Raw genomic sequence first — 71,273 nt, 5'->3', positions numbered from 1 at the left:
GGCCGAGGCCCCCCAAAAATTTTCAAGGCCCTTGTGGGCCTCCCCATGGCTACAACAGGCGCCGGTCAGCCTCCTCCGCCATGTGAAGTCACACATGCGCCCAGCCCCCAAAAGTTGGGCGGAACCCAGCATGTGTGCTATAGAAGTGTGATCTACTGTACTGTTTTTCTTCCTGTTACAATCCAATTGATCTAGTGGAGCCTCACCACTGTTTTGAAGAAAAGCAAAGCTTGGTAAGGAACAGTCTGAGTGGAAGTGTTTAACCTTCTTCCCGCTGCTCTTCACTTCAGATTCCCTTCCCAGCTGGCCCCTCCCCAGCCCAAAATGCATTTTTAGTCCATTGGCAGAAAGGCCATGAGAACAGAGAATTTAGGGAGAAGAAAGAGCAAGTGTGGAAGGGTTTGAGTGCCCCCTCCTCACTGCTGCTCTCCACACCATCTTTCCTTTTCCCAAAGGGGTGTGGGTGGGTGGGTGTTGTGTTACACATACACACACACTAAAAGGCCATTGCTGATAATATTGGAACACCAAAAATGGGGGCAGCTTGGCTCATGAAACAAAACACTGTACAGTATTGTTCTAATGCAGTATATGTATGTATCTTTGTCATATCTCCCAAACTCTTCTTCACCACACAATGTTCTGGGACAAACAGAAATGCCAGCAGTGGGCAAAATTATTTCCTTCCCCTTTCCGCCAAGACCTTTGCAGACCCCCCCCCCTCTGGTGGGACTTACCAGGGGTGTTGCAGGGCCTGTTCACAGGTGAATCGCTTCTCAGGGTCCCGTTCTAGAAGGTGTCGGATAAAATCTTTGGCTGTGTGGAAACAAAGGGGCAAGCCTCACCATTTAATCAAAAGGCTGTTGCCTGAAGTGTCTCCCTGGCAGCTCAAGGGGCACGTGCCCTTGGCATGGCTGCACTCGCTTTCTTGATTGCTGAGCCACCATTTTGTCGGTTAATGCGGTAGGCTGAGGAAAAGTGCAGGGAGCAATAGTGATGCTGTTCCCTTTTGTTGTTGGTAATGGACAACAATTGCCAATTATCTGAAAAGCTGCCTGTTAAGATGGAGCCCTAGTAGGCTACTGTGACATAGTAGCCCTGTCTGTGTCTACATTTTTACCACCTCAGACAGTTATTGCAATACTCTTCCATACAAACCTCTCACTCCACACAGAAATCCACCACTTAAGGAAGAAAGATTCCACCCACATCTTTTCCCCCAACAAGTTATATTACTGTAATTGGGTGGTTTTTTTCAGTGTTTCATTTGTTTACAATATTTCTATTTTTATTTGTTCTAACCATTTAATAAACTTCAATTTAGGCTTCTGGCCAACATTACCTCCACATTTGAAAACTTAATCAATTTCTTAAGCATTTTGATTATGAATTGTTTTTGTTTACTATTTGGTGCATACAGTGAGGCAGATGTACACTGTTTCCAATCCAATATCTCTCTAATAAACAAAATTCTTCCATTTGGGGTCTCCTAATAAGTTTCTAAGGGTGGCGCTGTGGTCTAAACCACAGAGCCTAGGGCTTGCCGACCAGAGTCATCCACAACTGGACCTAAAGGTCAGGGGTCCCTTTACCTTTACCTTTAATAAGTTTCTAACAAAATAAACTCATTGAAGTAAGAATTATCACGCTCCCTAAACTGGATGCAGAGGAAGGCTGACGAAAGTAAGATGTTTTTCTACGATCTTGCCTGAAATGGAAAGCTTCCTCTAAAAGAGTTATCCACTGAGACATTTCCTTTATGTAGATCACCATTCTGTGGACACCTCCAGCTGTCCTTTTTATTGTGCATTCATGATCATCGGTGCTCATAAGGCTACAGGCGGGATCCCACTTTCAAAACCACATGCGGTTGCAAATGTTTGGGGTGCTCAGACTACCTCATCCCCTGTGACTTTCTGCTGAGAGCAATTATTTCAAGCTCAGCTTAAAGTATTTCCATACTGACCCACTCCCCTCTCATGCTTTCATTTTTCCTTCATAACCATTTCATTCCTGCCTTCGTTTTTCCCTGTTTCTCAACAGCTCCATGTGGCATCTTGCAGCTGTCCACTGGTCCCACCTAGTTGTCGCACCACGGCCGGGGTCTGCCAGCCGCCACTGCCTTGCAACGAACCCAAATTCCACGGCGAGACTTTGCTTTTTTGCTTGGCATGGAAACCCCTTCACCAATGCAATGCTATCTTCTTCCTCCTCCTCATTTTCTTACTGTCCTCTTTGAAGCCTCCTGGGGGTTCCAAGTTTAATAGCCCCAAGATTTATGCTGCTGCTTTTTGACTAGCTGCTGTGTTGTCATAATATATAAATAGTCTGGACTGAAACACCCACATCTTAAGCAGTACTCTTTCAGCTCAGATACATCTCTGTGGTGTCTCAGATCCTACAAGGTGGCCCTCTGTTTGTCTTGTATCTAATTTCCCATAAAGACTGAAGTTAAAACATGAGGGATTTATTTATTTTGGTAAACCTCACAACAGTATAAGAGGAGTTATTAACATCTGGTTTGGGCATGACCTCCCTGGACTGAGCAGGTTGGCTGTGTTGTGTTTCTATGTAAATTATGCTAATTATTTCTCAGTTTTCATAAATGAGTGTTTGTTCTTTTATTGGAGGATGTGTTTTCTCTCCTTTTTTTGTTATGTATTAGTAGTGACTCTATAGGTAGCCCTCCTTCTGCCCTCCCAGGCCCTCCTCCCGCTTCCACTCACCTGACTCAGAGATATCATCCCAGTATGGGGAATCAAACTCATACTCAGCTTTCAGGATCTGGTTGAAAAGCTCAGAGTCGTTCTCATCATAGAAAGGGGGATAACCGCAAAGCCTGCAGGGGGGCAGCAAAAGGCACTGAATCAAAGGCATGCACAGAGGCTGCTACCTGTGGTAACATGCAAGAGGTTGTCCAGGCATAGATGTCAAGTTTTGGATTTGAAAATAAGGAATGAGCACCCTCACCTGTCCCGGGGACAGTCTACGGTTCTCAGAGACAGTCCACACCGTGGTAATCCCCCCAGGCTACAAATTAATTTACCCCAGGAAAGCGAAATCAGGGCAGAGAAAAGAAAGCACTTATTCACACAGCACACGGTTAACCTCTGGAACGCCCTGCCACAGGGAGCAGCGATGTACACCAGCTTGGATGGTTTTAGAAAAGGATTAGGCCAATTCATGCAGGAGGAGAGGACCACTGATGGCTTCTGGCCAGGTTGGCTCTGCTCTGCCTCCAGTTTGGGGCAGCAATGTTTAATCTGAGAACCTGTTGCCAAGAAACATTCGTCTATTTTATCTTCTTCTTTATATAGCTGTCTGTCTGTCTGTCTGTCTGTCTGTCTGTCTGTTTGTTTGTTATTAGGTATTTATATTCCACCTTTTTCTCCAAGGAGCTCCCTGGTCCTAGTCCTCATTTAATCCCCACAACAGTCCCGTGAGGTAGGCAGGCAGGGCTGAGAAAGGCAGGGACACAAGGAGTCCCCGGACTCCAACTCTCCTTCCCGGAAATAAGGGAAATTTAAGGGATATCAACAATAAGCGATAGCAGCGGGAAACGGCTTGGAATAAGGGAGTTTCCCACCAAAAAAGGGAGACTTGACAGCTATGTGTCCAGGGGAAAAGGCAGAGAAAGATACACACAAGATGTAGGAGATGACACCAAGCGCCCAGGAGTCCACGGCTTTTCCGTACGGTTTCTGCTCCAGGATCTCAGGGGCTGTAGAGGACACAATGGGCAAGAGTGAGAGGAGGGCATGGTGCTTTGATGTCTGCCACATCTTTTAGCAGGGGGCCACAACCTGCAGCCCTCCAGAGGTTTCTGGACTACAACTGCCATCATCCCCAGCCAGCACAGCCAGTGATCAGGGATGATGGGAGGTGTAGTCCAACAACATCTGGAGGGCTGCAGGTTGTGCATCCCTGCCTGACAGTGTAGCAGCACACACAGGGCCCACACTCCCACAAAATGTTTCTTGAAAGGTGCTGTTGTTCTTGCAGGCCCCGCTCCCTCTAACCTAGTAGAACCCTCCCATCTGTGACTCTTTTGTACAAAAAATGTTATGCCTGAGTGCATACGGAATTATTTTCCCTGAGCAAATGCAACCTGACAGCCACACAGTTAGAATTAAGTGGCGGAGCTTCCTTCCATGACAGACAGCAGGGCTCTCCCTGCCACCCTGCCCAGATCTGAGTCCAGGAACCTCTCCAGAAATTCAGAGCAGCCTTTCACCCTGTAGGCAATATCCAAGAACATTGCCTGCCTGCTGCCAAGTGTCATACTGGGCCTCTGTTGTCGACTGTACCTGTTCACAATTCACCCCTGTGTGCTCATGTAGCACTGCGACCCTGCACAATTATGGGCGAGCGGCCTTAGCTAGGTCACCTCCAACCCACCCACTTCTGAATCACTCCAGTTGGGAGAACCTGAGGGATTACAAAACAGGGTTGTGTGTATGCTGACATTCTGTAGGGGCACAGAAATGCCTCCAAATTTGCCACCTGGATACCTCAGCTTTTGTCTGGTAATTAATTAAAAGGCAGCAGCATGCATACTTATGAAAAACACGCATGGAAGTGTAAACCTAATGACTGGGAAAGATTCAAAAGCCATGGGTGTAAGATTGCCAGGGGCAGCGGCGTAGCACTGTTTGCCAGTGCCTGGGGCGGGTGGGTGTGCATGCGTGGCAGGCAAGGGTGGGGCGGGGGTGCGGAGGGTGAAGGGCATCCTCAACGCACCTTGGCCTCCACTGCCTCTGGGCAGGCGCTCATGTGCCAGGCAGGGACGGGGCACAACAGAGATCTCTGCGGAGGGGGAGTCTTGTTCGTGTCCCCACCCGATTGTGTGCCCGGGGCAACAGCACCCCTGGCACCCAACACACTATGTCACTGGCCAGAGGTCATGGGTACAGCCTCCGTGCCCTGTAATTGTTGCTTGCAATATCTTCAGTGAATAGTAGCAGCAGAAAAAAAGGTTGCATAATTTAATATAGATTGTAGAATTCAGGTTATCATGGCTTTTTTTCTTTTTCCTTTTTAGCATAGAGAATTCTTCGCCTCAAAATTATGTCTATACACATGGGCAGTATTTCTGGAAGCTCTGCCAATGGAACAGTGTTTCGCTATTTATACTTTGTTACCTCAATCCCTCCACAAACCCCACAACATCCATACTTCAGGCATCCATCTGTATGTTATCTGCCCTAGAAAGAGGAGCCAACCAGACCATTTTTGCAGCTTGCCATAATTACACGAAGAAAGGCTAAAAGCAGACACATTTCCCCTTTTAGTTGCAGAGACACCCTCCATCTTACTACTCCCCACTCAGCTTACGATGCTGATCCCACCTCCCCCCGTGCCACACTCACCCACGTAGCCAGGGGTACCACAAGCTGTGGACATGATCCCATCAGCCTCAATCTTGGACAGCCCAAAGTCTGTAATCATAATCTTGGCATCTTCAAACGGAGTAGCATAGAGAAGGTTTTCAGGCTGTTTGGGGTGTAGCACAGAATGGGGTTACCTGCATATTAGTTCTGTTTCTCCTTTCCCCTAAGCAACCCAACGGATGGACTGACAGACAAACAGACACACCTTCCTTTCAAAGGAGCCCAGGGCGACAAACAAAATAGTAAAACATGGATGACTGACGTCCATCCCACTGGCCTACTTTGGCCTGAGAGCCCTTTCCTCCCAAACCATGGCTAGTGGCTGCACACCAGGCATAAGGCCTGGAAACGATGCCTTATGAGGAACGGCTTAGGGAGCTGGGTATGTTTAGCCTGGAGAAGAGAAGGTTAAGGGGGGATATGATAGCCATGTTCAAATATATAAAAGGATGTCATATAGAGGAGGGAGAAAGGTTGTTTTCTGCTGCTCCAGAGAAGGGGACACGGGGCAATGGATTCAAACTACAAGAAAGAAGATTCCACCTAAACATTAGGAAGAACTTCCTGACAGTAAGAGCTGTTCGGCAGTGGAATTTGCTACCAAGGAGTGTGGTGGAGTCTCCTTCTTTGGAGGTCTTGAAGCGGAGGCTTGACAGCCATCTGTCAGGAATGATTTGATGTTGTTTCCTGCTTGGCAGGGGGTTGGACTGGATGGCCCTTGTGGTCACTTCCAACTCTATGATTCTATGATTCTATGATTCTATAACATCTGATGCCAGGTGAGGGGCAACTGGAGACATACACAACTGGGAGCCTTAAAGTGCACTTCCAATTGTACATTGGCTAGAGAGCCTTCTTGTTATCACCAGTCAGCTGCTGAGAGCAAACCAACTGGGATCAGTTGCACTACAAAGTTCCCCAGCCAGTCCGAACCCAGCAAAAAACAAAATAGCTTGAAGTCAGTGCCCATCACCAGCTGACAGGTTCCCTGGGCTGCGCTGCACTATTGAATCCCCCATGAACTCTGTAGCCAGCCAGTCCCTGAAGGGGCTCTTTGCCAGTTCCTTTAATGACATCTGCAAGCTCGTTTCTCCTGCTCCAGAGTGTAGGACACGAACCAATGGATTCAAGTTACAGGAAAGGAGATTCCAGGAAGAACTTTATGATGGCAAAAGCTGTTTGACAGTGGAACAGAAGGTTGTGGACTCTCCTTCCTTTGAGGTTTTGTTTTTTTTTAGCAGAGGTTGGACGGCCATCTGTCAGGGATGCTTTAGTTGAGATTCCTGCATTGCAGGGGGTTGGACTAGATGACCCTTGGGATCCCTTTCCAACTCTACAATTCTATCTACAAATATTACATTCTTCAAGCAAAAACATGAAGCAGTTGTACCAAGAGTTCAGCCAATGGGCTTCATGGGTGGGGAGGGATTTGAACTTCCCCCATCTAAGTCTGGATTTTGCCACTAAACCCAACTAGCATGTGAACCAAGGACTGTCCCCACTCAACTCCTTTCTCCATCAGCTTGAGAAATAACAGAGGCCCCTCGCACCACCTGCTACTCTAACCCACTAAATGCACAACTTGTGCAGGCCTATCAAGCCAAGTGCAGTCCATCCAAGTTCTCCAACAAACCTCCCATTTTTGCAGTTCACCCGCAGGTGCAGAAAATGGTGGGGAGGAATGTGACCTGGGCAACCGGTGTTTGTGGCTCATGCGCTGCATTTGGCTCGGTGGCCCACAAGTTCTGAAGGCCCCCCAGGATTGCAAAGGAATTCCTATGGAAGTGTGAGCAGCGACTGTAGCCTTTCCTCCCTCCCTGCTTTATTCATTTGTTAGTAGCATTTCAGTTCCACCCAATAATTTTTTTAAAAAAAAAATATTTTATTTTTATTTTATTAACCAGCTCTCTGGGCTGGTTGCAAACAATAACACTTTAAAACACAGCAAAAGGACAGAAAATACACAGCATCACTAGCTATACACAACAGGTTTAAAACTAAGTGGATTAAAAAAATCAGTTTCAAAGCCTGAGAAGATAAAAATGTCTTCGCCTGGCACCCAAGAGACCACATGCTCACCTACCCCACACCTGACATCATGTATAGCACCCCCACTCCTGCCCCAGACCATCCCAGGGCCCTCTGTGCTCTCACCTTGAGATCCCGATGAACAATGCCCAGATCGTGCAGGTAGTTCACTGCCTCCAGCACCTGCCGGATGAGCTGGCTGGCATCCTTTTCGGTGTAGTAGCCCCGCTCAATGATGCGGTCAAAGAGCTCTCCTCCTGTCACACTGCAAACCAGAGACAGGTGGCTTACCTCCAGGCCCCATCTACATTTAAAGCAGGAGGCGCCTGTTCCCCTCACAAAGCTGAAATTGCCTGGGTTTCTTGGGAAGAGGGATTGATTGTTAAAGCATATTGGGAATTATAGCTCTGTGTGGGAGATGGGGGGGGGGGGTCTCCTAACAACACTCGGCACCCTTAACAAACTACTGAAGAAGTGTGCATGCACATGAAAGCTCATACCAAGAACAAACTTAGTTGGTCTCTAAGGTGCTACTGGAAAGAATTTTTTATTTTATTTTGTTTTGACTATGGCAGACCAACACGGCTACCCACCTGTTACTGTTCCCAGGATTCTTTGGGGAAAGCCATGACTGCTCAAAGTGGCATCATATGGCCTTAAATGTGCAGCGCACATGGTGCCCAAATATTAAACTGCCGGTCCAGTTAACTTCCGTACATGAAATGCACAGATTGGGAGGGAGATAAGTGATCTTGTCTTTTATACAAGGCAACAGAATGTCTTGGGCCAGCCCAGATCCAGGGGTTCTTCTATCATCTAACTCCCCCTACAAAAATTACCTTCTGCAATAGTTTCTTTTGCAGATTTTGCCTGCCCTTCCCCAATACCAAGAGTCAAGACTGGTATATTCTGAGACGCTTAAGCCAGAGGTGCCCAAACTTTTTTCAAAGAGGGCCAGATTTGATGAAGTGAACATGCGCGGGGGCCAACCAATGTCAGGTCTCTCTTCAAAGGCCGGCTTCTGCATTAAGCCCTGGCCACATCCCCTTAGCTCTCATCTGCAGCAGTACTAAATACCTGTAGCTGCTTGTGCTCCTTCAGCTCTTGAACTACCTAACCCAGTGTCACACCTGCCACTCCCAGCCAATTCAGAAAGGACTAGCCATCTCCAAGGCACTCTGGGGACAACCCCAACCCAGACCCAAATGAATAGCACTTCTACTCACAGCTGCATGGTCAGGTACAGGTGAGTGGGACTCTCATAAATGTCCTCCAGAGCCACAATGTTCTCGTGCTGAATCCTGCAATGCCAGTGAGATTAAACAGAAACTAAGAGATGGAGAAGTGGGCAGGAGTCAGAAAACCCTGGATTCTGCCCTGGCTGTGAGACAGGCTTGTGTCTAGAACATAATACAGTCAAGTGTCTACATGCAAGGCTTGAGAGTGCCGTGGTGAGTGCTGGACTTGGACTGGGGAGGCCCAAAGTCAAATTAGGGTGGCTCAGATGCCAAAGAGGAAAGGGCTCCCCCTGAATCTTTAACATGGGTGCAGAAGAGGGAATTTCAATGGATGACAAGCTAGACCCTAATTCAAATCTCCACAAAGTGAGTGAGGTGACCTTGGCCAGTCACTACCTCTCAGCCTAACCCACCTGGGATGGAGGGGGGGGAGATCCTGAGCTCCTTGGAGGAAAGTTAAGAAATAAATGCAGTTTATAAACAACACTGCAAGCCACATTCTCTGACCCAAAAGTGGGATCCTAGATCCCCAATCCCATATCTGTAGGGACTAGACTTTAGTCACTCAGGGAAAGGTTCTCTGCACATGCTTTGAGGCACATAATAAACATTGTTTGAACAGAGTTGAACCCCGGTAATGAAAGCAGATTTTGAGGATGCATTTTATATTCCAGAAGGAACATGAATATATCTAGATATGTCTCTACACACACACACACACACACACACACACACACAGTTACTTACTTTTTGAGAACTGCGATTTCATTCTCCACTGCTGCTTCCTTGCCCCGCAGAGCTTTCTTGGGAATACATTTGAGAGCTACAAGGCGTTGGGATCCATGCTCCTGTGCCAAGACCACCTCTGAAAAGGCCCCCCTGTCAGAAAAGGGCAGCAGGAGGATCAGAGAGAGGCAGAATGAACCCCCCTGTCTGCACACACATGTGCACCTCCCTCAATGCCACAGAGCTGTTTTCCCATGTGACACGCTTTACCCTAAAAAGGTGCTCCTCATAAAAACATAAAATCCAGAGTCTAAATTTACCTAACTGCACCACTGGCTATAATATTTTCACTAAAGATGCAGGCAGCCATTATGGTCTGGCTGGGGATGGTTGGATAATCAAAACAGCTGCAGTAGCCCTTGACAACACAGTCCTATATGCATGTTTACCCAGAAGTGAGTTTCACTGAGTTGGCTCAGTGAGACTTATTCCCAGGAAAGTGGTTACAGGATTCCAGCCTAAAAGATGAAAAATAATGAATAAATGTCACAAGTTGTCTCTCTCACTTTCTCATGGGAAGCCCTTAGCATTTGTTTGTTCCTAGTCCCAAAAAAAACCCTCAGCTTGCATCGTACTGGTGCTGGGAACAACAGCAAAAACAGTTAAGAATTTCACTACTAAGTTAAATCAGATGTGGGTTCCTTTTAGTAGGGCAAATGACCCAAGCGTTACCGAAATGCACAAGGGGAATAACTTTTTGAGAACAAGAACAAACTTAGTTGGTCTCTAAGGTGCTACTGGAAGGATTTTTTTTATTTTTTATTTTTTTTAACTTTTTGAGAGTTACTGCAAGTGCACACAGCGGGATCCTGTTTCTTCATCACATCGGGAACAGATTCTCACAGCTCTGTTTACTGCTTGACATTTCATGATCTGATGGTCTTTAGATAAATGTGTGAGCTGCCTCCAGCGAAAGGGTTTCTAAACCGACATCTAGCAACATGCAAGTTCACTCGCAATCACTGGATGCTACAGAGGAAACAGCTAACGGGTATGCATGTGTGGACCCAGGCCTGCGGCTTCCCCTGCACAGGCAGAATAAGTGGGTTTTTTTTGAAGTGGTGGGCAGGGGGTGAGTTGAGTCATGTTCCAGATTACATGCCCCTCCTGAAATGGCACCTATATCTACTCCACATTCTATTGCACTGAAACCCCCCCAAAAAGGGGGGAGATTTGTACACTCAGTTAGCGAAGTGTTAACTCTGTGGCTGCTCTCACTCCCCCACTTCCGATTCCCTGGACTCTTGGTCTATTATTGTCCCATACACGTCAGACATGTGTGAGAGCCCCCCCACCCCCAGTTCAGCCAATAGGATGGCAGCATGCAAATGAAGTGCATCAGGCTGCGCCATTCCTGGGGTGTCTCTGCAGAAAGAGACACCCTGCAGCGGGGAGCATGTGTCCAACTGCAAAAGCACCAGAGGTGATGGGGCAAGACCAGGGGGCTAAGAGAAGTGCAGGTTGAGAGTGGCAGATTGAGGGAGGCATCATGTTGGGCTTGGAACTAGGAAGGTAAGGTGTGAGCTGCTAGCATAGCACACAGCCACCCCTATCACCTTCCCTGCCCAGTGGTGCCATCAGGACAGGGTTTTGGGGCAGCCGTACAGGGCTCTGCTCAGCAGAATGACAGCAGGGTGGCCAAACACAGCAGAGCTGCCTTAAAAAATTCCGAAATAAGTGGTATGCATTACCCATCCTCCACCCTTAAGACCATGATGTCTGAAATCTAAAATTACCTAACGGCACCACTACCCATGGGAAAGGCTAGTTTTTGCTTATGTTGACAACGTTTAAAATGAGTACAGATTTGTCAACTGAAGTTAAGGAGAAGGGCTTTGGGGAATGGCGGAGCAAAACCAAAGTTTATCCCCATGAGAGAAGCCCTGTAGGTTCAGATCAGTTGGCCAGGGATTGGGCTGGGAGCAGAGGGAGAAAATGGTGTTAAGGTGGGTGGGAGGAAGAGAGGACGTTACTTTGCCATCTGGGGCTGATGGGATTTGTGGTCCAAAAGTTCTGGAGGGCACCAGGTTAAGGAAGTCTGCTGTAGCAGCAGAGAAGGGGCAGTTCAGAACATGGGAAAATCAAGGAATGACGAGTGCCAGGAAGCTTCAGTTCCCAACTGGGTGTCGTTGGCAGGGCCCACATAGCACAAAGTGCCCCACACAGGTCTTCCATTAGCCGTTGTTGGTTCACTCACGTGCCCAGCTTCTCTTTGATGTCATAGACGCTGGTGATGTCCTCAACCTTTTTCTTCCAGCCTTTCCCGAGCGGCATTGCGGACGGCTGCAGACGGGCAGCACAGGAATAGCTAGGCCCAGAGATGTTGGGAGGAACACACACACAAAACAGATCACTGAAATGGGGTCAGCTCATTCCCACGGCTTCTTCGGCCAGAAACTTCAGAGATCATTCCTCTGTCATGAGATATAAAACATTTGTCGGATGTAGGGCCCAATGGAGAGCCAGGTCAAGACATTTTGATGCCCGTGGCAGAAAATCCAAACAGCTCCCCCCTGCTCCACATACAGATGTGTTAATTTGGATATGATCCACTCAGAAGTTCTCTGTTCGAGCTTTTCTGAAATGAACGAGATGGGGGGGGGTGTCTCCCAGGTGACACTGGGCACTTGGAATCCGTGGAAGAGAACTAGATGCCCCCCACTCTGCCATCCTTAATGGTGCCCAAAATCCACTGCTGGCCCTACCATTAGTCAAAGCAAAGCAGCCACCTCAAGCAGCTGGTTTGGGGTATCATGAAAGGGCAGCAAATTGTTGTTTTGTTTTAATTAATTTAATTGATTGGCGTATTTCTACTGTCAAGGAGGGAAGAAACAGGCACTTGTGAGATTTTCTCCCTCAGTTGCAAAAATAGTTTGCCTTGGGTCCAGGGGCATAGGAAGGGGGGGCGGTGGGGGCGGTATACCCCGGGTGTCATCCCAGAGGAGGGGGACAAAATCCCCCCTGGGCGGATCGCCCTGCCCCCAGGTGCACGGCATGTGCGCCACTCCGGGTGCCCTAGCAGCTAGCTCCGCCACTGCTTGGGTCCTATATGCATCTTGTCTTATGGGGGGGGGCTGCCATTTGTTGCTTTGTCCCGTCATGTCTAGCCCTGACCTGGTGCCATGCATGGAATCCACGGGGGAATCATAGAACTGTAGAGTTGGAAGGGATACCAAAGGTCATCTAGTCTAACCCCCTGGGGGCCCTCTAGGTCAGTGTTTTTCAACCTTTTTTGGGCAAAGGCACACTTGTTTCATGAAAAAAATCACGAGGCACACCACCATTAGAAAATGTTAAAAAAATTAACTCTGTGCCTATATTGACTATATATAAAGTAATTTTCCCACGGCACACCAGGCAACATCTCGCGGCACACTAGTGTGCCGCGGAACAGTGGTTGAAAAACACTGCTCTAGGTTGATACATAAGGAAGAATTTCTGGAAATGTCAGAAGAAGAGTCACACACACACACACACACCACTCCTCAAGAGTGCAAGCAGTTTCGGATCCAAGAGGAAGAGCAACAGCACAGTATGCATCTATGGGGTAAGGAAGGGGTCTGTGTAAGCAATCCCTGTTATTCCTTCACTGCTGGCAGTTGGGGTTAGGGCTGGTTTAGGAGGCCAGAGTATATAAATAGGGTGCTCATGTGTCCTACTTTACAGAAGACCATCCCCTATTTGAAAAGCTTTCAAGGTATCCTCCACCTGAACAGCTTTCTGGTCCGAGTGGTTTAAAGATAAAGAGCCCTTAGAAGAGAGAGGAGGGAGAGAGCCTTGAAGGTGTCCATCTGCAGCACCTGGAAAGCAGACGGAGCAGGCCCACAAGTCTTCCCCGCTATGGTGAGATTTATTATATATTTCTATGGTCATAATTAGGGACGCGGGTGGCGCTGTGGGTTAAACCACAGAGCCTAGGGCTTGCTGATCAGAAAGTTGGCGGTTCGAATCCCCGCGACGGGGTGAGTTCCCGTTGCTCGGTCCCTGCTCCTTCCAACCTATCAGTTCGAAAGCACATCAAAGTGCAAGTAGATAAATAGGTACCGCTTCGGCGGGAAGGTAAATGGTGTTTCCATGCACTGCTCTGGTTCACCAGAAGCAGCTTTGTCATGCTGGCCACATGACCTGGAAGCTGTACGCCGGCTCCCTTGGCCAGTAACGCGAGATGAGCGCCGCAACCCCAGAGTCGGACACGACTGGACTTAATGGTCAGGGGTCCCTTTACCTTTACCTATGGTCATAATTATATCCAAATTTGCACATACATATATAAATTAGTATAGTATATGCACATTTTATGCCAAGTTCTTTCTTTCTTTCGTAATGAGTAGCTGTCCAACACAAAAAGAATGCTGATTGTGTTTGCGATTCATCTCCTGGCTATTTAGGAGGCCATTCAACCACTGTTATGGTCACATAAGCAAGGGGGGGCACAGAGAATAGCCATTTCATCCTGAAGAGTTTATAGTCTCTTCTCCCCCATCACTGTGCAGCAACAGGCCACATGAAGCCAGAGTTGTCTGTCAGCTTACTTATTTGCCCTTGCACCTGTGCTATTAGCTCCTGCAGACATCAACAAGTAATATGCTGTGAAAAGCATTGCTTGCTCATTTCTGCAGATCTCATAACTGTTAAAGTGCAGAGGAGCAAGGGCAGGCTGCTGGGCGTTGTTTCTTCCAGGGGCCAGCTGGAAACCCTAGGCTAAAGACCTGAACAAAGAAAAACCAAGTACAGTATCGTGTAAATATAGGGCCATTGCTTCCCCCTCCTCTAATAAATATGAAGGGTTATGCAGAAGTTGAAAATGAGAAATTAATGCCATACATTATAGCAGCAGCTATAGCTAGTTGCAGTGTGTGGCAGCAACAGCAAAAGATAATTGACAATAAAATAATAGCTATGCAAAACATGAAGACAGATTATGTACAGGAAATGGCAGACAAAAATTATGTACAGTAAGTATTTGGAAAGATGGTTTCCATTTATTTATTTCCAGAATGAGAGAAGTTGAGTTTGGGTCAAATACTGGTGGGTGCTTTAAAACCCAACTCCCCGTTGAAATGAATGGGAGCTGTGCAGCAGACAGCTAAAAGGTTCGCCAGCTAAAAATAAATAAATCCAATTGTGTGGTTTGCCTGTAGTTCCAAGGGGTAATTTTTGCTTAAGTGATACGAGACAGAGAAAATGTTACTACATGAACAAAGTTCCATCTCCACACTTGTAGACCACTGCTCACTTTTCGGGCTCTGCATGTTATACACGTGTGTGTGTGTGTGTGTGTGTGTGTGATGCTCTGCGTGAGAGCACGCCCTCCTTAATTGTGAAACAGTTCCTGCTAGAGGGTGTCAACTTTGTTACAGAATCTGGCCACTTTTATGGGTACAGATTGGCAAAATATACTTCCAGCACCCAGACCCCTGCCTAAGGAACAGAAGAGCTATCAAGAAGATAGAATTTGGTCAAGGTGATTAACAGTAATGTATAAAATATACATCCAGGATATCTCTCTCCCCCTTGCCTTTACTACTTTTTATTTTTTTAAAGTGTCATCTCTTCTAGGCCTCAGGATGCTTTCTAATTTGTGTAGTCTGCCCCAACGCCTGGGAACAGAAGGGATACGGGGCATAGATGTGGTTAAAAACGTTGGAAAATCCCAAGAAGAATATGTGGGTTGCCCCTTTCCTCTGCCAAAGACAATCACTACACATTTTGGATTGTGCAGAAAAGAGTGTAACTGTGCCTACACTTCCCTGACTGAACCAACAAACATCCAAACTGGGGTTGCAGATGGCAGAGAGTAGCATCCACTTACCCAGCAGTCCATATGAACCTGCTCAAACCTTAAGATAAGCCTCAGAGGCCCCACTTCCCAGCCTACAGACAGGGCCTTTTCCATGGTGGCCCCATATCTCTGAAACTATCTCTCAGAGGAAGTCTTTGTTAACTTTTGTTTTTATTTTTTTTAATTAAGCATTTTATTTAGGCGTACTTACAAACAAACAAACAAAACAATAAGAGACACACACTTAACCACAAAATAAACCAAAGAAGTAAGAAGAAAAAGTAAGGACAGAAGGAACGTAAGATACCACACCCGTGTGACTTTTAAATATCCTTTAAAAATGATCTGTTTCCATCTTGAGTTTTACAAAAAGTGTTTTGCTGGTCTTTTAAACTGCAGCTGTTTTTAGTTTTATAACTGGATTATTATTATTGTTATTATTATTATTATTATTATTATTAAACTAATATTATTTTAATTATGCTTATAAGCCACTTTGAGAGAGTGTTGCCCTGAGTGGTGGCCGAAAAATTTACTGAAGAAATAAAAAACGTAGGAGTGTGGAGGCTGACATTACAATTGGGGCTTGAAAAAAAGCCAGCCCCAGACCTGGCATTGTGTTGACCAAAAAACAGAACCAATTAGATGGGCTAAGGCAACACAGAGTAAGCTTGATTCTCAGGGCCAGCACAGATATTTTGTTTATTAATAGGCAGAGATTGTTCGGGGTTTTAAATAGCAGTTCTGCAAGTGGGGATAAAAATCAGACTGGGGCTGTGACACCACGGGGTGCCCAGATGTGTTTTATGTGGGGAGGGCAAATTGCAGCTGCAGATAGGGCAATTTCGATAAGGAAATCTGATGGGATTTGGGCAGCGCCTGTACCGATCACAGATCTCTTGCTATTTCATCTATTTTGGTCCTCCATGGTTGGAGTCACTAAGAGGCAAGAAGCACTCAACACCCCCAAGTATACCACTGATAGAAGTGAGGGAAAGTGTCACACTTGGTGGGGGGGGGGGACAAAGCTAGCCTTCCACCCCTAAACATGGGTATCCTGGTGCTCTCACAGAAACTAATGCTGGCCTGGGAGGGGGGGTAGGTGGCCTGCAAGGTGGAGGGGGGGCGGAATTAGGAAGGATGCGGATTTTGTGCCTCAGGTGCCATGTGCATACACACCAATTGTGCTGAAATGTGTGTACAGAAGAGAATGTTTACATCAGGGACTGTGTTGCCAGCCAGGGTGTTTAAGGAGGTGGTTGTGTGTGCACATATGTGTGCGTTAGCAAACTGTTCTTATTTAACTGTCACATTTGTATCTTCCTTCAAGGATCTTAGGGCAGCATAGCTGGGATCATTGCCCCCTTTTTATCTGCACAACAAGCCTGTGAGGATTAACTTTCAGTAAATGCTGAAAAAAGCCCGAGGCCACTCATTGAGATGAACAGCAGGTCTTTCCACTCCATCTGATATTCTGTCCATAATTATACCACATTCTCACCTTGTTTACCTGAGTATTGTGGTCATTATAAAACACTCAATTACATCTTGGTTATATAGCTGTCTGGGACTGAATGTGCATTGGATCTACATGTGAGGACCAATGTGCCTGATTGTTTTTTTAATGAATGGTGGAGGTATATGCTGGGGGGGTGTAATGTTTGGCATGCAATGAATGTTGCCAACATACTGGGGAATTTGAGTGGAAAGCATAATGTTTGCATACATCGTGCATTATATTACAATCACAGTGAGCTAGCAAAGTGTGTGTGAAGTCCCAAATGATGTGTGTGGAACTGGGGCTGCAGTGCTTTTTTCCTTTAAAAAAAATGTTTAGGAGGTACTCTCATTTTCCTACTCATATTGAAATACTGCCCCTCAATGAGGCCAAACTTAGATTCAAAAAATGTTTAGGGGTATGTGTACCCCTGCGTACCCCCAGAAAAAAAGCACTGGGGGGGGCTATATGTGAAGATTGCAACGCAAGGGAGATGCAGATGCATTATCAAACACTGCATAAATATGATTGCATGTATGTCAAAGCATGACATTTTGAAAATCTGCATGCACTTTGGAGGTACACTAGAATCTGTGGTGTAAATAACATGTGTTTGCATACAACTGAAATGTGGACGTGCATGTGTACCGTCTCATTTTGTGAGTCAGACCTGAGGCTGCATAGATGGATATGAAGTGATATAAATAGGCATGAATGGATAAGGATGGAGGCATGGGAGGGGAGTGTGTGCAAAGGGTGGATCTGGATGTGATGCATAGATGTGAATGGAGGGACGAGAATTGGTACCCAATACTGATGAAGATTGAAAATGATGAAGCATTAGCTGAAGAGGAAATGGCATTTTTACAGAGGCAGCACATGTGCATGTCATGGGAAGGGGAGCATGTGGGGGCTGAAAGAATCCAGAAAATGGCTGGACAAACTGATGGATGGATAAAAAGGGTTCAGACGAGGGGTGGGGAGACAGAAAAGAACCTGTTGGTGGACTAATACAAGCTTGGACGACTAGCCAGCTTGGTGCAGCAAGCAGAGAAACAGCATAGCACGAGCTCCACTACACTACAGAAGCACAACAGGCAAGTCTCGCATGTGTTCAGCAACAACAAAAACAGTTCAATCTTTAATTAAAAAAACACAATATTTTTTTTAAAAATGAAACCTTACATATTCACTCACACACAGATACACACACACTTCAGCAAATGGTGGATCCTCCTGTTTGGGGCCACAGCAAAGAAGAACGATTTGGGGAGCTTCACCCGGCCAAAACAGACCCGACAAATCCGATATCCCTCGGCTGCCTTGCAGCAAATTTAAGGCGCCCATAATTTGCCTGTCGAGAGCCAGACTTCTAGGTTAGATCCGATGCAGAGGTGCATAAAACTTTCTTCGCTGGCGCTCTCCTTCTGCCCACCTAGGAAGATCCCTGTCCTTTGCACACCCGGGGCTTCTTGGGCGCCCACCGCCCCCTCCCCGCAGGACCCCCGGCTGGGCTCTCGACTCGCCGCGGGAACAGGACGCTCCAGCCTCCCGCCTGGCCACGAGAGAGCGCCCTGCCGGCGCGGGACACGGCCAGGGCGCGAGTGAGGCAACCCGCAGGGCTGTGCGCGCTCCGAGCGCGCGCGCGCAACCCCCCGCCTGCTGCCCCACCGAGCCCTGCCCGCTCCCGCGCGGCTTCCCGGCGCCCTGCCCTACCTCTCCGCGTTTCACACCCGCGCCCGATCCTCCGCTGCCAGAACCACCAGCAGCGCGCGCGCTTCTTCCGCCGCAATCCGCCGTCGTTTGCATTCCTTCGGCGTCCGCATCCTGCGCGCTTCCCAGACTGGCGCTGCGTGCGACTCGCGGGGGCGGCGTGAGTGGGCTGCGCGCGCGCACACACAAACAGCCCCACGCAGCCCACTCCCGCGGGCGAGGGAACTGGCCCTCCCGAGCCCCGCTTCTCCCTGCCCTGCCCCCCCCCCCCATGGCTGCCCTCCATCCTACCTGCTGGCAAACAGGCGGGAGCGCCGTGCGGAGTCAGCCCATGCCAGAGACCGGCAGCCCCTTCCCGGCCCACGAAGCCAGCCAGCCACGCAGACCGACCCGCCTCCCGCCTCCACGCCTGGCGCGCTGGCTCACTCCACCCTCCTCACCCGTCTCCCTTAAAGCAGCGCTCGGGCCCGGCCTTGTAAGGAAATAGTTGGCCGGCGCCGTGGTCTCTGTGGAGAGGCAGGCTGGAAATCGCCAGAGGGGGACACGAGTGGTCACTCCAGAGCTGCTACTGTCTGAGAAGGAGGGACTATTAGAGGACGTACTATCGGTCCAGGGTGTTAGGCACGGTCTCCGAAGCAGAGCCTCCACGTGCGGAGGCAGTGTATCTCTTGATAGAAGGAGCTGAAGTCCTCTGTTCGAAGATCACGTCTGACATGAAGCGACTAAGTCCCTATCCTCCCGCCCGCAACTGCGATTCGGAGATATCATATCACAATTCTAATTGACCTTGCGGGATTGTGGTCAAAAGGACCAGATCATACACGTGAAACACTCCGAATACAGGCTTGTTCACGTGGCACGTTGTACTGAGCACAGGTACAATATGTCAACACAGGGCCAAGTGTGTGTACACTTGGTGATTTGCACATTCAATTACTGCGTATGCAGACTGTCTGAACCCTCTTAAAATGTTACATGTGAATCAAATCAGTTTATTTCAGCTTTAAGCTCATAGCAGTTACATGTGAATAACCCTGCAAGCGTGTGGCTCAGTTATTTGTTGACACATGTAAGCAGATTATTCGCTCCTCTAACATCCTCCCCTAACAACATCTGGTGGTGCTTCTTATTATTACAGATTCTTGGGCAAAGAACAAGTAACAGCCCTGCCTGTAAGCCACTCCACAAGCACATGCAAAGCCACTGGTGTTCAGAGCATCCCGTGCTAGATGACAGGGCCGGCCCACCCAGGAGACAAGGTGTGGTGACAGACCCAGCCTCCAAGGGAGGCATTTCCCGCTTCCAACGCTGCTGCCATGGCAGCAGCAATAGCTTTGGTGAGCTTCCCGGAGGCTGGATCTGCCGCCTCCTTTGCAGACTCCCACCCCCCACCCTGCAAGGCTACCTCTACAGCAACCTCTTGGCAAATGGGAATTGCTGCTGGTCTCCTCCCACCCTTGTCCCTGGTGTAGATCTCTCCCCACCCCCCTTGTTCCAGATGTAGATGTTCACTCACCCCTGCTCAGCAGGAAGGAAAGCACCATTTTGTGGTTCGCTTCAGGTGCCAAAATGTCTTGAGCTTGCCCTGCTAGATCGACCCATATTCTGATCCGGCAAGGCTCTTATAGATGGCATGGAAGAATTGAATCACGGTTCAGCAGTGCCGACTTGGACCCCAGACTGTGGGTGCCCAGCACGCGTGCAGCGCCACTATGACATCATGCGGTGTGACATCGTGGTGACTGGGCCGGAGCCTGTGCCTCTGGTCGCAGCAGGCCCCAACAGAGGCCCACGGGGTGTAGGTGCAGGCACCGTCTAAGTCGCCACCATGGCACTGGAGCAGCAGAGGTAAGGCGGCGACTGGCGGGGGAGGGGAGGGGTAGATGCCAGGCACCCACAGCAAAAAAATTGTGGGTGCCCAGGCAGCCCTGGCCCCCTGAAGTTGGCACCACTGCAAGCGTTAATCTTGCCAGTCCTGACCGTAGGTGCTGTAGGCCTCTGGCTGGCCCCTTTGAGAACAGGATGCTGGACTAGACACACCTTTGGCCTGATCCAGCAGCGCTCTTCTTCTGTTCTTCATCTGTGGCCCTTCCAGACACTGATGGACTACAGCTCCCCTTGGCCCTGAGCATTGGCAATACAAGCTGTTGGGAGTGCGGTGAGATCCAGAGGGCCACAGATTTCCCATTTCTGATCTAGCCGAACATTCTAGCTTTGGCAAAACATGCTGACACAGTCCACAGGGAAAGTGCCAAAGCAATGCTCCTCAGCAGCGATCAATTACACATGTTCCAACTAAACTATTCCCTTCTCTCCCCACACCAACTGTCTTGTGGGAAGGATTCTGGTGCGTATGTGTGTGTATTTTAATGTGGTTTGATGTCTCTAGTGAGCTGTCTTGGAAGGATTTGTATCCTGAAAGGCGGGTAAAAATTACGGAAAGAAATAGCCTGCCTTAATTAGAGGCCCCACTTGCCTTGCCACGGCCAAATGTCTATTGATAGACAAGATATTTTGCTGCCTGAGGCAAATGGCACCCACAATTCTAACAAACCACTCAAATTATTTTGGCCCCCGAGGCAGAAAGCCCCAGGCGCATGTGTCTCTGCCCCTCTATGACAGTAAAAAAAATATAACAATAATAAATTCAAGTAACTAGTTAGGGAAAGATCAATGTTTGCGTTCGTGGAGAGAAATGAGCTGTTTTGCAACACATGGACACTAGATGGCATGTTTGCTTCAGTAAGGCAACAACAGACTCAAGCATATGCTTGTGGGCAGTACACATGTATGTTGAAAAGCACTGCATTTGAGGCAACAGACAATATGGAGGATGATCAGGCCCCAAAAAGTTATTGGACTACAATTCCCACCATCCCATGATGGCCGGTGCTGATGGAAGTAGTAGTCCAACACCACCTGGGGACACGAAGTTGGAAAAGGCTGATATGAATGGGTTTTTGTGTGTGTGTGAATGGGAGACCATCAAGATTCCATGATCATATGGAAGGCAGACAGTGCCATGTACCCCTGGACTTGTGGTAAAGAGGCACAGACCAACCTTCACTGAGGTAGAGGATCGTATATTTGAATGCTAAAAGGACCCCACACACACACAGCTGGGGGAGAAAATATTCAGCCTTTCCTTATCCCTAAAAAGTTTTATTTTGTAAGGGGGTCATTCCAACACATAACCTCAAACTGGCAGCCTAAAGTGGTAGAATCCAGGAAAAGTTTATCAGTTGATCCCACCAAATGTACATTTGGGTCATAAGCAGCTAACTAGGACAGCTCACTTCAGGGTGGATCACCAGTTAATGGGTATTGAGAAAAGATCCCAGAGAGCCCCTGCCAGTCAGTGTAGCCATCACTAGACTGGACAGGCAAATAATCTGACCTGTTGTATGGTCTGTTGCAGTGGCGCAGTGTGGAGGTGCTTTGGGGGCCGTGGCCCCAGGCACATTTCTTTTAGGGGGAACAACCAGGCGCCCCCAAGGGAGGCTCCCTCGTTGGAGCCTATCTCTGGCAGAGACAGCTTCCTTGTGTGGCCCAACGCCGCCAGCCGCAGCTCCACTCCCAGGTCAAGCCTGATCCAGGGGTGGAGGGAGGCTGCAGCGTGCGAGGCACCTGGACACAACAGACCTCGCCTCTGTCGGGGGTGCGTCCCAGGTGCCCACCCACAGCACCTTTAGATTACGCTCCACCACTGGTCTGTTGGTTGGCAAAGAAGAATTAGTTATAAAAAGGAGAATTCCCTGGATGCCATAGTCCAGGTTTGAGGCAAGTGCTTTTTGGTGAGAGAACCCTTGTTGTTGTCGTTCAGTTGTTCAGTCGTGTCCGACTCTTCGTGACCCCATGGGCCAGAGCACGCCAGGCACGCCTATCCTCCACTGCCTCTCGCGGTTTGGCCAAACTCATGTTAGTAGCTTTGAGAACACTATCCAACCATCTCATCCTCTGTCGTCCCCTTCTCCTTGTGCCCTCCATCTTTCCCAACACCAGGGTCTTTTCTAGGGAGTCTTCTCTTCTCATGAGGTGGCCAAAGTACTGGAGCCTCAACTTCAGGGATCTGTCCTTCTAGTGAGCACTCAGGGCTGATTTCTTTGAGAATGGATAGGTTTGATCTTCTTGCAGTCCATGGGACTCTCAAGAGTCTCGTCCAGCACCATAATTCAAAAGCATCAATTCTTCGGCGATCAGCCTTCTTGATGGTCCAGTTCTCACTTCTGTACATTACTACTGGGAAAACCATAGCTTTAACTATACGGCAAGGTGATGTCTTTGCTTTTTAAGATGCTGTCTAGGTTTGTCATTGCTTTTCTCCCAAGAAGCAGGCGTCTTCTAATTTCGTGACTGCTGTCACCATCTGCAGTGATCATGGAACCCAAGAAAGTGAAATCTCTCACTGCCTCCATTTCTTCCCCTTCTATTTGCCAGGAGGTGATGGGACCAGTGGCCATGATCTTAGTTTTTTTGATTGTACAAAGACAAAGTTTTTTTGATTGTACAAAGACAACAGAGAGAACCCTAGCAGAGATTTAAAACCACAAAACGTGAAGCAAAGTAAAGCATGGAAATATAGGCTGTTAGACCTTTAAAATATGTCCTTCTAAGTCCCTTCCAAAAATTTCTCTCTCCCCCTAGCATAGAAAATGACCACACATTTGGTAAGCTAAAAATGGTTTATTTACAAACTCTTCAAAGATCAAAACACAACAAAATAAAAAAAATCCTTCCAGTAGCACCTTAGAGACCAACTAAGTTTGTTCTTGGTATGAGCTTTCGTGTGCATGCACACTTCTTCAGATCAGATTCATGTGCTTTTGCATAAAGCATTCGGAAAACAGAGGCAGTAAAACTTAGGTTAGCTCCAAAGTGATGGAAGTTCCTAGATTATTGTTATAGGAACATAGGGATGGCTTGTAGAAATGCCATCATGAGAACAAGTAATCATGAATGTATAATAAAAAGGATGTCTGGAGATACCACCCAAGTCTCCAGTTCTGAGCAGCCCTACGGCCATTTATGGAACAGGCATGAAATTCCACCCGGTTACCAGTAGGGGGCTCCACGTCCATTCCACATGTAGGCAGCGATGCTGTCTCAGCCCGAACTTCCTTGACTTTAAAGACCATCATAAAGACAGAACACGTTGCCACAGGATGGCTCTGGAAATATTTGCAAGGCAGAACCTGGGAAACTCGGGGCAAAATAAGAACTAGAATTCTGCAGTAGGAATTAGTTAAAGACGCAATTCAATACTGATTTGGTTTAAAAATATATGCAACCTTCCCAGTAATACTTTTATACTGTAAAGCACCCTTTGAAGGTCAGTAGATAAATCTAATATATATGAATGAATGAATGAATGAATGAATGAATGAAACGGAACTCCTCTGGAAGCAATGTTACCAACTTCTGTTGATGCACAAGAAATACCATGGCTGCTATTAATGGGCCTTGCTCCAATTGATGTTGCTCCTTATCCCCTGTTCTCCCTTTGGGGGGGGGGGGGAGAATTGATGCTCACTGAAACATTTGGCAACTTCCAGGTATTGCAAAAGGCTTTGAATTTAGACGATAGAATAGAGCAAGAAGGGGAGAAGCAATAGGTTTTATTAAATTACGCTGTAGGCTGCAACTTGATCAGAAATACATTGCACTACACCAGTGACTCACAGGATTAAAACCTCATGCAAGGTGGCAAAGTCCCGAGAGATCAAGTGACATGCCCAAGGTCATGTGAGGTATATATGACGGCAGAGTTGGAGTGTCTCCCTTTACCTTTCTTACCCCCACAATTCCTCCCATTCATTTCCTTTACTGAAAAGCCCTGGAGTGTTTCTGTGCTGCTCTATATAAGAATCAGCTGGTCTGTGGGTCATTGCCAGATTTCCATGCCAAACCCAGATGGTCTGTGGGCCAAAGCCAAACCCCAGAAGGCTTTGTGTGTGCATTGCAGTGGAAATCTCATCGCCTTCTGGGGCAACACGGAAATCCCCACCCCCTTCCCTCTTCACCCATCTTTTGCAAAATTGCTCATCCCATTTGATTTTCAACAGAAGAAATGAGACTCACCATCTGGTGACTTTTCCTCCATCTGGGATAGGTGACAAGGAATGTGTCAGCTGAAAAACACATGTCTTCACACACACACATTTTCAGAAAGGCCATGACTTCCCTCCCATAATGTAAAGGGAACCAATATGGAATGGGATATGGGGCCTGGAAGAGGCAGGGACAATGAGAGTTTCAGGTGAAGGCCTAAGGGCAGGAGGCTTTTGTTTTTTTTGTCTCAGTGGGACAAGAAATGGGGTCATGTTGGATTTCTCTCTTCTAAGGAGCGGCCTGATTATTATTTATTTATACAATACAATTGAAGCACGCCGTACCTCTATGGGATTACATTAGGGGCTCGGCAGGTTCCTCTCTGGCAATTTAATGTTGATAATGCAGGGGAGAACAGAGGGAGTGGTAAGGAGGAGGAGGAGGCAAGCAGGGGCGTAGCAAGGTAAATTGGTACCCGGGACAAAAACAAATTTGTCACACTCACACACACACACACAAACACCCCAGCATGGGAAGGTCAGGTGGTACCTGGTGCAGAAAATTTCTTGTCAAACCCCCCCCCATTGATTCCCCCCCCCCCGCAAAAATGGTTTTACGTTATTTCATATTTTCTTACAAAGGAATAATAACAAGTAATAATAATAATAAACTTTTGTTTATATCCTGTCCTCCCCGGCCAAAGTCGGGCTCAGGGTGGCTAACATCAGATACCTAACATTGGTATAAAATCAAACAATAATTAAATTGCCTCCTAAAAACATCTCAAAATCAAATTAAAGTCTAATTAGATGGCTTTCCACAGAGTTAGGGTTGGGAACAACAGTAAGTGTTCTCTGAACTGAAATTTCAGCCTTCATGACATAGGAAAACAGCCAAGTGAACAGCTATTTTGGTGGAGGAGGGTCAAGATATTAACCAATATGCATGAAATTTCATATATAGCTATATAATCCCTAGTATAGTAAGATAAGACCTTCGGAGCAGGCATTTTCAAAAAAAAATTTTTAAAAAAAAATTAAACAAATTAAACAAATTGTTCCTTGATAATTTGTCACCCCCTCCATTATGGAACCCGGGGGGCCCGCCCCCCTTGCTATGCCCCTGGAGGCAAGCAAAAGTAGAAAAGAATCCTATTATCTAAGAACCTAAGAAGGGCCTTGCTGGATCAGACCCATGGCCATCTAGCCAGCATCCTCCCTCGCAGTGCCCAGCTAGAGGCCCCCAAGGGAAGCCAACAAACAGGACCTGAGCGTGTGTTTGTGTATGGGAAAGAGACAGGGTGGGGAGAGGTGGCCGGACACTGCATTTTTGATTTGATTTGAAGCTACTGAGCACCAGCCCTGTGATACATGACATCCTCTCTGAGGAAGGGGCTTCTCTTCTGCTCAGGGCAGCAGGCAACACACTTCCAGGTGGTAAGATCTGTCAGGGTTTGTAATCCTGACTTCTCTTTCACCCTATATGAGCCTTCAGGTGGGAGCTCTTGGCATAGGTTTTGCTGCAGCCAGCATAGGTGTGGGTGGCAGTCCATTTGCAGGGCCAGGAGCAACAGACCCTCTTGGCCTTGGCTTCCAGCAGAGAGAAGGCTCATTGGAGTGGAGCACTGGCACAAAGGGGGCTGGCCTATGCCCTCGTTCCACCCCCAAAGTGCTGCCCCAAAAGGGATGACACCTTTCGGTGTTGCCCCTTCAGTGGGGGCCCCGCCCCGAAGGGAGCATCTATGACAAAGAGTTTATACAGCACCATCTATATAGAATTGTGCTTTACAAAATTCATGTTTTGTAATATTGTAGATGTAGATATGAACAATAAAAAAGGATGCAAGCTATTGAATTCACAGAGGCAGATCTTTCTGGAGCAGGTCTGGCCCACACATGAGGCAAAAATGAGGCTAATGCCTCAGGCAACAGGTTCCCCAGGGGCGGCAGATCCCGATGTTGATCTTGCTCCGCCGCCTCTTGTTCCTGGTGTTGAGCTTCAGCCACCCCTTTTTCCCTGGCGGGAAGGAGAGGTGCCTCATTTTTGGGGTTCACCTCAGGTGCCAAAATGTCTCAGGCTGGCCCTGCTCTGGGGAGGAGGTGGAGCCCAGAATGGAGCCAAGGGTATTTTTATTTTGTAAATTTGGGGACAGAGCCCAGTTGGGGGTTTTTCAGGGGGGCTGGGGGCAGAACCCAGCACAAAACCTGTCTGTTTAAGTTGATGTACAACTTTAGCCTCCCCCCTGTTTTTCTGGCAACCAAAGGCAAAGCAAACAAACCACCAAGCTATGTGTGCTGGAGTTTTTAAAACCTAGCCGGTTGCAACCGTACATGAATAAAGAGTCTATCCTGTTCCTCGGTGGGTAGGAGGTGGGGAGGTGGGAAAGACACACACGCCCCCATGTAGGAAAAGCCTCCCCACCCTAGTAAGAGACAGGAAGGGACAGATCTTGCCAGGCTGGCATCCTTCCCTGGCATCATGTGCCTGAGCTTGGATTCTTTTTTTAAAGCGATCTCTCCCAGGGAGGGTTAAGAGGCAAATCCTGTTTATTTCAGGAGGTTGGTGGCTTATGTAGCGTGCTGAGGACGCAAAGTGATTAGAGACATAAATTATCTTATGCTGAAGAGGGCCAGGGGTGCCAAGCAAGGGAGCAGAGGAACCATCTATGCCTGGGTCTTGTTCTCACACGTGAGACCCAACACTCCATCATTTAGCCCACCTTTTCAACAGATGCAACATTATGAGGGGACAAAAATGACAGTGATCAAGATGACTTGGCATGGATTTAGCCACCTCTGAATACTAGTTAGAACAGCAAAGTTTTTCAGCTTTCCTCCCCATTCCACTCACCCCCCCTCTCACACCCCCCCAACACACACTTGGAGGTAGGGATCAGGATTCACAGAATTATGTCATAAACATGCATACCAAATTTCATTGAAATACCTCACGCTCAAGGGAGAGTATGGTTTACTTATTTCCTGGCTCCTCTGAAAATGAGTAAGGCTTTAAGCTGGCTGTTGTTCAAACTTTAAATGGGGTGGGGGGTGGGGTGGTCCTGAGCGCCTGCTTTCAGTGCAATGTCTCATTCTTCTGAGTATTTATCCCTTTTTGGGTGGGTTCTAAATCTTTCCTGATACCTTTGGAAACAGCTGCGGCAAACTTCAGTTGCACAACAGAGTCCCGAATGTCCACACTGGTTCAGAGCACAATCTTATGCCTACTTCCACAGAAGTTAAGTCTCATTGTGTCCAATGGGGCTTACACACTAAAAAGTGCATTTAGGATTGCTGCCTGAATCATTCTGGTATATAGCACAGTGCATTATATTCAATATGTTCTACCTCCCTGCTCTGAGGTGGCATTTGAACTTGAAGCACAGAACTGTGTTCTGAGCACATTCCGTTCAGATATCTCAACGATCAGAAGGGTTCTCATGTTATGAACAAATGAAATGCTGAATGGGCTATTTAAACCAAAGGCCTCCCATTGCATGAAGTACAGAAGAGGGCAGCCAAAATGGCCAGGAGGGACTGGAGCACCTTCTTCATGGAAAGCCTGAAGCATCAGACACTTTTTAGTTTAGAATGGGAGGGGTGCATGATTGAGGTTTGTAAAAACATGAAAGCTGTTGGGGGTGGGGAGTGCTAGATTTATCTCCCTCTCTCATAATGCTAAAGCCCAGGTTCACCAAATGAGAGGAATGGGCAATTAGAATCTTAGAAGGGAACTTTGGGATCATTGGGTCTTCTTAACCCCTTGCCCAATGCCGGCTCTGCAGTGCAGGATGCAACCACAGCATCCCTGGCAAGATGTAGTGCAGACACTCCAAGTGTCCCTATTTTCCAAGGACATCCCTGATAAGCCGTCCTGGTTTCTGATTTCATCCTGAGATGTCCTGCTTTTCCTTAGGATGTCCCTATTTTCATTGGAGAAACATTGGACGGTATGGAGTTATCCAAACCCCAAGCCATCTGAAGGCAATCCTGTATAGGGAAAGATTTTTTTTCAATGTTTAATGTTTTATGATGTTTTTATATGTGTTGGAAGCCACCCAGAGTGACTGGGACAACCCAGTCAGGTGTGTGGGGTATAAATAGTAAAATTATCATTATGGAATGTGACGTCCCTATTTTAATCAGAGAAATGTTGGAGGGTATGGTTGACCTCTAATTTAGATAGCTTAACTAAAAGATTAGACACATTCAGATTTGCCAATCAGGAATATAGAAACACAATGAATCAGACTACTGAATCAGACTCTTAGTCCATCAAAGATAAGTACTGGTAATCAAATCAGTAATTGTGAATTTGTGTATGCACATGCACACAATGCCATTCCTTTTTGCACCAGGAAATGGAGGCAGAGAGAACAGGAATCCTGACTGCTGGCTTCTTCTGCTCTTACTTAGGTTGCCAGCTTTCGATTTCCTACCACATTCTGGTACATGGAAGGCCAGGGAGAAGATGCTGGAGCAGACCCAGGGACAGGCAGAGGCACAGCTAATAGTAAAAGCTTTTTGCTGGCAGAGACAATGGGTTAAGCCCACGCTTTGATCCAAGAAGGGAATGTGAGTGTGAAGGCAATCTCTAAAAGATTCCTCAGCTAAGGTGTTGTGTGGCCATCACTCACCATGCCCTCTGCTCCCTTAGGCACAACAGAGTCAGGGCCTTTGAAAGTGCTCTGGGGTGCTGAGTTCATCAGCCCAGCTCATGCACATGTGTGTGTGTTGCAAGGCTGAACAATAAACAGCAAATATGATTGTGGATTCAAAGATTACATGAGAATGCTGACACTGATGCTTACACTCCCCTGCCCCCAAAAACTTTCCAGCGTTACTTGCAAAATGTGGGCTGTGAGCCCAAAATTCTGGCTTTTGTATTAAAATAACAATAGGCAGCTGCCCCAGAAGCCACAAAGCCCGGTCAATTTTTTGTTTTGCTTTGTTGGCAATCCTAGCACTTCTGTGATCCAATCCACAGAAATTTCTTTCTTCCCTTGTTTCAGGAAATGAAACCCAACAGGTCTCAGGGCCTGCAGTAGAGAAAAGAGGCGACAATATGAACTCTAAAGCAGGGATAGGAGATGTAGTGCCTTCCAGACATTTTGGACTACAACTCCCATTGTCCCTTGTCATCTGCCACGCTGCCTGCAGTGAGTGAGAGTTGTCATCTGACACATCTGAAGGGCACCATGTTTGCTTCTCCTGCCCTAAAGGGAGATCTTGGCCAGTCCTGTTGAAGGACTCAGTTTGAACCAGGACCAAGAACCTCCTTTCAGTGCCAGAACATGGACTTGGAGCACAGAGCACCTTTGAGCGCATGCACAGGGCATTCATTATGACAAGCAGTCTTGGCACAGCTGGAATGAGGGATCCAGGTCAGTCATTTGAGGAAGGGTTAAGCCCCAGCGCCTGGCATTTTAGAAGTTAAGCACTCCCTAATTTTCGGTGGGCCAAGAATCCAAGGTCCCCTTGTGCTAAAGCAGTGGTGGGAGAAACCTGTGGTTGGATCAATGGGGGTTGCAGTCCAGCAACATCTGCAAGGCTACAGTTTAGCCATCTCTGTGTTAAAGGATAGTATATTCTCTTGACCACAACTGGGAGCTGGTTTAGGAATTATCATGGGGCTTTGTGGTAGCCAAGCAAAGTTATGGTTGCTTGCAGATGATCCAAGACGTGAGGAAAGAACAGGCATGACTGCTGAAGGAAATTGGTGAGGTGAATGCAGGAGTATAAGAGAGTCCCATGCTGGATCAGATCAACAGCTTCTCTAGTTCAGCATCCTGTTTTCCACAGTGACTGCCTATGAGAAGTCCAGAAGCAGGACATGAGGGCAATAGCCCTCTCCCACTGTCATTCCCCAGTGACTGCTGTTCAGAAGCATCTCATCTTCTGGTCATCTGTCATGGGTGCTTTAGTTGAGATTCCTGCATTGAAGGGGGTTGGACTAGATGACCCTTGGGGTCCCTTCCAACAATTCTATGATTCTATGATCTTGGAGGGTAGTATGTAGCCATCAGAGGTCACATGAGTCCTGAAACCCTGCAAATAATGGAGCCGCTGGAGAGCTAGCAGGTGAGGAGGGAGTGGTTGTATGGCTTGGAGGGAGAAATAGGGCTCACTGGTGCTTACCCCAGCCCCCAAAATATTGTGTTCCCCCCCTCCATTACAATACAGTACAAATACAACTAAAACATACACATCAAACATATGCATACCATTCATTAAGGCATAGGAAAACTTCCATATAAATTAAGGCCCAATTTTTAGTTGCTCATGAAAATCAGTAAAAGAGTCTCATCATGTCTCCTTCTTGCCAATGCAAAGAGCAAATGCATGCATTTAGTTTATTCTGCCATTTTGGCTGCTCTCCATATTTTGGTTAACTGCTTGAAGGCTTGTTAGCCTAAGTCTAGTGGCCCAAACGACAAGTAATGGCTCCACGGGCACAGTGAGCCATGAGCCTTTTTCGAAGTCTAAAATATGTGGAGTGAAACTGACAAAAAAAGGCACGTACAAAGTCCAGAAGCAAAATCCTGTTGCAACGAAAACAACAAAATAGCCTTGTGGCGCCCTAAAGACTAACACGTTTGTTGTGAAATAAGCATTCATGGGCCATAGTCCACAAGGGAGCATCTGACGGAGGCTCTAGCTTATAAAATATTATAAAACAATAACCTTGTGAAGCACGTAATTCCCTACATCAGGTGTGGGGAACCTTTGGCCCTCCAGATGTTGATGAATAACAACTCCCATCAGCCCCAGTAAGGATGGCCAGTACTGGATTTTGGGTGGTGTAGTCTCCACTTTTTGTAGTAATAATAACTATCCATTTATTTAAGGAAGTGAGAGCTGGACCATAAAAAAGGCTGATCGCCAAAGAATTGATGCTTTTGAATTACAGTGCTGGAGGAGACTCTTAAGAATCCCATGGACTGCAAAAAAATCAAACATATCAATTCTTAAAGAAATCAGCCCTGAGTGCTCACTAGAAGGACAGATCCTGAAGTTGAGGCTCCAGTACTTTGGCCACCTCATGAGAAGAGAAGACTCCCTGGGAAAGATGGAGGGCACAAGGAGAAGGGGACGACAGAGGATGAAATGGTTGGACAGTGTTCTCGAAGCTACTAACATGAGTTTGGCCAAACTGCGAGAGGCAGTGAAGGATAGGTGTGCCTGGCGTGCTCTGGTCCATGGGGTCACGAAGAGTCAGAAACGACTGAACAACAACAACATCATCATAAATTGCCTAAACTATATCTTCAATGACTATGCAGCAGGTGGAATATATTTATACTGGATAAATCCTAAAAAAGCTAAGAAATATTGATGAAGATGTAAAAAAAAAAACTTGATGAAGTAGATTTCTATCAGCTGGGTATCATTGTGATAGTGTACCTTTAAGAATACTGAATGTTACTAAATAGGTCTGAGTTACGTGTGTGTTGTGGTGCCAAAGTGTTAGAAGACAAGAGTTGTGTGCACTACATCAGAACTGGCCTGTGTCTGCTAAGGTAGCTGACTGCCATTATTTATAGTGGAGGACACTGATCCATTGTAATTGCTGAAGTACTGTGTCCAATTCTGGGTACAACAGTTTAAGAGGGATGTTGACAAGCTGGAACATGTGCAGAGGAGGCCAACCAAGATGATCAAGGGACTGGAAACGGAGCCTTATGAGGAATAGTTGAAGGAGCTGGTATGTTAAACCTGGGAAATAGGAGACTGAGAAGAGATATGATAGCCATCTTCAAATATCTCAAGGCTTGTCACATGGAAGAGGGAACAAGCTTGTTTTCTCCTGCTCTGGAGGGTAGGACTCGAACCAATGGTTTCAAGTTACATGAAAGGAGATTCCAACTAAATGTCAGAAAAAAACTTTCTTACAGTAAGAGCTGTTCGATGGTGAAATGATCTCCCTCAGACTCTCCTTCCTAGGAGGGTTTTGAGCAGAGCTTGGATGGCCATCTGTCATGGATGCTTTAGTTGAGATTCATGCATTGCAGGGGGTTGGACTAGATGACCCTCAGGATCCCTTCCAACTCTACACAATTCTATGATTCTAAGATTCAACTTCCAGCCTAGTCGACTTCTGTATGTGGGATTGCGAGGTGGAGAGAAGGGGAAATATTTTTTTTTCTTTCACCTTAGACAGCTAAATGCATTGGGCCAGCCAGTAACTCTATTTAGGACTGCAGCCAAAGTCTTTTAAGGTGTCACATGACTCTGCTGCTTCTCATGTGTGAAGGGCCTTGTATCGCTGAGTGACTACCAGCCCTCCTGACACATATGAGTCTGCAGCACGGGGTATTTGTGGGGGAGGGCACACTAAGACTTGAGCTGAAGAGGGTTTTTTGCTTCATTTAAAGCAGACTTTGTCAATCTTCAGATATTTTAAACAAGGGTGGTCCAATGTGTGGCCTGAGGGCCATGTGTAGCCCTTGAGGCCTTTTTGGGTGACCCCCTCGGCAACATTTGACACCCCCTCATCATCCCCCCCAGTCCTCCTGCTGCCTTCCCAAAGCCCAATGCTTTGGGAATGAGGTGTGGGGCTCTAGGACCCCGTGGAAGTATTGCTGGGGTGGGCCCACTTGGAATGAAGAGGTGGACGGACCTCTCTGTTTTAGACTAAAACTACCCTCGATCCCAGGCTGATGGGAGTTGTAGTCCAAAACATCTGGAGGGCATCAATGGGAGGTGGGAAGATAGATGCATAAAGTGGATGCGAGCAGGTTTTGAAATTATCCCGTGCACATTACAGGATTATCTACAACAATGAGCAGAAGAAGGCATAATTCAGAGGTTTAATCCGTAGCTGCTAGGGAGGCAGCCACAACAAAGAGAAGAGAGTCTTGGGTTAAAGCACAGTTAGGAAAGTGCCGCCCGCGGGGAAGGGGGACTCGGGGGAGGGGAGCTGTCTGCTGTCATAGACTAACGGCTGCGATCCTAAGCCTGCTGAACAAGGAAGTACGTCCAGTTTTATTGAAGGAGGCGAAATCGGCCGACGAGGCCGGCGCTGCAAGGCACCAAGCCTTAACTCCCAGGCTCCGGTCGCAGGAGATATTAGGGGGCGCATGTGAGGAAGAGTATTGGGGACCACCGAGCAGCAGAGGCGGATGTTGCGGCTGATTTCTTTGGGGATATTTACAGCTGGATGGATCCTAGCAGGCATATTCAGCAGCGCCCTAAAGACGATGGGCTGCCGCCGCCTTTCTCTCTAAACGCAGGTCGCGTCGCGAAAACCTCTCCCTTCGGAGAGGGAGGTGAATATTCCGGATGGATCCGTGCGTGCAGCTGCAGCCTCCTGCGGAGCGAGGGGGAGAGCGCAGGTGCAATGGGGGTGGGCTGGTGGGTGGGGGGGTGGGAAGCAGCACTTCCTCTGGGCAGAGGAGGACAGACACCCCCACACACACACTCCCACCGACCTGCACCCCGTCTCTCCCTCCTCGCGGCCGCCGCCGTAGCTGGAGCGCAGCGCGGAGCAGGCGGGAGGAGGAGCCGGCGGCGCCGCGGCGGATCCCGGCGGCGGCAGGCGCGGGGGCGGGAAGGAGGGATCCTGACGGAGCGTGACGTCACGCGCGCTCCCTCCAGCTGCCTTCGAGGGAGGCGAGTGAGCGGCGGCGGCGGCGGCAGAAGCGCAAAGGGAGCCGAGGCAGACAGGCGCGCAGCAGAAGGGAAGGGCTCACCGACCCCGCTCCGCCCGCGGCCCCTGCTGAGCCTCCGGGCCGGCCACTGCGGGGGTATCCCCCGCTCGGCTGCCCTCGCCGACCTTCGCCCTCCAGCAACTCCCTTCCCGCGTCCACTGAACACATGAGGTTTTTCAGGTTGACCTTCAAGTGCTTCGTGGATTGTTTCTGAGTCCCCCCGGACTCGCCCCCCTGCGCTCCCCCCACCGAGCCCCTGCTGCCCCAGCGAGACCCCCCCCCCTCTCTGCCGGCGCCCCCGCCCGCCGCCTGCCGCGAGCCCCTTCCAGAGGGGCACCGGCTCCCGCCGAGACCTCCGACGCGCCCGCCTGCCCGCCTTCCTTGGAGCATCGCCCCGATTCGCCTGGAGGGGGGCGGCAGGGACTCGGGGTCCCCCCCGGGCGCCATGGCCAAGGGGGCTTCGTCGGACAGCAGCGGCTGCGGCGGCATCTACAGCGTCTCCGTGGAGCAGCAGGACAAAAAGGCCGCCATGTGCCCGGGCAAAGGGGAGGCCGCGGACCCTCCTGGGCCGACCGTGGCCCTGCCGCCCCCCGAGAGGGAGACGTGGACCCGGCAGATGGATTTTATCATGTCCTGCGTGGGCTTCGCCGTGGGGCTGGGCAACGTGTGGCGCTTCCCTTACCTGTGCTACAAGAACGGGGGAGGTGAGCAGCTGCGGGCACGTGCCGGGGGGCGGGGTGCAACTACGGGTGTCCCGTCAGAAGGGCGCCCACCGAGGGGGGGAGGCGGGAGGGTGCTGCCGCTTAGGTGTGACTGAGGGAGCAATTCCTCAGCAGGCGGGGATCGGGCTCTGAGAGGCGAACCTCTAGCAGGGGAATTTTTTGCAGAAGCCGAGAGGCAGGGTGGTCCCCCCCCCCCCCTCCGTAGAAGTATGTCCAAGATCCAAGGTAGTGGGGAGCGTCGACAGGCGTTCAGCCTTGAAACGGATCTCCAGGCGTCCCTTCCTATCTATTCCCTGAACAAAAGGACTGCTGTGTTCCATTCACGGACTCACGGCAACAAGAGCAAAAAAGTGGGGGGGAAATATAGCTTGGGATTCATTGGGAGAAAAGAGAGAGGGCCCCTTTCTTACAAAAAAGGAGGACGCAGGCACGTCTGCTTTTGGCCCCAGACGCTGTTTCAAAAGTCAAGGCACACGTGGAAAGAACATGTCTCTTGGCATGTGTAGAATCTCTTTCCCTTCCTAATGAATGACCACAGCCAACCTTCATGCATCTGGGATCAAGCTCCTGGGTAATCTTCAGCTCCAGAAGGACCTCACATTTTAGAACTGAAACACCCTCCCTTGAAAAATGAGTCATGGCATCACTTGACATAAAGGAATCTTGCCAGGTTGAAATTCTGGAGGCAACAGATAGAAAGAATCTGGAGGTGAGGTGCTTGGGGGGGGGGGTCCTAGTTATTGTCCTGTAAAAAGGGACCAGAGGTGCCTATTTGAATAAAATATTTTTGGGTGGGACAGGTAAGTCCTGCCCTGTCACCCTTAGTAGCCTCCATTATCCAGTCACTTGCCTTCCTTCACAGTCGGGCTACTTCAACCTACAATTGTGGACCAAACTAGATGGTACAAGGGAAGTGAGGGGGGCACCTTGTCCGCCCCCTGCCTGCTGATTTATGTGGAAAATCCTGTCTCCCTACCCTCATTATTATTGCAACGTATTTTTTTCCCCTCTCAGGTAAATTTTGAAAGTGGCCTTGAGCCTAGTTAGCTGCAGGGGGACCCAGCCTCAGAGGAGGCATTTTTAAAAGGGAGAGTTTTGTATACATATGAGAGTAAGCACCCCATTCTCCTGTCCCCATTGGCAAATGTGGCTGCGAACACATGTTCCCTGAGGTAATGTCTAGCTTGATGCTTTGTATGTGAGGGAGCACACAGGTGGGAGGAGATATTTTATTTTTCAGTCTATCCCATTTAGATCTTCTCATTTCTCCAAGGAGGTGGCACACATGGTTGCCCCCCTGGCCCATTTTAGCCCCACTACAACACTGTCAGGGAGGTTAGGCTGAGAGGGAGTGACAGGCTCAAGGTCACCCAAAGAGTTCTGTGGCGGAGTGAGAATTTGAACCCCTCAGGTCCTCGCCATCTGATGCTCTAAGCCAGGGGTAGGCAACCTAAGGCCCGTGGGCCAGATGCGGCCCAATCGCCTTCTCAATCCGGCCCACAGACGGTCCGGGATTCAGCATGTTTTTACATGAGTAGAATGTGTCCTTTTATTTAAAATGCATCTCTGGGTTATTTGTGGGGCATAGGAATTCGTTCATTCCCCCCCCCAAAAAAAATACAGCCCGGCCCACCACATGCTCTGACGGATGGTGGACCAGCCCACAGCTGAAAAAGGTTCCTGACCCCTGCTCTAAGCACTGCCTTCTTCAGGTTCTCCCAAAACAGATGGGCCTGTTATTTCTTAGATTCCGTGGGGCCCAAATGTCCTCTTGAGGCAAACCATGTCTCAGTAAGTAATAAAATAACATATACGTGAAGCAAACGTCCCCTGGCATCAGCCAAGGGTGTACTGGGCGCAGTGACCGCTGCCTGAATCTGCAGAGAACCTGAACAGACAAGAGCTCTTGGGCAGATCTGCTTGCACTCATTAAATCTCAATAGAGCACCAGACCGTTAAGGTCAAGGATGACACATCAGGCCACCGTCAGCACCAACCACCTCGCGATTGGTCCATTTTTAACTGATGAAGCAGGGGGTGGGGGTGGAGACGGAAGTCAATGGGAAGCGAGGATCAATTTGTTTCCACACAGGTGTGTTTAATTGGCACAACATGGTGCAGGAAGCAAGTGTTGTCAAACTACAATGGAAGGACAAATCTGCCAGGGAGAGATGGGAAAGAGGCAGGCAGGCACTGCCAGGGCTTTTTAGCTGAGCCCCAGGACCTGTTTCCAAAACATGAAACACAGGAAGATCCAGAGATGTCCGGAGTATGCTCTGTACATGCTCAGATGAAAGCCCCACATCCTAAAGGTTGCCATGTCAACTCCCATACACCTTGGCTTACATGCCAGAGGGCACAGATTTTCAGGCCAGCCTGCATTCTTTCCTGATGCCTATCAGTTTAAAAATTAATTGAAAAGAAATAAAAGAAATTAAGTGTTGGGGCTGGTGGTGGTGGGTATCCATCCAGCCTGGAGGTCTGAATCCCACCATGCCATTGGCACATGACCTCAGCACTGCTCCATTCCTGATCAAGTGTCATGTGACTATAGGGCATGATGCCAAGTCTTTCATCTCATTCACCCCCAGGCTGGGTTTTTTCCCCTCATTGCCTTTTGAAAGCGAGGAAACAAAAACAGAAAGTCAGAAGTTATCCTTCAAGGGGAAGCATTCCTTGTGCTGGCCGGGAAGAAAGTGGGATGATGAAATCACAGCTCTGGTGGTGTGACATGTATCAAGTCACACACACACACACACACACACACACACACAAGCCAGTTGCTCCCTGGTGAAGTGACCTGGCCCAGCTGACAAGTCTGCATAGATGTCCCCCTGCCAAGTGCTCTCTGTGATGTGTGTGCCTTTGTGCAGCGCCAACATGGTGCTGGGCTTGGACAGGGCAGCCCAGGTATCAAACCTCAATCGAGTTGTGAAGCTCACCTGGTAACTTTAGGCTTAGTCACTATTTCTTGACCTAATCTACCTCACAGAATTGTGAAGGTTGTGGGGGTGGGGAAGTGGGGTAACTCGGCTCTTTGGAGGAAGGGTGGGGTAAAAAAAAAATACATAAAATAAATTCAGTGCAGATAGCTCTGGCAGCCCAATGCAAGTGTGTTGTCAGCTTAGCTAGCATAGTGCCAGGGTACTACTAACAAGACTGCTTGCAAACCACATTATCAGCTGCTCCTCCCTCCAGTGGTCTTACTCTTGCATTTTGCTTCCTGCATTAACTGAGGACTAAAAGGTAAAGGGACCCCTGACCATTAGGTCCAGTCGTGTCCAACTCTGGGGTTGCGGTGCTCATCTCGCTTTACTGGCCGAGGGAGCCGGCGTACAGCTTCCGGGTCATGTGGCCAGCATGACTAAGCCGCTTCTGGCGAACCAGAGCAGCGCACGGAAACGGCATTTACCTTCTCGCCGTAGCGGTACCTATTGATCTACTTGCACTTTGATGTGCTTTCGAACTGCTAGGTGGGCAGGAGCTGGGACCAAACAACGGGAGCTCACCCCGTCACAGGGATTCGCACCGCCGACCTTCTGATCAGCAAGCCCTAGGCTCTGTGGTTTAACCCACAGCGCCACCCGCGTCCCAGCTAACTGAGCACTAGACACTTCTAAATAAAATATTGCCATTTTTTATATTAAGAATGCTGTGTATGGTGGTGAGGGGGTGCAACTTATGCTTTGGCAGAAAGTCAGCTCTTCAAGTTGCATTCCTGAAGCCAGTCTATATCTATTACTTGCAGATGACGCATTTAGACAGAACCCACAGATGCCAACCCTTGTTTTCTCATATTAGAGAGAGAAACAAGGAGAAAAATTGCTCAGTCTTGGGTGAGAAGCAGCAGCATTGTGGTCTGCAGACACCTGCTACTGGAACTGGTTAATGAAACTGGAAAAGAAATGGGTACAGCCCCAGATATGTTACGCAGGCACCTCTTAGGTGGAATGAATTATTTCCCCTTTCCACTGGAAAGATCTGGGATCTGTCCTTCCTAGATGTTTTGACACTACTTGTATATCTTGTTATGCTAATAGAGCCTCACTGAATGGAGTAACTGAGCTAACACCCAAGGGATTGCCAAAATCTTGAAATTGGCAAGTGGCCTAGAGATGGTGTGTGTTTGTATGTCTTTGTGTGTGAGAATGGCACATGACTTATTATGCCATTAGAGTGCAGGGTTCCGCTTTCATCCAGCTTCTGTCCCGGGTTCTGAGGAAAGGATTTTAATTTTTTTAATCTTTTTTGTCTGGCTAGCCAAAGAGAGGGGCATGGCAAAATCCACTCCCAGGGTACGCAGTCCATCACTCTTGACTCTCAACCCTGACAGAGTAAAAGTTTAAACTGTTCTAATAACATTTTGAGGCTCATAGGAGCTCGGAGTTGGTGTGAGAGATGATTCAGGCAGTGCAGTGAGCCAGAGCGTTAAAGGGGTCAGGAAGGAAAATACATGGGACTGTGATGCGGAGGTAAACAAAACATGGAGAAAGAATATTTTGGACTGATATGTATCATCACAGTTGGCTGGGGTGGGCAGGCCAGGGTTAAAGTAGCACGTAAGAGTGACTGTCACTGGACAACCTTGCTGGCCTGGGATGACACACACACCCCCCCCGGTCCACCCTGCTTGCTGGGTGCTTTCTAGGGAAAGTGGCCGGACGGGTGTTGGCTTGTGCTGAGACTGGGATAATCCACTGCCACCCCTCTGAGTGAGAGTGATGCAGGGATCCTCCCCTTTTTTAATCTGCAGGCAGCTGACGAAAGCTTCATTTGTATAAAAGCCACAGAAGGGCATAGGGAGACTTGAGTGCAAACGACTTCTGCAGGATTCAGGGGCACAAGCGTGTTGCTCTGTGGCTTACAGGTGAATGTGTGAACTGCCTCAGCTGATAAACACGTATTGCATCAAGAGGAGGTGTGGCAGGAAAGTTCTGTTTGCAGCATTGCACCTGTGTTGGCTCATTCACATGCACAATCTATTGCCTAATTTTGGGTCATCAAGCATTAAACAGACATGTTACCTTGAGGGCCGGGCTAGATTTGCTAGCTAGTCTGCCACGAGGCCTTATTCCTCCAGAGGAGACTGGCGACTCCCTGGTTCTGTGGCCTCAATGGCAAAGAACATCCCTCTCCAACAAGGTCAGCTGGGCCACCAGTCAACTGTGTGCTCAGGGCAGGAATGTGTTAAGATATCACTGGTTTCTCTCATATGTGACTGCAAGTCTCCACAGAATGGAGACTCTTCTGCTTCCAGGGATTCATTTTTCCATTCTGATCAGTTGCATCTCTCTGGCTCATGTTTTCTGGGTATGAATTCCCCTCTCTGATTCAGAAAGAGGTCTATGGAGTCCTTTCCAAATGGCAGCAAAAGCTCTCAGTTGTCCCCATATAAATAGTCATTGTTTAGTGAAAATAATCAGTAGGTTGCATTTCTAATTTCTTTCTCTAATTCCTGCCTTTAATGAGTCACTGGTCTCATATATAAAGGCAACACAAGAGGCATGTTTACACTACACATGTTTGTTGCTATCATAATTGTGTGATTGTCGTGCCTTTCCTCACAGAATCCTGGGAACTGTGCTGAGAATTCCATTGAGGTCCATGGGTTCCCAGAGTTCTTTGCAGAGAAGGAATACCTGCTTAACACTACTGTCTATAGTGTAGATATACACAACATACATTACATTTTTTAAGGATGCTGAATATTAAATTTGTCTAGAAGTTACATTCTCTGTCCTGGATGGCCAGATGCATGGGAGTTAACTACTGTTACTCTGTCGTGTGAGATACACACTTTGCATGTTCTCAGAGGCACATTTTTCTTTTATTACTTCACATATCTCAGCAATTGATTCTGGCTTTGAAACCAAGATGAGTTAAATGAGAGACAATAGCTTTTGAAGCAAAGTGGGAGGCAGCTTGAACAGACACACGGGGCACAATCCTGCTCCTGCGCAGCGCCTGTTCATTTTTCTGCCTCTCAGGACCCAAATGTTTTGGGCCTTTGAAAAACAGATTCCAGGGAGGGTTGGTCCTGTATATCAGGACTAACTCTTAAAGAGATAGAAAACTCTTGTCTTGGATCGAGGTCTTCTGACTGCAGTTGAGACTTCACATGATTGAATGTGTCTGCTCTGTTTAAAACAACAACACCCTGGTATTGTTTTTTAAAAACTAGTACGTCAGGGAGAAGGTGAGGCTAGATTTGCTTCCCCCTGGCATGCTAATTTTCTCTGTGCGGGTATTTATTTGTGGAGCATTATTCAGTCATGTGAGCTTATACCTACACTAAGAAATGGTAGAGGTTTACCCCCTCAGTAGGTAATGAGGCACACTCCAGCATATCTTAATTACATACACTGCCAGAGCCAGGCTCCTTCCACCCTATGAGCACATGTATGTACAGACGAGTGTTTGCAGTCCCTGGACCACGGATGCCCTTTCAAGCATACAGCGATGAATGGGTTCGCTGACCACTGCCCTGCTAATCCCCATGGGAAAGATCTTGCATCTCCAAGATTATCCTCTTAGCCAGGGATTTTCAGGAAGAAGAGCAAGGCTTGGGCCTTCCCATAGCCCAGGGATCTGTGATATAAATAGCATCCCCTGGAGTGGTTCACAGTGAGACCCACGTGCACTGGGAAACACACAGGGCTGTCAGTCACAGCCACAGGGCTGGCCTGCCAAGTGCCTTAGCGATGGCGGCAGGAAAGATGTGGGCTGTTTGGGGAAGCAAGGCTGAGAAGCAGAATCAGCAGCAGGCAGGCGGAACGGCACACTTTGAAGCCAACACGGGGAGTGTGAGAGAAGCCAACCCAAGCTAAGATGGAAGAGCTAGGAGGATAAAAGCTGCAGGGGGGAGAAACAGGGACGAGATATTCTGTATTATAACTATGCCCTTTGCCGCTCCCTAGCAGCTATCCCAGGAATCTGTCCCTCTATATTCTGCAGTCATTTGTACATACTGACTTTCGTGCTGCAAACAAAATATCTCTGAATGAAGCTGGAAGGTTATGCTTCAGTTAAAATGGGAGGAGGCAGCGGCATGAAGAAGCATTGGTTCAAGCTGCAATTCCATGGAATCGCAGAAAGCCACAGTTATCAGTTCTAGAAGCAAAGCTTCAGCTTCCTAAGAATGGCAGTTTTATATATGTGCTTCTACTCCTTTATGACAGCAAACAATATGCTTCAGGGTGTGCTGGTGACGTCAGAAAACAAAAGGCTGAATAGGATTTCTAACAGTTTGCATTCCAGTGTCCAGTGTCGACAATTAGAAGCAGGACAAAATGTGCAAAGCATGAGAAGTCATGCAAATTTCTGTACTTTATACATGGCACAGAAATAAGCTTTTTTTGGCGCAGAATTTGGGTTACCTTGCTACAGATTTTTATTATTATTTTAGTACAGAACACATAGGCCAGCCCATAGCTGGGGGGGGGGCTGGGATTGAAGAATGAGGGATATGTTGCTTACTTTGTGCTGCTCACCTGGCCACAGGTGTTTTCCTCATCCCTTACCTTCTTATTGCCCTCATTGGCGGGATTCCCATCTTCTTCCTGGAAATTTCCTTGGGGCAGTTCATGAAGGCCGGGAGCATCAACGTATGGAACATCGCACCAGTGTTCAAAGGTAAGAGACTCCTTTACCTGGCGCCTGACTTGCCTCTCCTCCTCCTCCTCCTCCTCCCCACTCCAAATCTGGGACTGGTTCACAACAGGTTCTTGCTTGCAATGGAAGGTCCGGCACCTCAGCCGTTTTGGAGTGTATGCCTGTCTGCACCTCCACCTAACCTCCACCTCCTCCTGCCACCAAAGGGGCCTTGGGTGCCCCTCGCCCCACGCAGGCTTCTGGGGCTTACCTGGGAACAGCAGGGAACAACACTTAAGCAGTGCTATAAGCCACCATTTAGGCTGTAGCCCTTTCCCAGCCTCTCTAACCTAGCCAGTTTTGCTGATCTGTATCTGGTTTTGAGCAGAGAGCCCCACCTATTACTATGTAAATTTCATTCATACTGTACATGCTGCTATATGAAGCGGAAGTGTGAATCCAGTCTACATCAGACGTGTAGGAGAGTGGAGGAGTGAGGTCAGGGATTGACAGTCATCCATGTTAGCAGATAGCAGGAGAATAAGAAAGCTGAGGCAAGATGGAAGTGTCCTAAAGTAATAAAAAATAATAAAAAGGAAGAGGCTGCAGGGAGACTTCATGATTCTTCAGGAGCTCACAATGTTGTATTGCCTGCAGGAATCATATTGAGAATCTTGGCTTTCATTAAAAAAGAAAAGTTTCTAGCCCTTATGGCTGTGAAGGGCTATTGAAATCTCAGAAGCCAGAGAGGTGGCAGAATAAGATGCCCACCTTATTCTGGAGATGGGGCTTCAATCCTTCCCTTGTTCCCCATTCCTTCCCATAAGGGGCAGAAGCAGAATAAACTGTTGTGCTGGTGTGCTTAATTTGCACAATCTATACAGGTTTCGGAATCTGAGTTTTCCCGCTGCACACACACCACCCAGTACGATTGCAGGAGGCAGGCGTGGCACCGACGCTTTTGAGCCGCCTGAAGAAGTGGCACCTCATTGCCCCGGGCTCCTCTTTTCACGCAGCTCCTCTCTTCCACAGGACTGGGCTTTGCCTCTATGGTGATCGTCTTCTATTGCAACACCTACTACATCATGGTGCTTGCCTGGGGTTTCTATTACCTGGTGAAATCTTTTACGGCCACCTTGCCCTGGGCAACCTGCGGGAACCCCTGGAACTCTGATGAATGTGTGGAGATCTTCCGGCATGAGGACTGCGCCAACGGCACCGCCACAGGCAACCTTACCTGTGACGAGCTCTCCGACAAGAGGTCGCCTGTCATCGAGTTTTGGGAGTGAGTGCTGGCATACACTGGCTAGTCATTACTCCTGGGATGAACTGGGTTGGCTTGGGCAAAACCCACTGATCCAAATAGACCTCCAAGCCCCTCTCCTCCTCACCTGCCACACCCTGGCCGGTGCTCACTTTTTCTCTCCCTGATTACAGGAACAAGGTGCTGCGTCTGTCAGGAGGCCTGGAGCTCCCTGGTGAGATCAACTGGGAGGTGACCCTCTGTCTGCTAGCCTGCTGGGTCCTTGTCTACTTCTGTGTCTGGAAGGGTGTCAAGTCCACAGGAAAGGTAGGGGGCTTGGGGAGGTGGCATGACTCCAGGGGCAGGAGCAAGGAGAGAAACGTGTAGGTCAATCGGGGCAGAGGTCATCCAGGACTCTTGGCAGGGTAGGCAATTCTCCTCAGAGGAGCCACCAGCACCGGCATTTGCCTCCTTTAGGAATAGCCAACATGGTGCCCCCCACAGGTTTCTAGACTCCCATCAGCTCCAGCAAGCATAGCCAGTGGTCAGGGGCGATGAGAGTTGCAGTTCAGCAGTGTCTGGAAGGCTCTTGTTATGTATTGGGTTTAACACATGTTATGATTCTAACCAGTCGTAGAAGCGTAGGTGGACGAAAGTTCTAATGGCAAGCTCTGTCAACTGTCAACTGCCAACTGGCAGTTCTTGTTGGGGCTTTCAGAGTGTGTTCTTCTTTAATATGGGAGTGAGCTGTTGAATAAACGAAGTTACATTGGGCTTCTGACTTTTCCTGAGTATTTAATATTGGCGACGAAGGTGGGATTCATGAGCTCCCGCTAGATACCAGAGGCCTGAGACTGCAACGCAGCACAGCCGCCTGCGAAGCCCCGGAAACGAGACCGTGTTATCTCTGTTCTCTCACACCCCCCCAGTTTCTGTCCTGTGTGACAGACCTATCTGCCTAAAAGAGCCCCAGATCCACTACTTGAGGACGCTACCTCATATCATGTCAACTGCGGCTTCCTCAGGAACAAGTTTTGACAGCCACAGCCGAACACTCCCTTTCTCTGTCTTGTCCTGATGGCAAAAATATACCTGGTTAGACAGTAGGGTAAACATTATCTAAATAAGTAAGCAAACAATAAATTTTGTGTGAGGAAAACTTGAACGTTCCCACTCAATGAATCACCCGAGGAATTTTGAAACCGGTTCCAATAAGATTATTAGGAATTCCTGGGGGATGGAATGTTCTTAGTCAAACAGTTTTGTGGGTGTCATTTCTCTTTCTCACGCACAGATACTGTTTGACGTCTGCTAGGAGTCTGGGGAAGTTGAGGCAGCTTTCTACGCATACGTTCTCCCACCGCTGTCAGAGACAGTCAGTTGCTGGGAAATACAGCTGGGGAATTGCTGCTGTGCTCAGGTCTTGCTTGCATGCTTCCCACAGGCATCTGGTTCGCCCCTGTGAACAGGATGCTGGACTAGATGGGCCTTTGGCCTGATCCAGCAGGCGTCTTCTTATGTTCTTGAGATCTGGCACCTGGCCAAAATAGAGGCCTCTTTATTCACCTAAAGTGACATTTGATGCACAAGCACCTGAGGAAAGCAGGAAAGTGTTTTGACAAAGCTGAAAACCTTTTCTCAGTAGGGCTCCATGCCTACACCCCTAAGTTGGCATTTGCGTTTCGGAGAGCGGTCTTGTGGAGCGCAGGACGGAACATATGAAAACTGCTTTATACTGAGTCCCACCACTAGGCTGTCTAGCCTGAGTAGCAGCTGCTCCCCCAAGACCTCAAGGGAGAAAAAATGACATGGTGCTGACTATATGTCAGGCTTTCCTTTCTTAGCCCTGCCTCCTAAGACCCTCTTAAAAAGGGAAATGGCCCATTCCTTTCTGTACACAAAAAAAGAAAGTCACAGTTCTCCATTTGCCATGCAGTATGCATACACAATCTCTCTTTCTGTGTTGCGTGCCTGCGCACACACGTTCCTCTCCTGCTCAGACACCCTGCGCCTGTTCCTCCTATTCCTGTGCATGGCCAGTGCGTTTGAAACCCCACCCGTCAGCAAGTTCCATGCCTGAGAGAGACTGACATTTTTCACCAGACGGCAGCTGGAGGTGGGGGCAGCCGCCTTGAGGCCTCAGCGAGACAGGCACACGTGTGGCTTGGCCTCCCACAGTAGGCCACTGTTGTGTTCACAAGGCTGGCTGAGGAGAGACCTTGGCAGCTGTCTGCCCAGACCCACATACTCTTCCCAGTAGTAGTGGACAACGAGAAGTCCCCAGAGATCCAGAGGAAGGGTGGGAGTGAAGGGGAAGCATTCACAGTTAGGCCTTTATGTTTCTGAGAATGCCAGTCTGAAGAAAGTTGTTAAGGAGTGATGCCAAAGCATCTTTGCAGTAGAGAAACTGTTGATCACCCACAGGCTTAGTAAATTCCCATCAGAAGGAAGCAAGATGAAAGCCAGCTCGTGTGTGTGTGTGTGTGTGTGTGTGTCCATTTCTATCCTGCAACAAAGAATGCTTGTAATCCTGATCGCATTGAGCATCTCAGCAGAGCAAACGTCTGGGGTCATGAGTGCTTAGGACTGCCAAGTCAGCGACTCAGGAGAATAACATCTGTGACTTGAAATTCCTGAATGCAGCAGGAGATGAGTCAGATGTCTCTGTGTGTCGTCCCCCCCCCTCCACCCAGAGCCATAGCTAGGTGATCTTGCACCCCTGGCAGAACCATCCAGATTGCACCCCCCTAGCCATGGATAAATTAACTCTTCTTTCCGCCTCTCCTCCAACCTGCCCCCCCGTCCACCCATTCCTTATGAGGCAATAATCAATATTTATATTTATGGACATATTTTAGCGATTTTGCGGGGGGGGGGCATCACCTGCGCCCCTGGTAGGAGCCCAGCTCACACACACACCCCAGTTACTGCCCTGCCTCCACCTCCCCCCTGCCTGCTATAACGGGCACAGCTCCAGCTGTGTCATGCAGCAGGTGGGGGGGAAGGAGAAGCCTGATGGTGACTGTGGAAGGCAGCCGAGTGGGGGGCAGGAGAGTCATAGCTTCCTGGTCTCCCACAGTTTAGGGGTGCATGTGTGTGACAACTGGGCCTGAGCAATCCATATGTGTGGAGGTCTTCAGTCAGGGCTGACGCACAAGCTACCTTGCCACCTGAGGCAGAAGCGCAGGTGTAGGCCATTCCCCACAAGTCACAGCACATACATAGATGCTGCATGCAAACTGTACCTTTCAAGCGCACTCAAAGCACATCCTTTCCCTCAAAGAATTATGGGCATTGCAGTTTACAACAAAGTGTTTCAAATCCTTTGAAGTGTTTCAAAGGATTTGGTGCATCTTACCCAGTGGGGAAACTTCATTGGTCACCTGACTCCATGTCACACTGCTGCTAAAAGTGCAGGAGGGTGGCCAGTTAAAAAAGTAGCCACTGCAAAATCTCAATAATTTGTGCCCCTTGGCAATGTTGCTCCAAGGAGGTGCTTCAGCTATTCCTTTGCCAAAAATCCTAAGCTTTTCCCAAGTCTTCTTGCACATGTTCTCCCCGCCTCCTGCCCCATTGCCTTCCCAACGCTGAGCAGAGAGCTGAAAAGCGAAGCATTTTCTTTTCAGGCGTAACACACTCCTGCCTCCTCTTTCAACACAGATTGTCTACTTCACTGCTACATTCCCTTACGTGGTGCTCATTATACTGCTAATCCGAGGGGTGATGCTGCCTGGAGCTCAGGATGGGATAATCTACTATCTCAAACCCGACTGGTCCAAACTGGCCTCCCCTCAGGTAAGTGGGAAGCGCAATTGTGAGGGCAGCAGTAGGGTTGCCAACTTGATAACCGGCTTCTGTAGCTTTAGGAGCAACTTAGAATGCAGGAAGCAGCACAGAAGTGGGCAACACCCTTTGGGTGTTGTTGGGCTCCCAACTCCCTTCATCCTCAGCCAGCATGCCCAATGGTGAGAGGTGTTGGAATCCAGCAACATTTAGAAGGCCTCAGGTTCCTCAACCCTGAACACACCACAAGCGCAGCAACGCAAAACAGAAAACATGCAAAAGTCCAGCAGGTGCAGGAGATAAATGTATGGGCGCCAGTTATACAAATCCCAATGCAATTGCAAGCAAATAGCTCTGTGTCAGTGATTTGTTAGGTGACTTACTCCAAAATAGCCACTAGCCTACAGAGGGCTGCAGCCTCTAACTGAAGTATTCACAACATCAAATGTATGCCTGTCACGTACTGCAGATCAAGCTGCTGTTAAGGGCACAATAGCCATGGCTGGTTGAAAAGTTGGCAACTCTCTTCAGAAGGGGCTTGGAGCCAGGACTCCTGGGCTCTTCCCTGTCATACCTCAATCTTTCTCTCTCTCTCTCTTTTTCTCTCCCAGGTGTGGATCGATGCTGGGACCCAAATCTTTTTCTCGTATGCCATAGGACTGGGGGCACTCACTGCCCTGGGCAGCTATAACCGGTTCAACAACAATTGCTATAAGTGAGAGCCCATTTCCTATGCAACCAGGCAGGGCATAGGAAAAATATGCTATGCCCTGTAGGGTTGCCCTCATTTCCCCACCTCTGCTAGCTGGGCTCCTGTCCCTTTAACAGCTGCATGGCAGGTGGAAATTCAACAGACAAAACACATTATCTCCAGGCATTAAAAACCTGGACCGGTTGAATTGTGGATATCATAAATTCATAGTTGGAAGGTTGCTTAGAGGACATAAATCCAACACCCTGCTTGATACGGGATCTGCAAGGCCCAGCATCCTGACAGATGGCAATTTTACCTCTGCTTAAATCTGGGGTGGGAACTTGTGGCCATGCTGGCTGAGGCTCATGGGAGTTGGAGACCAACAACATCTGGAGGGCCACAGGCTCCCCCCCACACACAACCCGGCTTAAAATCCTCCAGCAAAAGAGAACGTTCACCCCTCCCCACACAATCTTCTCCATTGTTCAACAGCTTTGCCCCATAACAATGACTTGATGTGTAGGCAACTCATAAAAACTGAATTTTTTTTTCAGCCTTCAGCTGTAGGCAACCGTAGCCTGATCTTCATCTATTAGCAAGTTGTTTCTGTTTATCTCCATCCCACAAATGTATCACCTGTGATTTCTGCATCTCAACAGGGAGTTTTGCAACATGCAAGAAACAACTGTTTCATTTGCTGGTTTTTCTGGCTAGTTTGGCAATGCTAGATGTCAACCCTACTTGACTGACTTGTCCAGTGTGCAGAACGACTTCCATCCAGTAATAAAACAACAATCACCCAGTAATAAAATAGTACATAATAATTTTGTGGCTGATGAGCACTCTCCCTTTTCTCCTATGTAGAATGGAAGTTATTATGTATGGTGGAATCAGGGTAGGGCAGGGAATGATGTGTCATTTGACTACATCAGCAAGGCCAGAGTCCGGGCAGCCCAGGACTTCCATACACACAGCCCAGGCTTGTGCTCCAGGAAGGTCACTTCAGTGCTGCTAATGCAGAGATTGACTTCACACCTGCAGGTCCACTCCATTGTCTCTCGAGACAGACGGATGCCAACAACAGTGTTAATCAAAGGAAAACAATTATAAAATGTTATTTCTGTAAACTGAATGGACAAGTTATTGGGCACAACCGAATTCTATGCAGGATCATCAAAACTCTCCAGAAGGCTTGACACAATGGGGGGGGTAGGGGGGTAGTGGTGCTGGACGAGACTTGCTTGACAGGTGGGCAGGTGCTTTTCTTTCTACACCAGACTGCCAACCAGGAGCCCTGCAGATATTTTGGACTCGCACTCCCCATCAGCTCCAGCTAGCATGTACTGGCTGGGGCTGGCTTGGAGTTGTAATTCAAACAAACCTGAACAGGTGCATAGAAGCAAGTGACAAGCCTCACTGGAATTCCCTCTTCTACGCAACTATGAAGGAGCAGTTCTGCTTTCATTTTTTTATAGCCATCCTATGGCAGTCAGACCACTGGCAACTGTTTTAACCCCACCCCCCGCAAAAGATCCAAAGATGGTTCTCTGAATCAATTTCATTTTGCCTAGGACTGATTATAGGGAACACTCACTGATTGCAATACTGGGTCTACTAAAATGAAACAGTGCAGGAAATGTTCTCAATTGCAGATACCTTCCAAATCTTCCACTGCTGCCAAACATTTCTGCTCCTGGAAGATTTCCAGCACAATCCCAGGTATCTGTCTACTCAGAAATCCCACTGGTTTTTGGGGGGGCTTACTCCCAGGAAGCATTTCTAGGAGTGCACACTTACCTGGGAATAAGTCCCAATGAAGTCACTGGGTCTTACTCCTGAGTAGACAACGTAGAGGATCACAAAAGGAGACAGGGAAGCCACCAAACTGAATATTTTTGCTGTGCACCTGTATTTAATCATTGCCTCGTATGCACACATGCAAGTCTCACCAAATGCATTAAGGATACAACAACTAGGAGAAGTAATAGGTCCTGTGACAAGTTTCTGGATGTTCTCTCAAGCTGAGCTCTGTGGGTGGGGAGCCCTTGTGGAGGAGAATTATGGACAAGCCAGCCTTTCAGTTCTGAAAGTTCTTTCCACTCTGCACTTCCTCCTCTTGCTGGTGTTGGGTTAAAGCCAGAGATGGGGACCTAGTGTCTTCCAGATTTTGTCAATCCCCCACTGCATCCCCCAACAAGTCAGCATGGCTAATGGTGAGGCATGATGGGAATGGTAGTCCAACCATATATGGAGGGCCACTGTTCCCCATCCCTGGACCTAGCAGCACAATCCAACTTCCTGCCACATGCTCATGGCTGGACACTCTTAAGGTCTCCCTGCCTGGTCCCCATCTCTGTGTTGCCTCCTGCTGCCAGCACATAGACTCCTCCTGACGTGACGTCCATCACATGCATGTGCTTCCAAACACTCAGTCAGTCTTCCTGCCTCTACGCCTCCTGCTACTGATTGTGCTGGGCTCAGAGATACAGCCTCCCTCCCAATCCCACAAGCAGACTCTGAACCCCCACTCCCACTTGCCTCTGTCTCCATGCTTCCTCCTGCTACTGGCTCTAGGCTCCCGGCCATAGACTCCCTCCCACCAGCATGCCATATGCACATGTATGCAGGCATGGCATGTCAAAAGGCCTCCCATCTGCTGCTACTCCATTCGCAGCCTGATTAGACATGCCTAAACCCATTGAAAAACACTGGTGCCTCATATGACATAAGATGGAGTTATATGCTTCACAATAGAGTATTATCTGGTCCTTTAATGTTGCCCACCAGTGTAAAGGATATTTGCAGCTAACGAGATGGTGAATGCATTTGTTGATGGAAAGTCCTTTGGGCCTTTCATTGCATTGCTAAGGATGTCCCACTTTGCGTCTGCTTTTGATTGGAAAGGAAGCTGCCTTGTCAAGAGCCAGAGCAAAGGTCCACCTGGCTCACCACTGACTGGCAACCATTCTCCAGGTTCTCAGGCAGCACAAATCCCCTTCCTCTTCTCTCTCTGCTCTTCTCTTCCTGCCAGCCTGCAGCCCCATTTGATAACTATTACTCTTTGCCTTCCCTCCCCAGAGATGCCATCATCCTGGCTCTGATCAATAGTGGGACCAGCTTCTTCTCTGGCTTTGTGGTCTTCTCCATTCTGGGCTTCATGGCAGCAGAACAAGGAGTTGATATCTCCAAGGTAGCTGAATCTGGTGAGTGCTCAGACCACCTGTCACAGGGTCTCCTCGGGGACTGAGATGCTGGGTTGACTACTACTCTGCAAGAGGCAGTCATGGGACGGAGAACCCTGTGGTTCTCCTCATGTTGGGTTGGCTATCTGTCATTTAAATCTCTCCATAACTGGAACTTGGCATTCATTCCCTTCCCAGCTGGTGAGATAACAGCCACTGTGCTGTAAGCCACAAGGCAGCTCAAGTGGGCCTGACAAAGGGTGCAGGGAAGGCTAATATTTACTTAAAAAGGTAATTGATTCAGAGCAGGGAAAGGGGAAACTGGCCTGCCATATGTTATAGAACCATAGAGTTGGAAGGGACCCCAAGGGTCAGAGAGTCCAACTACCTGCAACGCAGGATCTCAACTAAAGCATCCATGACAGATGACCATCCAACTTCTGCTTAAAAACCTCCACCTCCAAGGAAGGGGATTCCACCACCTTCCAAGGGAGACCATTCCACTGTCAAACAGCTCTTACTGTCAGGAAGTTCTTCCTGGTGTTTAGTCAGAATGTCGTTTCTTGTAACTTGAAACCATTAATTTGAGTCCTACCTACTAGAGCAGGAGAAAACAAGCTTGCTCCATCTTCCACATGACAGCTCTTTAGATATTTAAAGATGGCTATCACATCTCCTCTCAGTCTACTCTTTTCCAGGCTAAACATGTCCAACTCCCTCCATCGTTCCTCATAAGGCTTGGTTTCCAGACCCATAATCATCTTGGTTGCCCTCCTTGGTACATGTTCCAGCTTGTCAATATCCTTAAATTGTAGTGCCCAGAACTGGATACTGGACTCCAGGTGTGGTCTGACCAAGGCAGATAGAGCAGGATTATTACTTCTTATGATTGATACACTATAGTTCTGTAGATGCAACCTAAAATATTAGGTTTTTTGTGTTGTTGTTGTTTTGCTGCTGCATCACACTGTTGACTCACATTAGCTTGTGGTCTACTAAGACCCCTAGATCCTTTTCTCATGTACTATTAGCAAGCAGGTGCCCACCATCTTACATTTGTGCACCAGGTTATTCCCGCCTAAGTCCACAACCTTACATTTGGCCCTACTGAAATTCATTTTGTTACTTTTGGCTCAGTTAGGTCATATTGAATCCTCATTCTGTCTTCTATGGCATTAGCTACCCGCTAGTTTGGGGTCATCTGCAAATTTGATGAGCATCCCCTCAGTTCCTTTATCCAAGTCATTTATAAAGACATTGAACAACAACCAGCTCAAGACAGAACCCTGTGGCACCTCACTGTCACTTTTTTCCAGGATGATGAGGAGCCATTGATGAGTACTCTTTGGGTTTGGTCAGTCAACCAGCAACAAATTCACCTAACATTTACCTCGTCTAGCCCGCATTTTACTTGTTTTTCCACAAGGGTATTCTGGGGGACTTTGTAAAAAATGTTACTGAAATCAAGATACACTGCGTCCACAGCATTCCCCTGATCCACCAAGCTTGTAAATCTATTTAAAAAAAGAAAAAGAAAAGAGATTTATCTGGCATGACTTGTTTTCAATAAACCTATGCTGGATTTTACTAATCACAAGTGCTCACACCCCACCTCTAATCTGCAGGGACCTCACCTCCAGGAATTCTCAAAGATTATAGACAGAGCCTCTGAGATTACAAACTCTTTTAGTGCCCTTGGGTGCAGCTCATCAGGTCCTGGAGATCTGAATTCATTCAAAGTAGCAAGGTGTTTCCCTTAACACCTCTTTTTCTATCTTGGGCTGCAGCTTCCTTCTTGTGTCATTTATTCTGTTATCACCAGGTTGGGCACTGCTTTCCTTTAGGTGAAGACAGAGGCAAAGTAGGTGTTTGAGCAGTTTCACCTTCTCTCTTTGGTTGGACTCCAGCTCTCATCATGCCCATCTAGCATTGCCAATGGTCAGGGGTGATGGGAGTTGGAGTCTAACATGTTTGAAGAGCCACTGGTCTCCCATGCCTGTATTAAAACATGTTTGGATAGCTAGAGCTGTGTAAACTCTGAACAACAACTAACCTCTAGTAAAAGGTAGCTCATATTCTGCACTGCTGCTGGTTTTAGTTAGCGCATAGTTTAGAAGTCTTCACCTTCTCGTGTTTTTTTTCCTGTGCTAAGAAAACATTTCAACTTGAATGTTACTCGAGTTCTAGGACAACAATCTCAGGAAACCCCTTTAGATTCCTATGGTTTGTGGCTACTAGAGATGGAAATGCACTTAATTATATGAGGATACCAAAGAGCAGAGATTCTTTTAAACTGGAGGAAATGAGTTAAGAGGATCTTCTTCGTATCTCTTTATTTGTCCAATTTATGATCTGATGCAGAAATAATAGCAAAAAGGTTTGTTGCATATGACCTGTCCAACTTAGGTTTCAATTTATTTACCAGTATGCTGGTGAATGGTATTAATATTTTGTCCATGTATAAAGTACTCTTGTTGTTGTTTTGCTGCTGTTAAGCTAGGTATGGATTTGTATCATTTTTCTTCATGGCCAGTTAAAAAAGGTGGAATTTAAGTGTTTTGATTAATTTGGTCGTCGTTGTCCCCCCCCAATCATTTATTTACACTGATTTGTGTTGCTTTTAAAGATGCTGTTTGTGAGTATTTGTTTTGTCTTATCAGTGATAAAAACCATGCTTGGTATTCAACTAAGTTTTGCTCAGAGCAGGCATATTGAAATTAATGGACCTAACTTAGTCATGTTCATTCATTGCATTGGGTCTCCTCTGAGTAAACCATAGTTGAATGCCATTTCACGCTTTGATAGTCCAATTTGGTAAAAATAAATAAATTTATGATTGATTGATACTGTGTTCCAAGAAAAGCTAAATTCTGAGACTTCTGCGGATTTATATTGGCCTATTAAGTATAACTGATGGTTAGACAATCTGAATATATAGCAATCTGAATAACGGTACTTTTCCTTCAACCCTCCCTCTTCTAGTTCATAATATCTTAGAATGTGCTGCCCACATACTTCAAAGCCCATAAGGGCTTGAAACTGGTTTTGTTTTGAGGGAGGAAAATGAATGCCGAGATCCTTTGGATGCTGAATGTGAAACCAAAGACCACTTCAGCACTTGCATTGCACAACAATAAAACTGTGTAGGATTAACCAGGACTGCCTGAACTCAGCAGCCACCAAATTCTGGTTTGATGCCAATGTAGTAGGTCCAATAAATTATTCAAATCAATCATGCATAATTTGCTCCACATTAAACCAGAGGAGAACCAGAGAGCTGTGTAGAGCTCTGAGCCCTTGACAGCTGGAGTGGCCACCTCATTTCTGCAGCCCCGGTAACTAGAAGCTTGCTTTATTGTTACTAAATGTGTGCCAGACATTATAGAGATGGACTTCTGCCCTAGGTGCCAACATCAGTGCTTGCATGGGGTACGTGTGACTGAGGCTGGTAGTCAACACTAGTTCTACTCAGAGTAAACCCATTGAAGTTAATGGGCATCACTAACTAAGGTTCCTTAATGTCACTGGGTCCACTCTTGGTTGAATACAGCCCCAACATCCCTGAATGGGACCCACATGTTCCAGCATTCTATGATTGTCTCTTTCCTTCCACCCCTCTTCCCAGGGCCTGGCCTGGCATTTATCGCGTACCCAAGAGCTGTCACTCTGATGCCTGTCGCTCCACTCTGGGCTGCCCTCTTTTTCTTCATGCTGCTGCTCCTGGGCTTGGATAGCCAGGTGAGAGTTTGGGGGCAGGGAGGGCAGGGCGGGAAGTGTTTTCATGAAGGAGGAGGGGAGGGCAAAGCAAGCACATTGCCCGACATCTTACCATTCCCCTTCCTTCTTTCTCCAATCACCTTTCTCTTATATCTCACTCCCCACCTCCACAGTTCGTGGGCGTTGAAGGCTTTATCACTGGCATCCTGGATTTCTTCCCAGCCACCTACACCTTCCGATTCCAGCGAGAGGTCATTGTGGCCGTCTCCTGTGCTGTCTGCTTCTTCCTTGAGCTGTCCATGGTGACCGAGGTATAATACAACAGAGGACCTCCCTCTCTGTGACCTTCTCCCTGCACAAGCATCACTGGAATGAATGAGGAGGACTTGGTGCAGGAGATTTTGTTTATGTAGAAGATTTATACCCCACCTTTCTATCAAAGATCCTCAAGGCAACTTAACAATCTATTGCAATAAGATTTGCACACACACACACACATCTCCTAAAATCTACATAGTCCTGGCAGTCCTTAGCTTTCCTGAGCTCTGCTCTCCCAGGGCAGTTGGAACAGTGTGTTTCTTTCTGGAAGGATAGGGGGAAAGAAGCTCCCTGATGTTCTTCCAGGGGAGCAGAGAATGCAGCTTCCTAGTTGCCCTTGGTCTCAAGTTCTCAGTAGATTGTATTCCATCATCCTTTAATGGCACCCAAAATCTGTGGTCCAAGGTCGCTAGCATTGTTGCTAGTAAATTTGGGCTCCTCCTGCTGCTCTCACAGTCAGATCCAGAATACAAGCAAAGCAAAAAAAAAAAAGTGTAGTAAAATTTTAATTGCCAGTTATTCCTAAACACATGCTAGAACAGAACAAAGCAAAAGATGCATTGATATGGCTTGCATTACTCCAGCTTTCAGGCTGGATAGATTGGAGTCTTTGTTGTTCTACTTGCTGGCAAAGTGGCTGCAATCTGCCTGCAAGACTTTAGATCTGAGTTATGTAACAGTTCAGGTTTAGTGAAGCTTATTTTGCAATGCGTCTCAGGACTTACGTGGAATCCAATTGTTGCTGAAGTCTTGTAAGAAGCCCAGCTTAACCTAACAGGGCATGTTCTGCAAGGCCTTAATTTCCAAAAGGGATATATAGGGACTCCACTCAGTCTAGGGTTTCTCAGTTATTGTTTTGATGACTGTACACAGCAGCTGAAGTGCCTTTACCTTGGTCTGTTAAGGCTGGTTCACCTTGTGTGCCATTGTCCAGAATAGACAAACGGCATTGCTCAGGGGAGCCACACGAAGGTATAAGTGACCTGACAAGAGAGCTCATTGCAAAGCAGGAAAGGGATTGGCTTTATGGTCAGAGTCTATAGGCAGATCTGGCAGTGAATAGCTATCAGCTGAGATCAGGAAAAAATTGACACATTCCAGCTCCAAGATCCTGGAGCTGCCAGGGGCCTCAGGCTCCCTCTTCACGCCCCTGCCTGATTAAGCAGCTTATCAAGGGCCTCTGCTATGCCTTTGTTACCACAACTCCACCTGCCAGCTGTCCTTCGCTGAAGTGTGCAAATAGATGGGCTTAGAATCAATGGCCGCTGTGCTCCAGAAGCATAGCTGTCAACCTTCCCTCTTTTTTTGCAGGAAATCCCCATATTATAGCATTGGGGAAAAAGGGAAAAGGTTGACAGCTATGTCTAGAAGTGCACTCACCACTTCTGGTGGCTGTTGGGTGTACCTGTTCCTTTTCAGAACCAGGCCCAGGGAAAACCCTTCAGTGAGATGGGAGCAACTGGCTGTGCACATTACTGATTGGCTGGTGCTTAGACATCGCAATACCACTTCCCTCTCCCCTGAGCAATTTTTGAACTTAAAAAAACCCTGATCTGAGCTTTAAAAAATAAATATTAAAGCACAGTGCTGCACAAACATTTAACTGCAAATATGTACAGGTGATGCTTAATTTTTTTTAAAAAATTAAATGGTGGGCAGCCCACCTGAATCATTGACAATAAGGCTGCAGTCCTAACCTACTTATCTTGGAGCAAGCCCTATTAAATTCAGTAGGGCATACTGGTACGTACTTCTGAAAGACATGGTATGGGTTGCACTGCAATTCATTGTTTGAAGCAGAGGCATTTATGTCTGTTAAGTGCAGCGAGAAGGTGGCCGCTCCTATTTTTAGGCACAAACCCTCTGCTATGAGATTCCTGAACTGTGTGCCAGAGCACATTAATTGTAATCAGAGCACATGACTGAGGGTGAGGTGAGGCTCAAAAGACTAAGCCATCAGGTCAGCTGCAACAAGCACCCTGTGATCATGTGGGCAGGGAGTCCTTTATTGACAGTCTTCCCTTGGTGCCCGTATTTGGGCAGTGACATCACCCTGAAGAAAAGAGTAAGGACAGCCTGGGATTCCCAGATGCAGCCCGTCCTGCAGTCCCTGACAGGTGCAGGGGAATCCCAGAAGCACAGTGTGTGTGCGTACATGGCGGGAGGGTGCACAATTTATATTCACCACCTCAGGCCTCTGACAGGCCCACCTTCTCTTGCCACAGACCCCTTTGCCTGTGGGCCAGCCAACCTCTTCAGCACCTGCCTCCTCACATTGCTGCTCTTCCTTTCTCCATTCCTTGCTGCCCCTAAGCAGGAGAAGTGGGTTCCCAAAAGCAGTGCCAGGAAAAGAAGCGTTGCTCCTGCTGTGGAGAAATGAGCTGCTCTGAACCACTGCTAAGGAGTAAGGCTGACCCCCTAGTTAGAAGAATGGAGGTGTTTCAGGAATGTTGAAGGGATGGTAGGAGCCAGGTGCTAGGAACAAGAAGCCATTGGATACGCATTTTGTTGTGCCCTGTGAACCTCACACCCAGGCCCTCCACCCAGGGGGGTATGTATGTCTTCCAGCTATTTGATTACTACTCGGCAAGTGGCACGACACTTCTGTGGCAGGCCTTCTGGGAGTGCATAGCAATCGGCTGGGTTTACGGTAAGATCAAGTTGCATCCTTGTTTGGAAGAGTGGGTGGGGGGACGCATCAGGAATTCAGCTGGCTAAACAGAGAAGCAGTCACAAATGTTGACACTGCATGCTGGTCCACCAGAATGCCAGCAAGTTGTCACAGATGTGTGCAGGCTGCACTCTGGATAAATTGGAGAAAATGTTTCTAGTCCTCTTGGGTGAAGAGGGAGACCACTGTTGCATTTAAGATGGGTGACACCTTTGGAGGGTGGATCACTTACAATTTTTAGCAAACACCGGGCAGCATAAAGCATACAACCTGCCCCCCCCCCATGCTTCCTTTGCAGAATTCCCAGAGTGATTTAACAATCTATTATTTCCCCCAGGGAACTCTGGGAATTGTAGCTCTGGGAGGGGAATAAGGGTCTCCTAACTACACTCAGCACCCTTAACAAACTGCACTTCCCAGGATTCTGTTCCTAGTGACATAATGCTGCTTTAAATGCATAGTGTAGACGGGGCCTCAAACTGCATGTGGCCACGGCAGACTCATGTTTTTAAACAAAAATGTTTTCCATTGGCTTGTGGAGAATTGAGGGGCATTGAGTCTGTGTGTCACTGATCCTTTCCACCTGCCTTTTCCCCACCTGGCACTGTTTTCCAGATGGGGAGAGGGAGAGAACCTCTGGGGAATAAACTGCAGGGATATGAGGGCCAGATCAGGAGTGAGGCTCAGCACTGCTTGGGTGTTGGAAGTCACAGACCCCTAGCATACTTTGCAATTGAAAGGAGGATGTTTTAATGCGATTTTAAAACAGAAACAAAAACATTGTTGGCCAGAATGCTCATTTGTATTACAAATTATTCTCTTTGTATTTTATTTTAATTTATTTATTGCATTTATATGGCACCTTTCCACCAGGGAGCTTTTGCCTTCAGTGTGCAAGAGGCTCAAAGGGATTTAGGCCTCATGTGTGAAAATGCCCTTTCAATTTGCACCAAGGGAGCCAACAACCATGGAGTGGTGTAATTTGTTTACATGGTCAACGCTAAGATAGCCTTGGTTTGAAATAGCAGGCAAAATGTCAGTAGCAAATATATGGCAGAAGCAGGGGCGTAACAAGGGGGCGGGGGCGGCCCACCCCAGGTTCCAGGGGAGGGGGGTGACACTTTGGCCGCCCCCCTCACCCCACCCCACCGGGCGGGCCCCAAATGGGGACATGCTGCCTTTTCCCCCTTCCAGCGGCTTTTTTTCGGCGCGAGGGGCGGGCCAGCGAGGAGGAGGCGTCACGCTTGTCGCTGGCATGACACCCCCTCCTCGCTGGCCCACCCCTCGCGCAGAAAAAAAGTGGCTGGAAGGGGGAAAAGGGGAGGCAAAGCAGGCGCTTGAACGCAGCCCAGCCAGCGCCGAAAGAAGCAGCCGAAAGGGAAGGGGGGAAGCAAAGCGAGTGCGCTCAAGCGCCCGCTATGCTTCTCTTTTTCCCCCTGGGGGCATGGCGTCGCGCTGTGAATGTGCATCATGACGCATGCACACGCCACGATGCCCCGCCCCCAGGGGTGCCTCTTGGCTTCCCGCCCCGGGCAGCCAAGGGGCTAGGAATGCCCCTGGGCACAAGGTCACTTGCCACAGATTTAAAGCAAGGGCAGCCAAGGCGATGTCCTCCAGATGTTCCTTGGCTCCCATGCTGGCCGGAGCTGACGTCCAACAATGTCTGCAAGGTGCCATGTCAGCTACTCCTGCTTTAAGGGTTGGTCTCATGCTAGAACTGTTTCTGGACTTTAGACTGCCAGTAGGGCAAGCGGAAGGTCCCATGACTGGATGCGTGTGGGGAAATGCCCACGGATAACTAGCTTGTCAAAGGAAAGGGCAGACTACCATTCTTCTCCTTTGTAAAATATATGAGGGAGAATTTCATCATCAACCCCACCCACATCTGGAGCCTAAAACAATCCAGGAACAGTTTCCCCACATGTTCTGCTCCTCATTTGGACTGGCTCTAACCACCCCAGGTGTCATCCCTGAGGGGGGTGACATCGCCGCCCCGCCCCCCTGGGATGCTCGCTGCACCGCCCCTGTGGGCGGCTCACCCCGCCCCCAGGTGCACAGCATGTGCGCCACTCCAGGTGCCGGAGCAGCTAGCTCCACCTCTGGCTCCAACACACGCTTAATCTCCCTTATATATTTCACAGTCTGAGTGGCTGAAAAGCAATAAAAGAGTGGATTTCACAAAAGGCCCACTGCACACTCCAGTGCAAAGGGAAAACACTAAACACCTTTTGTCCATATAAACAGTACCTCCTGCCATAGGTGCCAACTCGCTGGGGCCCTGGGTGCCCAAGCACCCACAGAATTCCCCATGAAGGGGCTGGGCACCCACAAATTTCAGTGTCAGGGCCATGCACGCTGCAGGACACCCACAGTCGTGGGGCCAAGCTGGCGTTCCTGCCACCTCCTGAATCTGAGCTGCCAGTGAACAATGCAGATTACAATGTGAACATCCATGGGAAACCCTTCCCCTTTGCCACACTTTAGTCATCACAGTTAGAAGCACAGTGGGGCTGAATGGTAACTGTTCCACATGAACATGCTCACTTAGTGATTGTGTGTTCAAGGTCAGCGTTAGAGTTATTCAGGCTTAATGGGTCGGAAGCAAAATGAGGTGTGACCTTGTGTGTGCGGCAAATGTGGGCAAAAGTTGAAACTGGCATGTTTTGTTCTGCCCCATCCCCAGTCAAAGGTGTCTCTCTGGCTCCTGGGCAGAGCTGTGCCCTTGAAAGGTTCCTGTTTTATCTGTAGCAACTAGGGGAGGGAAGAGGGAGGAGCAGGCTAGCAGGGCTGCCTACGTGGGACCAAGGGCTTTCCAAGAGGCTCCAGGAGAGATTGGAACAAAGAATCATAAACCTTTGCTCCATCCCTTAAGAGTACTATCAGCTGAGGAGCTACAGCAGGAGAAGGCTATTGCCCTCCTGACACCTGATCAGCTGCTGTGGGAAGCAAGATGTTGGGCCTGGAGTGGACAGTCCTTTGTTCTGAGCCACCAGGGCTCTTGCTGTGCTCTCATGCTCTCTCCCAACTACCTCCAGGTGCCGACCGTTTCATGGATGACATTGCTTGCATGATTGGCTACCGGCCCTCCCTGTGGATGAAGTGGTGCTGGATGTTCCTGACTCCTCTCGTCTGCCTGGTAATACTCCAGGGTGGGATTCTAAGCGGGGAGAGTAGTGTGGGGCTGCGGATACAAGGACATCTCTGGTGTGCCAGCATAAAAGCCCTTCATGTTCCTAGCTTAACTGTTCCCCAGCAGGATTTCTAGGCCTTAAAGTAGTGGGTGACAGGCAGAAATCTAGCAGGAAAAGATCCACCTGTGTGTGAATCTGACTGCCACTAAAGACACACAGGAAAGGAACAAAGGGAGCTGCCTCATACTGGTCCATGTAGCTCAGCTTGTCTGCACTGACAGGCAGCAGCTTTCCAGGGTTTCAGACAAGGAACATTCTCAGCCCTACCAGGAGATGCTGGAGATTTAACCTGGGATCTTCTGTGTGGAAAGCAAATGCTCTACCCCTGCAAGTCAGGTAGCTGTCCTGTCCCTGAGCAAAAGCACTGAATCATTTGGGGAGAAATGCAACAGGTGACACTTTTGCAGCTCAGAGCAGAGTGGCTGCCTTTTTTGCTGACCCTGCTCACGTTCTTAGCAGCAGCCAGGCACACACAGAGAGAGATTTAGTGGCTCAAACTTTTCCAGGCATAGCGATAAGTGGTAGAAAAATGGGCAAAGCTGAGGAGGGGAAAAAAGAGGTGTGTGGCATGACACACACAAATGGTGCTTCAGGGATGCAAGACTGGGCAAAAACATTTTGATGCCAGAGGCAGAAAACCCAAAATGACACATTTTCCTTCCTGTTAATTAAGCTGCTGCAAAATCCCCTGGGGAAGTTCACCTGCAGAAAACTCACTGACATTACCAGGAATTACTGTGATCTTCTGCCACTCCTTTTCAACAGACAGAGAATGGTGCACTCAAACTTCCCAAGGGATTGCTAAGGAGGGAGAAGGTGAATGCACCATTTTGGATCTTCTCTCTCTGGCATTCACATGTCATGAAGTGACAACTGCATGATGCATTTGACCTGCTTTGTCTGCCTCCCCTCTGCTACCCCTAATCGTGCCCAAAGTCTTCTGTTGGAGGTGGTTGACTCACCTTCCTAGGTCATGGTGAAGCCCAACTCCAGGCACCAAAAATTTGCATCTTCTCCGTAGTCCCATTGGCAGCTAAATGTAGAGCTACAGCTGTTTTCAAGCAGGAGAGTGCTCTGCATTCTCTTCTCAGAATCTGTATGTCCCCATATGCCCAATTCTTGCTCTCTTCCTCTGCCCCACCAACCCCACCACTTCAGATGCGCCCCCCCCCCCCGGTGCCACCACTGATGATTTCGGTTGTCAGGTTATGGAGCTTGGGAGCTAAAGGGTGATGCCAGGAGGTGAGGCCTGGTGGAATGAGGTACAGCCGGGTAATGACACCTAGTGGGTCATAAGGCAGTGCCTGGCTGTGCCCAGTGGATCAGGACTGCAGCCTCACATGAAGGTGGGAGAGCCATAGTTCTCATCTCATCAAAATATTGATGCTTCACACCTGAAATCTAATGACCCTTACCGGTGAGGTAATGGCTGCTAGACTTCTACAGATTCCAAACAGATTCCATACAAATGAAATGTTGACAGAGAGGCAAGGTGTGAGTTCTTGTTCACAGAGGCTGGGCAGATACCATAACAGATCTTACAAGCAACCTCTGGAGAGGTGCCCTGGAACCTAGCAGAGAACTGGGTTCAAATTCCAGCTCAGCTGTGGCTCTTGGCCTTCCTTCATGTCTGCAAAACGGGAATATTAAATCTGTCCCAATACACTTTGCCTCCCGCAAGTGGTAAACATGGGTCTGCACACTCAGGCATCCACACTTGTAGTGTGCACTCTCTAAGGATCACATTGAATGCTCCCAATCGCTTTCCATACTCAGGTGCTGCTGCTGTTGTGAGCAGCTTTTGCAGCTGGAAAACCTGCTTATATCAACAGTTGTGACAGCAAGCGGCCATTGTCCACAAAGTAAGGTCACCCGAAGGAAGTGGCTGCAAACTTGGGTGCCTCCCGTGTGTCTGATTGAGTATGTAGACCTGTGTGAGCCACGATGGCAAAAACCCCATGTGTGGACACCTTAGAGAACAACTTGAATGCTCCCTAGAGATAGGTCCATTCACCAGAACATGGTCAAAATGTTAAAGAGGGATACCAACATTTTCATTCTTTTTTTTATAAATTATTTTTATTAAAGATTTTCAAAGGTAGTACAATGTCTCTCTCAAATTTTTCCATATAACATTTTTATAAGTCAGTGTTGGTGAGACATTAGAAGAGAAAGGGGGGAAGGGGGGAAGAGGTGGGTGGGACGGGGAGGTAAGTGGGGTGGGGTGACTGTGTTTCTTTCCTTCATTCTAAGCAAGAAAAGAAAGGAAACTGAAAGGTTTGGAGGGGATGTGGGGTTAGAAAGCCTGACTGCTGTAGGGATGGAAGCTGGCCCCAAGGCACCTGACAACCACTTGATACCTCTCTACCCACCCTCCCCCCCACCCTTTTCCAGGGCGTCTTTCTTTCAATGTTGCCTACTACAAGCCATTGATCTACAACAACAGCTACGTCTACCCCTGGTGGGGAGAAGCCATCGGCTGGGGCTTCGCACTATCCTCCATGCTGTGTGTCCCTCTTACTGCTCTCTACAAGCTCATCCGTGCCAAGGGGACACTGGCTGAGGTGAGGCTCCTTCCCAGATCTCCAGAATGGAGGAGACCCAGGACTCTCAGGTTCAAATGGGGGGGGGGTTGAGCCTGGAGGGTGAACATCCCACACCCTGACCAGGGGTGTGCCAGGAGGCAATGCATGCTGAAGCACCCTAGCCCATGAGGATTGCAGACATGTGCTGAAGCCATGCATGTTTCAACTCCCACCTGCCCCAGTGCGCAGCAGCCATGAGTTGTGCCAGAAGGGCCCCTGCCCCTTGCCAGCTGACCCTGTTGAGCACTTGACTGTGGAGGGCTCCTGATTTGTTTGGGTTGCTGCTCCCCTGCTCCTATAGTGATTTGTCCAGGTCAGTGATCTGATCAGTTTGCAGAGGCTACTATGGCCACAGCCTGCAGCAAGCCCTCTCCTTTCCTCCTTTGGTGCCCCCCCAGCTCCTCCCACCCAAGATGCTTCTCAGCAGCCATGGCTTAGACGTGCCGTGCTGCCTGGGCTGCTTGTTGATCTGATATTGTAAGTGAGAGTCCTACAGACATGCTGGTGCTTGTTTCGTTTAGAGAATTTGAGGCACTTCTTAGGTGCATGGAGCCCTCTTAGTTCACTTAGGTGCATTGGCCTTTCACCCAGATCTAGCAGGCTACTTTTACTTTTCGGTGCTTCTGCCATTTTTAGCACAATAGCCGTAAGATGCAAAAACAGAAGAGGAGTATAAGCTTGGAAAAACATTGTCCCATTGCCACCCCTTGCTTGCGTGCCTCTCCATCTTGTCAAAGGCAGATCTGGAGAATCGTCTTAAGGCTGTAGAGAGACAAATATCAAATTAAGCAGAGAAGATGGAAACTTAACAGAAAAGTAGTAGTTTTGCCATTGAATGGCTCAAGGCAGAAAAACTGAACCAAAAAAGAAAAATACTGAGAAGGGATTACTGCCACCGTAGCAATTTACTCTGAAAGCGCTGGCTTGAGTTGAACTGACTTTGAGTCTTCTGTAGCTGTTCATTCTTCTGCTGACATGATAGGGGAAGTACAAAAACACTCAAACTTCTGCAAAGTTAAGAGACAATGTAAGCACAGTGTGTCTAAGGTTAGGTGTTGGTGGTGCGAAGGGGCAAGGAAGAGAGCAGCACTGCTGAAGCCTTGGCCATCCTTTGAGAGAGTGTGTGTACATGAATGCCAGGTCAGTTTAGTGTGCTGCTGGGGGCACTGGCTAGGAGACTGTAAATGTCTCTAGTAGTAAAGGAGGAATGGGCACAGAGAATGTATTATGTGCAAAAAAGCATCCTTTGTTGAATTTATAAGGTCTTCACTGTCTGTTTCTCTCCACTCAACAGCGCTGGCACCACCTCACCCAGCCGATCTGGGGGTTGCACCATCTGGAATATAAGGTGCCTGAATCAGAATTCGGCGTTTTGACCACCTTGACTCCTGCTCAGATGGGGGCAGCAAGGCAGTTATCCTGGAGAGCGTCATGTGACCAATGCTCATCCACTGTTCTCCCACAACAAGAGGCGCCATTTCTTGTGCCACTCAACCCTGGCTGCCACTGGGGGGAGGGGGGAGGGAGGGATACAGTTCTCCTGCCATGTGTTGAATGGGGGGGGCGCGGTGCTCCCTCCTTGTTGGGGGGGGGAAGGTATTGCTGGTTCTTTATTCACTTCCCACCTTCTCCTCTCAAGGGCCAGAATGAAGCCCAACTGGGCGAGAGGGAGAGCCAGCCCCTCAGATCTCTGAGTGGAGGGTGGGAGTCCTAAAGGCCATAGGGGTGGGGGGTGGGGGTGGGAGGGAAGTGGGGGTGGGGGAGAGAGAGAGCCTTAGATTTACATTTTTTAAAAAAAGAAAAGTTATTTTTTAAAGATAAAATATTTAAATTTCTATATATGCATTATATATCTCTTACCTATCTATATTTAGCCAAACACACAGGAGGCAGAATTCCCTCCCGCCCAAAGGGATCCAGAAGTCCTGGAATTTTATTCCCAGAACTCTCTGGGATCTTAACGGGTTACATGCAGGACGCCTGGGTTCCACTCCTGCTCTGTGAGAGAAGACAGTCAAAAGAAGCAGGAAGGGGTTTAAAAAGGGGGTGCTGTGAACCAGGACACCTGGATGCGATCCACAGTGGCAAGTGGGGGAGCCATATCCAGCAGCTTGTGGTGAGCAGCTGGGTCCCTGTTGTGTTGAGGTGGCAAACGTACCCCTCCCTGCCTCCAATGGCCTTTCCCTGTGTGGAGTAGCCCTGCCATCCCCATGGGGAGGCAAGGCATAACGTCTGACCTCCTTGAGCCCACTTCCTTGACCAGTCACAGTGTTACGGGAAGCCCATACCTCTGCCCCAACAGAAGTGTTTTGTAAAGCAGCCAGCCGCAACCAGGCCTTTGGGCTGAGGTTACAGTGCACAAAAGGAATTCTTTACACCCCTGAACTCTCCCATGCATGAAGCCTATGTGCACAGAACTGCTCTCAGATATACCAGCATCTGATTCAGAAGCAAAACCCTGGCATAATCTCTGCCACAGTAATGGCATAAATCTTAGGAGCGCTTTGTGGGAAACTTTGTTTAATTAATAGCGGTTAGAAAGTTTCCTCAAGCTCACTCTGAGGTATTGCCAACCTCTTCTGTCCTCCCCTGCAAAGAAACAAACCCCGTTTGTGAATGTCTGGCCTTCTGCTGGTTCCCAACACCTCCTAAGGCTCCCTGCTATTAAGTCACTCTTATTATTCAGGACATTGCAGACTATCAAGGGGAAAGCACAGCAGGCCACGGCCTCTAGACTCCCTCACGTACTACATTTCTGGGGCATACACCTAAAAATGTAGAGTCTGAACCTGACAGACAGGTGTTTGCAAACTTGGGTACCATTTAGGTACAATGGTCAAGGCCTGGGATTGGCTGCTCCAGGTTTCACTGTTTGGGTCATTCATGTGAAGACTAGGAGGTCCCTTTTGGAGGTTCAGATGCGTTCTCAAATAGTGGCAACCCATGTTCATTGGTGCCCACACAGCTGATTGGCGGGAACAGCATGTCGACCGTGGGAGGCGGAGGTTCTCAATGGCCAACATTTCTGCCGGGTGCCCACCCCCCACCCCTTGCGCCAATGTATCTTAAGGAGTGCTGGGGGCATTCAAGACTCTGGAATCCAACTTGTGAAATGATTTGTGGGAATTGTCTCCTGGATTGCTGGAGTGGGTGGGGGTGAGACGGCATGTGGAATTCTCCCTTAACTTAGGTAAGGAACCCAGGTGTCCTGTGTATCCAAGTCAAGATTATATTCAAATCCCTTAACTTTGCCTGACAGGATCTGACCAGTTTCCTGTCTCTGAAACAAGTAGCTGGTTATCCCTCTATGCTTAGCTTCTCCTCCCACACCTCCTCAAAAAAAAAAAATGTTTGCTACGCTTTTAATTTGCACATTTTCTATGACAGAGTAAGAGATAGTGTGTGTGGTGAGTGAGTGATAAACTCACATACTTATACATATATCTCAAACAAGCATAACTTTAACAGTACAAAAGCTTCTCGCTTGTATATTTTAATGGAAGCACTTATAAAAGAAAGAGAAATATCTAATTTTCTTAATATTTCTGCAGGTTGTAAAAAAAAAAGACAAAGAGAGAGAATCACAGAATTTTATTTTGTGACAAAATTATAAATATTATGTCTATATTTGTTTCGTAAATACATACATATAAATAATAAATATATATATAATGAGATTAAATTGCATAACAAGCCACCTCATGCTACAGGGGATTGGGGGTTTTGGAAATTGTAGTGGGGCTGGGTGGAGTGGGTGGGGGAAGGATGTCAGTGTTGCAAATAGCAGTGGGAGAGGAAATGTGGACAGATTATGAGGGTTACACTGTCGCTGCACTAGCCAAGACTTGAGTGATTTTGTTCCATTCTCTGCTGCGTGTAGCTTTCTTTGTCCGCACTCCTAATGTATAATGTGCTCTTAATGTGTTAACTGAATCCTTCACAGAATAGGTACCACCTGTCTAGCATGACAAAATTCCTGCACAGAAAGCTAAACAGAGCCTCCATGGTCATATGCTGTATACCTTTAAATTGCACATTGCTGAGGAACAGAGGAGGGTGTTGTCTTCATGAGCAGCCTGTGAGCATCTCAAGGGCATCTGCCTGCCATCTGTTGAAAACAGAACGCTGGACTAAGGTCCAATCCAGCTAGACTCTACTTAAGTGGTTATGCTTCTTTGAAGCAAGAAAAAGCATGCAATGTTCTTGTGGACCACATCTGACAGTCCACACAGAAGACATGCCTACAGGTCACTTAAATTGGCCCTTGCCCAGGGGGGCAAAATTCACACCTGTTGACTCTGGCTTGGAGTGCCTAGGAGCCCCCCCCCCCCAATCTGCACACTCCCTGGGCCACTCTGCCATTGCTCTGGGGAGCCTAGGGACGCCCTCTGATTACACGTGTTTCATTTGCTGGGTTCACAGCAGAATACCAGTTGTTAAACATGACATTCTACATGCAAATTGCATACCATTTCTTTCCTGAAATGTGCAGGGAGATTTGCCAACATAGCAAATTTGCCAATTCTTAACAAAATGCTCTAACAACCAGCAAATTTTATTTGGGCAAGCGCTTTGGAACACCTCCACCTCCTCCTCTGTCAACTTGTTGCTTTTAAACTTCTGCTGATTATGGAATTCTCAGTGATTAATCACATGCCTTTTGAATGATTCATTTTAAATATATTTGCATGTTACCAAAATCTCAATATAGGTGCCTTTTTGAGATGTGTATTGCATTGTAAGTATAAGATCTGTGACTCCCTGTTCAAATGAAAGGTCATATTTTAATGCTTTCCTCTATCGTTTCCTATTATGGCACAGCATCAGAGCCAAAATAGCCTCAAAAGACATGTGCTATTTGTTCTCAGTCCCAGCAACCAAAATCTGCCCTCAGCACCTAAAATTAAACCTTATAATCCTATTTCTTATGCTCATGGCTGCTCGGGTTCAACAACCTTTATTAACATGGACTCCCTTTTAGCATTTTGCACACACTTGCCTATTTGAATTCTTACATCATCTTTTCAATATTTTAAATGTTTTTACATGCACACACAACCTCATAAACTTTAGTCTGAGCACTGTATAAGTGGGGTAGAATTAGTTTTTTGTTTTAATGATTCTACCTCCACTCCTCAAATGGAAACAATAGCTTCTCTCCCTGCCCCATTCCCCAGTAATATTGGAAGAGGAAGCCTTCATGCATTGCTAACTGGCTACAAAATGCAAATCTTTCAAAACACTCTGTATGGGAAGAAGAGGGAATATTGTATTAAGAAACACAAATTTAATTAACAAAGGGACTCAGCAGTAAACACCACCTTGGAATGGAACTAGGTGCTGGCGCAGAACTGGTTGGATCTCAAGAGTTGTTTGGGCATTTCTGGGAGATACTTCAGATTCTCTCCACCCACCCCAGCATGTCTGTTGATTCTTTCTGAGGAATCTTGCATGGCCCCTGGTCCAGCCCTACTCTCTCTGCAGGTGTTAAAACATCTTGCTACTGATTGCTTTGGGTGTTAACCCAACAGTTGCTGGGACTCCATAGACACCTTGTGCTTTCTGAGTCATATTCTGCTACTAATGACCAAGGTTCCTAGCATAAGACTTTGAGAAATAATCAATAGATGAGAGTTATCACTCTTAATCAGTTTGGGCCAGCTGAAGATTGGGTCATGCTCCATGCTATGGTCCATCCTTCCTGGTCCCTACCTCCTGCCTATGTACATTGCACTTTTGGTAAGGGGATCAGGGACTTCTTTTCCCAGATGGAAGAGGCACCAAATTGTAGGTTTGTACAGCTCTGAACTATGTACTGTTTTTTGTTGGGGCTGAGCTTTCACCTGACCTAGGAGCTGCATATCCTTTGCCAAACACCCCTCCCCCTTGTAACGGCTCTTGTCGTTCTTCATCTCTCCCCTATTACGGCTTAGCTATGTAACACAGCCTCTCCTGTTCATCTCCTGAAAACAACCCCTGCCCCCACCCCACGCTGCAAGTAACAACTAACCCTTTGATAAAGCAGATGGAAGTCCTAGGATTCCTGATGGATGGAAGGGCTGAAATCTGGCCAGATTTTGCTTCATTTTTCAAAGGCCATTAGCTACTGGCACAGATTGCCAAAGTGGGGCCATTGATTTCCTGTCTGTCCCAGACCAAAACAAACCACCTTTCCTAAGTGATGATAAATGCAACTGCCTTACTCATATAATGATTGGGGAGGAATTTGCTGGCCTATGCTAATGATCTAAATAGTCTCTTGTTGCTTTTGATCGTAAGACTACAGACCACTTTTCTGACATTCTGAGCTATTGCACAGGATTTTTACGCCCCTTTGTGAATTTGCAAGCCAGAGCAAAGGCAATAGGGCACAAGAACCCAATATTTTCCACTCTGGGGATGGGGAATGTCAACATGGTTTAGGAGGTGAGAAGTTGTTTTGCTAACAATGGTTAGTTCCAAGGATGAAATAACTGCTGTGCTCTGTAAGCCTGAGAATGCCAACCAGTTCCACCAGTTCCTGTTTCCACTATAACTGTGAGAGTTATTTCCCTTGCAACTGGGCCCAAAATTAGGGATTTTCCAAACACCACCTGCTGCTGCTGCTGCCATCATTAAGATGTTCCGGATCTGTGAACGTGCCAAGTGTCTGCCCTGTACCCTCCTGCAAATTGCGGGGCAAGTGGCTATCAGAAGTCTCATCTGCTCAGGGCCAGGTTTCACTGGGAGAGCAACTGTTCCATCTTCTTGCATGCACACTCATGCCTGCATCACCAGAGCCGTGGGAGAACCCAAACACAGTCTTCCAGGGTTTTAGCTTTAAATCCACCAGTGTTGTCTCAATGCCAGTGTTGTCTCAGACCTTCTCCTTTGCTTCCTGCCCCTCAAGTCCTGCCAGTGCAGGTTATATACTGTCTGTGATTTTTGTGCTAACTTATCATGGAACATAGCAATAAAGGAACCACCCTGATCTTCCAGCTGAATGTGTCTTTGTTTATTGTGGGGAGCATGGGTTGGGGGGGAAAGGGAGGAATTCTGCTCATAAACCCACCAGTTCCCTTGTTGGGTTATGAACAGAATTTTTCACACACACAGCACCAAGCCAATCAAAATTCTGCATGCAGTAACTCAAAAGGCTGCTCAAAATGGAGGCTATATATATCTATAACCTGAGATACAGTTTTCACCACTTCAAGACAAAGCTTTGGAGGGAGAGATTCGTAGTAACAGGGAAGGTGTGAGGAAGGGAGAGCAGGTGATGTCCACGCCAGGGAAGATCACTTGGGAAGCATAAAGGAGTGGCCAAGAAGCAGGACTATGAGGACTCTGGCTCTGAACCTTGGACCCCAGATATTTGCCCCACCTTTTCTCCAAGGAGTTTGAGGCATATACAGTACATGGCTCTTTCCCCACATCAGCTTTTTGTTTTGTTTTTTAATTCTGACAAC

At 48.0% G+C, this 71,273-nt stretch overlaps 2 protein-coding genes across 5 annotated transcripts in view; one reads left to right on the top strand and one right to left on the bottom strand.

Annotated features, from left to right (window-relative positions):
• Positions 1 to 18,823, bottom strand: part of PNCK (pregnancy up-regulated nonubiquitous CaM kinase) — a 22,027-nt gene extending 3,204 nt beyond the window's left edge. Inside the window, exons 1-9 of one of the 4 annotated variants that reach the window (XM_033173368.1) lie at positions 18,727 to 18,823; positions 11,640 to 11,856; positions 9,404 to 9,535; positions 8,645 to 8,719; positions 7,545 to 7,683; positions 5,370 to 5,493; positions 3,646 to 3,721; positions 2,727 to 2,839; positions 738 to 816 (exon numbers count right to left, since the gene is read on the bottom strand). In XM_033173368.1, coding sequence (XP_033029259.1) covers positions 738 to 816; positions 2,727 to 2,839; positions 3,646 to 3,721; positions 5,370 to 5,493; positions 7,545 to 7,683; positions 8,645 to 8,719; positions 9,404 to 9,535; positions 11,640 to 11,716 — 815 coding nt within the window. In that variant the 5' untranslated portion in view covers positions 11,717 to 11,856; positions 18,727 to 18,823. Of the gene's footprint in view, positions 1 to 737; positions 817 to 2,726; positions 2,840 to 3,645; positions 3,722 to 5,369; positions 5,494 to 7,544; positions 7,684 to 8,644; positions 8,720 to 9,403; positions 9,536 to 11,639; positions 11,857 to 18,438; positions 18,558 to 18,726 lie in introns of those variants that run through there. The other 3 variants (XM_033173369.1, XM_033173367.1, XM_033173370.1) reach the window with 3 other exon arrangements.
• A 15,663-nt stretch (positions 18,824 to 34,486) lies between these two features.
• SLC6A8 (solute carrier family 6 member 8) lies at positions 34,487 to 65,332 on the top strand. The gene is given in 14 exon segments (XM_033173692.1): positions 34,487 to 34,833; positions 42,352 to 42,483; positions 43,474 to 43,726; positions 43,879 to 44,011; positions 47,345 to 47,479; positions 48,079 to 48,182; positions 51,240 to 51,364; positions 54,969 to 55,081; positions 55,234 to 55,371; positions 57,926 to 58,028; positions 61,085 to 61,198; positions 63,635 to 63,804; positions 65,120 to 65,218; positions 65,221 to 65,332. Coding segments are annotated over 14 exon segments (1,920 nt in total). The 5' UTR covers positions 34,487 to 34,574; the 3' UTR covers positions 65,263 to 65,332.
• The last annotated feature ends 5,941 nt before the right edge of the window (positions 65,333 to 71,273 follow it).

Source organism: Lacerta agilis, chromosome 16, assembly GCF_009819535.1.
Source record: "Lacerta agilis isolate rLacAgi1 chromosome 16, rLacAgi1.pri, whole genome shotgun sequence".
NCBI lineage: Eukaryota > Metazoa > Chordata > Lepidosauria > Squamata > Lacertidae > Lacerta > Lacerta agilis.
Note: the sequence above shows the minus strand (reverse complement) of the source record. Positions and strands in the feature narration are given on the sequence as shown.